This window comes from Lepidochelys kempii, chromosome 13, assembly GCF_965140285.1.
Source record: "Lepidochelys kempii isolate rLepKem1 chromosome 13, rLepKem1.hap1, whole genome shotgun sequence".
NCBI lineage: Eukaryota > Metazoa > Chordata > Testudines > Cheloniidae > Lepidochelys > Lepidochelys kempii.
In genome coordinates this window covers 33,124,540-33,196,628 of record NC_136392.1, presented here as the reverse complement: position 1 = coordinate 33,196,628, position 72,089 = coordinate 33,124,540, and the positions used below count along the sequence as shown (strand labels likewise).

General features: G+C 44.6%; 5 protein-coding genes across 5 annotated transcripts; 3 read left to right on the top strand and 2 right to left on the bottom strand.

Moving 5' to 3' along the window:
- Positions 1-1,807: 1,807 nt before the first annotated feature.
- On the top strand, positions 1,808-2,779 carry LOC140897200 (olfactory receptor 11A1-like). Its single transcript, XM_073309596.1, has one exon. The coding sequence runs from the start codon at positions 1,808-1,810 to the stop codon at positions 2,777-2,779; it is 972 nt and encodes a 323-aa protein (XP_073165697.1).
- Positions 2,780-20,813: 18,034 nt separating this feature from the next.
- LOC140896696 (olfactory receptor 14A16-like) lies at positions 20,814-21,782 on the bottom strand. The gene has a single exon (XM_073308688.2). It carries the CDS (start codon positions 21,780-21,782, stop codon positions 20,814-20,816), a length of 969 nt encoding a protein of 322 aa, XP_073164789.1.
- Positions 21,783-48,821: 27,039 nt separating this feature from the next.
- Positions 48,822-49,767, top strand: LOC140897005 (olfactory receptor 10A2-like). Its single transcript, XM_073309252.1, is given in 3 exon segments — positions 48,822-48,936; positions 48,939-49,654; positions 49,657-49,767. Coding segments are annotated over 3 exon segments (942 nt in total).
- A 2,873-nt stretch (positions 49,768-52,640) lies between these two features.
- On the top strand, positions 52,641-56,533 carry LOC140897199 (olfactory receptor 10A2-like). Its single transcript, XM_073309595.2, has 2 exons — positions 52,641-52,652; positions 55,598-56,533. Exons 1-2 carry the CDS (start codon positions 52,641-52,643, stop codon positions 56,531-56,533), a joined length of 948 nt encoding a protein of 315 aa, XP_073165696.2.
- Positions 56,534-64,012: 7,479 nt separating this feature from the next.
- Positions 64,013-64,966, bottom strand: LOC140897196 (olfactory receptor 6C74). The gene has a single exon (XM_073309591.1). It carries the CDS (start codon positions 64,964-64,966, stop codon positions 64,013-64,015), a length of 954 nt encoding a protein of 317 aa, XP_073165692.1.
- Positions 64,967-72,089: the final 7,123 nt, after the last annotated feature.

Sequence of the window (72,089 nt, the reverse complement as noted above, 5' to 3'; positions counted from 1 at the left end):
CTTAGGAGCTGGCTTTTTAAACTCCTGTTCTCCCCGTGTAGCTTCACCTTCTGTTTAAGGGATAATGGGTGCTAAAGGGTCTAGGGATCAAAGCCTCATTAGGAAGCCTCCAGTAGTATCTATCAGGCCCCCAGGCTGAGAACACAGACCCCCCCAAATCCCGTCCCCACAAGAAAAAACAGACCACATGGTAATATCAGTCAAGTAGCAAACACAGAACAAAGAAAGAAACTAACAGGCAACAAACTCACCAGTTTGGATTAATGAATGCCCCATTGGTGTCTTTGTTGGGCCAATTTCAAATATTGGTCAAAGGGAAAACCTAGCTTCAAACAGGTTCAATTACTTTCTTAAAACAGACACCAGATTCTTATGACTGGATCAAGCCTCTAAATTCCATGTGCTGCTGACGTACTTGGATATGGGCAACATCTGGCCAAGGTTCCTAGTTCTCAAAACTCCCACTGTTTCACCAGGTGTGAGACATTCAGTGTTGATGGCCCTTGATAGTGTTGTCACTGCTACCAAGGCATGACTTTCCCATGACCCATTCCATGTTTCCTTCTACAAAAGAGTTATTCCCATCCAGGATGATGGTTCCAATTCGAAATGACATTGACAAAAAAAAATGGAATGATAAAACAGACATAGACATGTTCCCCAAAATGTCACAGCCACCTTAGCCAAGGAAGCATTGGCAGAACTCCTTAATCTAACTATGCATCCTAGATTCTTCCACATGGTATCTCAGCACCAGATGTTCAAAGGGATTGAGTGCCCAATCTGCAGGTGTAGGTACATGGATAATTTTCGAAGTCTGGCAGTTTGGAAAATATTACCCATAAATTTTAGGCATTGAAAGCTCTCAAAAAGAAGGTTGCAAATCCTTGCCAATAAAGAAACCTACTCTCTGATTCCCATTAGGAGACATATGGGAGAGATCTCCCTGTAATATGGGGTGGGGGGAAAGGAAGTGTCAAAAAACACCGTGTTTTTAAACAAAAAATTAAAGCCATTTCTGCAAGATTGAGGTGGAAATATGACATTGAGGCCTATTTATTTTTTCTTCATAAAGTATATTGAGAGTTATGCATGGTCTCACAGCAGTTTGCTAACGATGAGAAGTTATAAGGCAAACTCACTGACATAACTAGTAAAATTTTGAATAGTGTCTTCAGTATCATATATCCATTTTACACAAGAGCATGTAAGCACATGTAGACAGCTTTTCTTTTCTAAATTTCAGGTCACATTACGAAAACAGTAAGTGGTATCATCATCAACTATTATATAATGGAGGGAAGAGAGGCACAGTGAGAGGAAGTGATAAACCCAACATCAGGGAGTGGAGCAGCCAATAATAAACCCAGGTCTCTGGAGTCAAATTCTTTTGACCACTCCACTGGAATATGGTGGACTCTGCAGTGTAAATGTGGGTAAATGAAGTATCAGCCCAGCAATAGGATTTTACTGAGGTTTCCTTATGAAGCCAATGGAGTGACATTTAATTCCCCTTAATCTACAATGATAACCTCAGACATTGCGGTTATAGTAATACAAAAAACATGTTCAGGAAGCTGAAGGTGAGATGTATTCAACCATAGAGATACCAGGCAGTAGTTACATTTCCAATGTCAGTTCACTTTTACCTTTTTTTAAAAATTTGCACCCCAACTGCCTCCACCCTCTGGAGTCTTGACTCAACTGTTGGGATGGCTACCATCAGGGAGAAGCTGGAATAGAAAATATGACTGTTTTGTAATGGACGTTAGATTCTTAATTGCATGATTTCTTTTATTTCCCCTAGATGAAGCTGACATCAAACATACACGAGGGAAATCAAACGACCATCACAGAATTCATCCTCCTGGGATTTGGGGATCTCCCTCAACTTCATATTCTTCTCTTCCTGCTGTTTCTAGTGATCTACATTGCGACCATGGCTGAGAACATCCTCATCATTGCACTACTTGTGACTGATCAGCACCTTCACACCCCCATGTACTTCTTCCTGGGGAACTTGTCCTGCTTGGAGACCTGCTACACCTCCACCATCCTGCCCAGGATGCTGACCACTCTCCTGACTGGGGACAGGTCTATTTCTGTTATGGGATGCATCATTCAATTTTATTTCTTTGGTTCTCTGGCAGGGACAGAGTGTTTGCTTTTGTCTGTGATGTCCTATGATCGGTATTTAGCGATATGCAAACCTCTGCATTACGCAGCACTTATGAATGGCAGATTGTGCCTCCAGCTAGTGGTTGGGTTGTGGATAGGTGGATTTATGTCTGTTTCCATCTTTATATTTATGTTGTCACAATTAACTTTCTGTGGCCCCAATGAAATTGACCATTTCTTTTGTGATTTTCATCCAATAACAAAACTCTCCTGCACTGACACCCACATGGTGGAAGTTGCTGGTTTAATATCTTGCTCCATATTCACATTGCCTCCATTTCTATTGACAGTGACATCCTATGTTTGTATCATCTCCAACATTCTGAGAATCCCTTCCAGCACCATGAGGCAAAAGGCCTTTTCCACATGCTCCTCTCACCTCATTGTGGTGACAGTTTTCTATGGGACATTGACCCTGGTGTATCTGCTATTGGACTCTGATGCACTGAGGGACCTGAACAAAGTGTTCTCTGTCTTCTATGGAATCCTGACGCCTTTGGTCAACCCCCTCATCTACAGCCTGAGAAACAAGGAGGTAAAGAAAGCCTTGAGAAAATCTCTCCTTAGATCTTTTGTCTTTTTCAAGAATTCAAAATGTTAACCTAATATATATGTGATGTTGCAGTCTATATGATTTTATGAAAATATCCTACTGAGTGTGAATATAATGTAACTTGAATATGCTTCATGCAAAAGATCACTTGTCAGATATCATTTATAATCTACTGAGTGTGGTCATCCTACTTGTATAAATGTATCATTCATGTATCTGAAACTAGAAATATGAAATATAATTCTGAGGTCCTATTGTAATTGTGCAAATTGTGGGCCATTAATGGTGGTTTGGAACCTTGATGGTTCCCATCAACTAGGACAATTGTTTGTAAATGGCTCTGTTTACTTGCAAACCTTCCTGTGAGTCAGGCCAGGAAGAGTGAAGGCTTGGGGTCTCACAGGACATGTGACTATGTCACCCGGTACTGGAATCCATCTTAATCCTGGTGCTTTTCCATTTAGAAGGAAGGGTGTGGACCCAGAGAGACAAAAGATTCCTGCCTTGTGCCAAAGCTTTGTAAGGGGGCGGAACAGAAGAAAGGAGGTTCCAGTCATGAGAAATCCCCTAGTTACCACCTGAGCTGGAGCTAACAAGATCTGTACAAGAGAAAGGATTGGGTCCAGACTAGGAAGGAGTCCAGTCTGTGAAAGAAGCTTATTGAAACATGTCTACGGGTGGAATTTTATCTGTAATCAGTTTCTTAATGTATTAGGCTTAGACTTGGGTGTTTTATTTTATTTTACTTGGAAACTTTCTTTGTTCTGTCTGTTATTACTTGGAACCACTTAAATCCTACTTTTTATTCTTAATAAAATCACTTTTGCTTATTAATTAACCCAGACTCTAGAGGGAGACAAGATTTTATGCACAGAAATGGTGTATATTTACACAATGGCACCACATTCACAAAACTATATAGATGGGAGCCAGCATGGTTGCAGGACACTCCAATTGCCCTCAGCCATGGGACAAGTTTCTAGAGCTGAGGGATGTCAAACCTGTGCTATACATCTTTTCAAGTTAAGTTTCAGGGAGAATGGATTAGGGCATAGAGTCAAAATTCAATTGTCTGTGAGTCCTGGGGAGCAAACAGCTGTGCATATCTCTCTATCAGTGTTATAGAGGGTGGACAATTTGTGAGTTTACCCTGTATAAGGTTTATAGAGAGTAAAATGGATTTATTTGGGGTTTGGATCCCATTGGGAGCTTGGTGTATGGGTACTAGAGACAAAAGGACATCTTAAGCTGTTTTCAGTTAACTCTGCAGCTTTGGGGCATGTGGTTCAGACCCTGGGTCTGTGTTGGAGCAGACTGGCATGTCTGGCTTGACAAGGCAGGGTTCTGGAGGCCCAAACTCACAGGAAAAATGGATTCAGAGGTAGTTTCAGCACGTCAGGTGACAGTCCCAAAGGGGTCTCTGTGACTTGGGGTTATGATCTTGCACATTCTGACTCATGGAACCTAGGAACCTGTGGACAAGAAGCTGGATATGGCTCAACAGTGTGCCCTTGTTACCAAGAAGGCTAATGGCATTTTCAGCTGTATAAGTAGGAACATTGCCAGCAGATCGAGGGACATGATCATTCCCCTCTATTCGGCATTGGTGAGGCCTCATCTGAAAGACTGTGTCCAGTTTTGGGCTCCACACTACAAGAAGGATGTGGAAAAATTGGAAAAAGTCCAGCGGAGGGCAACAAAAATGAGTAGGGGGCTAGAGCTCATGAGTTATGAGGAGAGGCTGAGGGAACTGGGATTATTTAGTCTGTAAAAGAGAAGAATGAGGGGAGATTTGATATCTGCTTTCAACTACTTGAAAGGGGGTTCCATAGACGATGGACTTAGACTGTTCTCAGTGGTACCAGATGATAGAACAAGGACTAATGATCTCAAGTTGCAGTGGGGGAGGTTTAGGTTGGATATTAGGAAAAAAAAATCGCTAGGAGGGTGGTGAAGCACTGGAATGGGTTACCTAGGGAAATGGTGGAATCTCCTTCCTTAGAGGTTTTTAAAGTCAGGCTTGACAAGGTCCTGGCTGGGATGATTTAGTTGGGGATGAGATCCTGCTTTGAGCAGGGGGTTGGACTAGATGACCTCCAAAGGTCCCTTCCAACCTTGATATTCTATGATTCTATGATTCAACATCAGTAGCCCATACTCATCTTTGTGTGCTTGCTGAACTCATGACTGTCAGAATCAGGACTCCCTGTATCTAAGTGTTGAGACTATGTGTTGCCTACCTGTGGGCATCTCACTCATTATGGATGAAAATTAGGACACCCAGCCGTATCCTTAGACATTCACTTCACCCTCAGACCCACACTCATGTTTGAGGAAGCAGTGCATCCTCCTTGAATTTGGATTATTCTCCTTTGAGAGTGGATGAATTTGCAAGTAAATATTTTAATGAGTTCATGAGAATAAAATAATTAAAATTATGTCCTTAAGAAATTTAGCATTTGTCACCTTCAGCTTTGTCCCAAGTGGTTTTGAAACTGGAATAAAATGTATGTGTCCCACTTTCCTTGATGTTAGAACTCATTTACAATATTTGTGTAGGTTATATTTGAAGGCATTAGGTGGTAATGAAGCTCTATGTTAAGGGATATTAAACAATAATAGAAGAAGTAGAAGAAGAAGAAGAAGAAACCTCTCTTTTGGTGTCATTCTCCTCCCACTTACACCAGTTTTCAATTAGTGCATCTCTCTTGGCTTCAGTGCAGCTATTCCTCATTTATACTGGGGTAAGTGGGTAACTCCTTAAAATGCTTAAATCTTCATTTTTTCCCCATGTTAACTCAGTCATTGTAATGCACTTTTAAGTGAGCACATTTCTTTATTTATTTCTTGATTTGTTTATATTTTATTGATTTCCCCCACAAAATGAAACTATTGGGAAAATAAAAAGAAGAGAAAAAAAGAATAGAAAGTTAAAGGATTGGGATGGGAGGCAAAAATAGGGAGATAGGCGGGCACAGAGGGGAAAGGATGGTGATATCTCAGTTGTCATCCATTAGTGATTAATCAAAGGCTTTTAAAAGTTAGAGCTATGTTTTCCAAATTTGTCTGAGGACCTTCTTCTTCCAAATGTTACCTGCTCTTTAGTTGCACTCTCAGCCAGGTCACTATGCCAGGCTTCTATTCCTGGAGGCAATCGGCTTAGTACTTTGCTAGGATCTGAAAACCTCTGCTGTCACAGAAGGGTAATCTGGAAACTCATGTGTGTTAAAAACCCCCCAAATGGATGAGAACTTAAAAACTGGCGAACAACAGATTATGAATCCCAGTGATAATGGAACCTGGGGAAATGCTAAAGAGAAAGAGTTCTGAACCATTATTGCAGAAAGAATGAAGAGTACTTGTGGCACGTTAGAGACTAACAAATTTATTTGAGCATAAGCTTTCATGAGCTAAAGCATGCATCTGACAAAGTAGACTTTAGCCCACAAAAGCTTATGCTCAAACAAATTTGTTAGTCTCTAAGGTGCCACAAGTCCTCCTGTTCTTTCTGCTGATATAGACTATCACAGCTTGTACTCTGAAACCTGAACCATTCTTGTTACTCTTTGCATCATGTGATACAGACTCAATTGACAGTCTGGTGTTCAGAGTGATGCTTGGGGTTATTGCGTATGCTAGTGAAGCTGTGTATTTGTGTTGATTTATGTGTATATTGTGTTGTACTTGAACATTTGTGTTGATTTTTGTGTGTGGTAACTAAGGGGGCTACGTGTGATTGGGTTTATTGTGTATGCTGGTTGAGTTGCAGTGTGAGTGGTTGTAATGATTTGTGTGTGGGTTCTGTTATGCTGGCAGAATTGGGTGAATGTGTGAATGTGTGCTGCAGTGAGAGGCTATGTGTGTTTCGGATTATTGTGTGCGATAGTTGTTTGATGGTGAGGATGGTTGTGCAGATTTGTCAGCCTTCTTGATGTCATCCATTATAAGCTCACGTCCCCGACTAAGTAGTTGACCTGCTGTTTCATTTCTTTTTTTTGTTGCTGCTAATATCCCTATAATTCCTCTTCTTATTGCCATTAATGTCCCTTGCTAGGGAAAATTTCTCTCTATGGCAATTCGATGAATATGTCCCATTGAAATGACTTTCAGCCTTTCACAGTCCTCATCTTCTGCATTCGGGCAAAATTCTAAGATGGGCTAATTATCTTCTGGCTGGACCCAGGTTCTGCATTTCATGTTCCCACTGTATGTGAGTCATGCTCCAGCACCCACTGGAAAATTGCTAGATTCTGCTGACTAGAGCATACTGTGACAAAGTTCCTCCTCTGCCTTGGTGGGTCCTGCACTTATTGGCAGATTTCCTCACCTCAGAGGTTCATGGCAGCCCTCACTTTGGCCACTTTCGTGGCTCAAATCTGCTGTTCACTTAGTTAGTCTCATCGCTGGACAGCATAGGGAAAAGGAAGAAGAACAATCCCTGCAGTCTCTGCTGATCCACCCAGTGGATCGGGGAACAGGCCAGAGACCTTCCACTCTGGTGGAACCCACAGTCCAGGTGAACTCCTCTGGTATCAAGTAGGGAGTTGGGGGAATGGAGAGATGGGGGGAACCCAGGGCTGCTCTCTAGTCCGGGTTCCAGCCCAGGGCCCTGTGGATTGCAACTATCTACAGTGGCTCCTATAACAGCTGCATGACCTCCTCCCAACACCTTCTTTATTTTCACCACAGAACCTCCCTCCTGATGTTTGATAATGCTTGTACTTCTCAGTCTCAGCTTCTTGCACCTCTTGCTCCCAGCTCCTTGCACACCCACCACAAACTGAAGTAAGCTCCTTTTCAAACTAGGTGCCCTAATTAGCCCGCCTGTGTTAAGTGATTCTGGCAGCTTCTTGATTGGCTGCAGGTGTTCTAATCAGCCTGTAGGCCTTAATTGTTTCCACAAAGTTCCTCATTGTTTTGGAACCTTCCCTGTTCCCTTACCCTGGGAAAAGGGACCTACTTAGCCTTCTCTCCTGCTGCTGCCCTCTGGCCTGGGCTTTCCTTGCTTTTTGCCCCTGCTTTCGGCTTCCCCCCCGACTGGGCCAGATGCTCTCCCCACTTTCTTTTCTTTTTGTTGTTTTTGTTTCTTTCTCTGCTGTTGCTAGAGTGCTAGCCAGCTGCCAGCCGGCTGTTAGCCCCCCTCCCCCCCGGCCCTCGGACGCTGCTGCCGCTCCAGCTGACACTCCCCCCCTGTGAGAGGGAGTCCTGCCGGCCCACTTCCCTGGAGTGGTGGAGTGGAAGGACCCAGCCCCCAGACCCAGCCGCTTGCTGTTTGTCTGCGGACCTGTCTCCGGTCGAGAGGACTCTTATCACTTGCTCCGACATTTCTGGAATGCAAAAAAGAAAACCCGGAACAGACAGAGAAAAAGCAGTCCACCGGAGGAACACCGCCCGGGGAATCTACAAATCTCCGTAGAGGGGGCCTAAGACTGAGTAAATTTCGAACTGTGCTGTCGTGTGGGGGGAGGCCTTGCCTGTGTCTTAACTGTGTTTGTAGGGACATAGGGGGTGTGGCACGGAGCTGCCCCCCGATCCATCTGTGTCCTCCCAACCCCCACTCTACAATCTTCACCCCCCCACACTCTACCATCTTTGCTGGCTGTCTAACATCTGCCTCTGAACTCAGCTGCTTGCCCTGATTCCACCGCGTGGGCCAGAAGCACCAGCCAAGCAAACAGGACTCTCTAGACAGGCGTATGGTGGTTCATGTGCCCCCCCCCCCCCGAATTGTCCCTTTCTACGTTACCCCAACTCCTGTTAATCATCTGCCACCGCCCCTGCTGGGGCATTGGCAATGGAGGGCACCGGAGTGACTTCTGCCGCCGCCATGCCCATCGCCTCCCCAGACTCTAGGGAAGCCCCCCAGCCGGCAAGAAAGGCCAGGGCAAGAAGAAGGGGAAGGGCCCCACTAAAACCACCGGGCCCTCCATGGCAGGGGCCACCCCCACTGCTGCAGCCCCGCCACTGACCACGGCATCCTTCCCCGCTGACCTCTCCACCAGCTCTGCAGATGTCCCTCCCTCAGCCCCCAGGATGTATGCCAAGGTGGCGGCAGCCCCCCCGCCTGCTGCCTCAACATTTCTCCCGCCCACAGCCTCTGCCACCATCAATAGCAGCCGGGGCCCCTTTCCCACCATGACAAGGAAGCACAGTGTCCGATGCCTCCTGGTGCCCGCCTTGCCCCACGTGGAGACCTACGTGCGGGTGTTGGTAGGGTGGTGGGGCCCTCGGCCATTGTGGCGGCCTCCAAAATGTACAGGAAGGTTGTTTTCTTCTTAGCATCGGAGGCTGCCACCCAGGAAGCGGTGGAGAGGGGCCTGGCGGTGGGGGGGGGGGGGTTTATCCCCCTAGAGCTGCTAGAGGACCTGGGCGTCCGCCTGGTCCTGACCTCTGTCCCTCCTTTTTTCCCAGTGCTGCCCTGCTACCTGCCCTTTCCACCCTGGGGAAACCTGTTTCTGTTATCAGCCCTCTCCCATTGGGCTGCAAGGACCCCACCCTCCATCACATTTTTTCCTTCCACCGGCAAGCGCAACTTTTACTGCCATCGGCGGCACGTGACAGAGTGGTGCTCGAAGGTCCCTCCTAGTCCCCCACCAGGGGGCCCGTTACCGGGTGTACTTCTCCATGGGGGAAGCCCGGTGCTACCTCTGCCAGGCATCGGGGCATGTCTGGAAGGACTGCCCCTTAGCCCGGCAGGGAGGGGCACCTGGGATCCCCGAGACCCGGCAGGACATCAGCCATGTCATTGCCGACGCCCCTGGCCACCCGGTACCCGAACCCACCCCCCCTCCTCTTCGGACCACCGCTACTCCCGCTCAGGCCCAAAGGGCACCTCCCCTACAACGCCCAGACAAGCAGGAGAGCCCCACCCTCGCTGCTGACAATCTAGCGGGGCCTATGGAGGACGGTGTGGCAGAGATACCACCAGGCATGGGAGAGAGCCTGCCCCAGGGAGAATCCTCCCTCCCTTATGCTGCCCCACTGTTCCCCCCGCAAGTCCCTGAGCCATCGCCTTTACCCCCTGACACGACCCCTGCTAACCAGCCCCCAGATGATGCCATGGAGGGCTGGGCCCTAGTCCAGGGGAAGCGAGGCAAGCGGAAGGCTTGAGCTCCGCCTCATCTACCTGAGGCGGAGGCCCCCCGGAAGACCAGGAAGGGGGGCACCGATGCTGAACCTTCCACTTTGTCCACGAGTGCGTCCCATCCACCGGTGTCAGATGGGAAAGACGTGGCAGCACCAGAGGGTAGTGTCTCCCCTCCATGGGAGATCCTCCCCTCCGAGACCCTCGAGGAAGCCCCTTCTGCCCTGACACTACCCGAAGTCCCCGTGAACCCCGAGGCAACCATCGTGGCTGGTGCCGGCAGGGAGAACCTCGGGGTGGTGGGAAGTGTCCTCTCCTCCATGTTCGAGGAGATCGAGGCCTTAGATCTGACCCTGGTTGCCCAGGGGGAGGACGACCTTTTGCCAGCAAATCTCGATCTGGGCGACCTCACTCCACCCCTCTTTTCCCCATGTTCCCTCCCCTTAACTGCTGCTTCCACTCCCACCTCTGAGGAGCCCCTGGACTCCTCCACCAACCCAGCCGCTGATGGCACCCTGCTGACGACCACCGAGCCTGCTCAGGTGACAGCCAGTGCCAGGCGGCTGGGGCACGAGTCGCTAGGGGCACCCCCTGTTGGTGCGGAGCAATTGACTTCCTTCCCGGGCGGGGGCCCTACAGAAGATCAGGAGGTACCACCATCCAGCTGCTTGCCTCCCGAAACCCAGAACCTCGCCTCTGCCGCTGCCCCTGCCCCTGCCCCTACTCCTATCCAATTTACCTCCTGCAATGTCACTGCCGCCCCCGGGGCTGTCTCCTTCCCTTTCCCAACTGATGACCCCCAGGGAGCGGCCTTTGTGTTCTCCTGCCCCGACCCATTAGGAGCTGCTATTTTCCCTCCACCGCCCCCTATTACCCCAGAGCTTGAGGCGGGCCTAGAAGCTCCAGCCCATCAGGCACTCCATCGGGGGTCCGCACCCTGCTTGTCTGTTTTAGTGGACCAGAGGGCTGCACCAAGGGCCCCGCCGGGGAACAACTGGGAAACCGTAACCCCATCCCCCCATGAGCTGCGAGGACAGCTGCGGAATTTTTTAGAGGATGTCCGTAGCTCCTGCAACAAGGTACAACTTTCTCTCCAGCAATGGGGGGACTTCTCTCAAATCCTCCGGGCCACAAGGGCCCTCATGGGGGAAGGTAAAGGGACGGGGAAGCAGGATGTCGTGGCCTACTGGCGGGTCCACATCTTCAGTGAACAATTACCCACCTACAGGATGGGTCACGGACTGCTATGCAGCCCGCTGAGAGGTGCGAGCGTCCCTGCCAGTGAAGACCCCCCCTGACCCTCCCCATGACACCTCTCACCATCGCAACATTGAACACCCAGGGTTGTAGGATGGGTCTCCACAGGTCCTAGGTGCTCTCCTTCCTTCAGGAGGGAGGGTACTCTGTGGTTTTCCTGCAGGAGACCCATACGGACCCGACCGCCAAAGACAGTTGATGGCTGGAGTGGGGGGACAGGGTCTACTTTAGCCATGCCACGGTTCAACAGGCTGGAGTGGCGACTGTTCTCCCCCCGACCTACAGCCCGAGGTGCTAAGGGTCGCCGAGGCCGTGCCGGGTCACCTGCTGCATCTCCGGGTCCACATGGAGGGGCTCGTGGTTAACCTTGTTAACATCTATGCCCCGACATCAGGCCCGGAGTGGCTGCAATTCTACCAGCGGGCGTCCATCTTCCTCGGCACCTTAGATTCTCACGAGTGCCTGGTGCTGGGTGGGGACTTTAATAACACCCTCGAGGAATAGGACCGCTCGGGGACCAAGCAGAGCCCGGCTGCCTAGGACACCCTCCGGGAGATAGTCGAACACCACTCCCTAGTGGACATCTGGTGTGACCACCACCCGGATGACACTTCCACGTTCACCTTTGTCCAGGTAGAAGCCCATCGGTCGAGCCACTCCTGTTTGGACCACATTTATTTATCACGCTTCCATCTCTCACGAGCCCACTCCTCCAGCATTCGACTGGCCCCATTTTCTAACCATTGTCTAGCCACCGTGACAGTCTCCCTCTGTGCGGAGAGGCCGGGGCCGGCCTACTGGCATTTTAACAACAGCCTGTTGGAGGATGAGGGCTTTGTGACATCCCTCTGGGAATTCTGGCTGGCCTGGCGAGGGCAACGGCATGCCTTTCCCTCGGCGTGGCGATGGTGGGACCTGGGGAAGGTGCGCGCCAGGCTTTTCTGCAGCGACAACACCCGGGGCACCAGCCAACAGAGAAATGCGGCGATAGAAGAGTCGGAACAGGAGGTCTTAGACCTGGAGAGGCATCTGGCCGCCAGCCCCGAGGACCCGCTTCTCTGCGGAGGGTGCCGGGAGAAGCGGGAGGAGCTCTGGACCCTTGAGGACCATCGGGCCCGGAGCGCCTTTGTTCCATCCCGCATCCGCCCCCTTCAGGAGATGGATTGCGGCTCCCGTTTCTTCTATGCCCTGGAGAAAATGAGGGGGGCCAAGAAACACGTCACCTGCCTCCTGGCAGAAGATGGCACCCCCCTCACGGAACCGGTGGAGATGTGTGGGAGGGCCCGAGCCTTCTACGCAAGTCTTTTCTCCCCAGATCCGACAGACCATGGCGCTTGCAGAGTGCTCTGGGAGGAGCTCCCTATGGTCAGCGTGAGCGATCGAGACCGGCTAGAGTTGCCTCTCACTTTGGCCGAGTTCTTGGAAGCCCTCCGTCGTATGCCCACTAATAAGTCTCCAGGCATGGACAGGCTGACCATGGAGTTCTAAAGCGTGTTTTGGGATGACCTCGGCCCAGACCTAGTCACCGTCTGGGCCAAGTCTCTGCAGAGAGGGTCCTCCCTCTTTCGTGCAGGCAAGCCATGCTCGCCTTATTGCCGAAGAAGGGGGACCTCCGCGATTTATGAAATTGGCATCCCGTCTCGCTCCTCAGCACAGACTACAAAGTCATTGCAAAAGCAATCTCGCTGTGGCTAGGGTCCGTGCTGGTGGACATGGTCCACCCAGACCAGACCTACACCGTTCCGGGCTGCAGCATCTTTGACAACCTGTATCTGGTCTGGGACCTCTTGGAGCTCGGGTGTAGGGATGGTCTGTTGTTCGCCCTCCTGTCCTTGGATCAGTAGAAGGCATTCGACAGGGTGGATCAATGGTATCTCCTGAACACTCTGCAAGCATTTGGCTTTGGACCCCAGTTTGTGGGTTTTCTCCGGGTGCTGTACACCTCTGCAGAGTGTCTGGTTAGGCTCATCTGGACCCTGACCGAACCGGTCAGCTTCGAGCGAGGAGTAAAGGAGGGGTGCCCCCTCTCGGGCCAGCTGTATGCTCTGGCAATCGAGCCCTTCCTCTGTCTCCTCCGAAGGAGGTTGACAGGCTTGGTGCTGTGGGAGCCGGAGCTGCGGCTGGTCCTGTCAGTGTACTCCGATGACGTGCTCCTCGTGGTCCAGGACCCAGGTGATTGGCGCGGGTGGAGGCTTGCCAGGCCATCTGTTTGGCAGCCTCCTCCGCCCAGGTCACCTGGGTCAAGAGCTCTGGCCTGGTGGTCAGGGATTGTTGGCAGGCGAGCTCCCTCCCACCCGCGCTTCAGGCAATCCAGTGGAGCGCGGGCCCGCTGCTCTATCTCGGCATTTACCTTTCTGCCATCCATCCCTCTCTGCCGAAGAACTGGGAAAATTTAGAGGGCGGGGTGATACAGCGGCTCCAGAAATGGACAGGACTACTCCGGTGCCTCTTCCTTCAAGGGAGAGCGCTGGTGCTTAATCAACTAGTCCTGTCCATGCTCTAGTACTGGCTCAACACCCTGGTCCCGGCCCCGGGTTTCCTGGCCAACCTCCGGACATCGATTCTGCACTGGGTCCCTGCAGCGGTTCTCCATCTACCCCTGGAGGAGGGAGGGCAGGGCCTGAAATGTCTGAACACTCAGGTCCATGTCTTCTGCCTCCAGGCCCTGCAGAGGCTCCTTTATGGTGCAGGTAGTCCAGCGTGGAGCATACTGGCGCACGCCTTCCTGCGCCGCTTCCGAGGGCTCCGATAGGACCAGCAGCTCCTTTATCTCCATCCGAGAGGTCTTCCGCCAGACCTCTCTGGGCTGCCGGTCTTCTACCAGGACCTCCTCCGGACCTGGAAACTGTTTTCAATGACCAGGTCCATGGCGGCCACTGAGGGGGCAGATCTCCTCGTAGAGCCCCTGCTACACAACCCCCAGCTCTGTGTGCAGGTGGCAGAGTCCCGCTCGGTGCACCAGAGGTTGGTCCTGGCAGAAGTCACCAGAGTCGGAGACCTCCTGGACTATGACCGGGGAGACTGGCTGGATCCCCTGATGCTTGCTCAACACATGGGGCTCTCCAGACCTCGTACTCCCCGACGCGTACTTCAGGAGGTGAAGGCCGCTTTGCCACCTGCTGCTCGGGTTTATCTTGACCGGGTCCTGCACGAGGGTGCGCCCCACCCACCCTCTATCCCAGACCCACCGGACCTTTTAATTGGGCCCCTGCCCCATGGACCCAACCAACCCCCTCAGCCCTTCACCATGAGCCGGCTGCACGAGCTGTAGCTGGTTTGTTTCCAGACCGCGCCAAGGAAACATCTATACACGCTCATGCTCCGCACCCTTCACGCCCTCATCCTCATGTCCCACCCCGATACAAAATGGCGGGACCTCCTGCCACCTTTGGAGGGTGAGGAGCCCCAGTGGGCCAGCCTATATTCCACCTTGGCCCCGAGGCCTGCCGGGGATATTAGTTGGCAGCTCCTTCATGGAGCCGTGAGCACGGGCGTGTACTTGGTGCGGTTCACCCCATCCCAGACAGCTGCCCCTTTTGCGGCATGAGGGAAACCCTGGCACACATATATTTGGAGTGTGCCAGGCTGCAGCCCCTATTCCGGCTCCTCATGAATATTTTATTATGTTTTTGGTTGCACTGTTCGCCTCACCTTCTTATTTATACACTTCCTATCCGTGGCCTCACAAAGTCATGGGATCTCCTGGTCAACCTCCTCCTGGCCCTCGCTAAAATGGCCATCTATAAAACCAGAGTGAGGAGGTTGGCCTATGGAGTCTCCTGTGACTGTGGGGCCTATTTCCGATACTCGGTCTGTTCACATATCCAGGCAGAGTTCCTCTGGGTGACATCCACTGCTTCTTTTGACGCCTTTGAGGAGCAGTGGGTGCTGTCTGGGGTTCTCTGCTCAGTGTCCCCGTCCGGTTCCCTTCATTTGACCCTTTGACCACACTCCTGTCCCTATTATTTCATTAGTTGTCCGCCATATTTATTTGGTGTCCAGGTCCTGTGGATCCCACTCTTAGGCTCGGGGGGGATCCTTTAGCACTTCCCGGATCCCAATAGGATTACTCTCTTGTAGCCATCCAGCCCGACCCTGTCACAAGCATTGAAACTTGCATCACTCGTGGGCGGGGGTGTTGCAAGCTCCATTCTTTGGGTGATTGGACTCAAACACCCTTAATGGCTTACAGTCACTGGTCTTGTGGCTGTATGTTTTCTGTCAGTAAGGGTGCTGGAGCTGTTTGATCCCCTTTGTTTAACTAACACAGCACATAAAATCCCATTTTCAGATGAAGATTAATAATTGTGCAGTTCAACCACAATACTGGGTAGATGCAGGCATCACTGGGTGAAATATCTGTCCTGTTTCATGCAAGAGGTCAGAATATATAATCATAATTCTCCTTTCTGACCTTAAAATTAAATATTTTGACACTTCACCTTAAATTTGAAATGTCAGTTCAAAACTAAATATATTGGTTCAAATCAACATTCTGAAAAAAACCTAAATTTCAGTCCAACATGTCACTTCAGAACAATATCAACATCCTCACTCTTTTGGTCTTTACATTTCAGGGAATGTAGAGCTATCCTCTTGGTGGCAGAGAGATTGGGAGAGGGGAGATATTTTTGATTGCTTCAGAGAGGCAAACAAACAAAAAAAGGCAATTGTGAAATCATGAATGTAGTGATCCAGTCTGTGGTTTCATCCACTGGGGGCTGGCCAGTCAGACGATTCTTTTTCCTTATTTATAGTGTTTTAGGTGTGTTTGGTCACAGGCCATTAGAGAGACAAGGTATACAATAAAAGGTATTAGCTCACCCATCTTGTCTCTTTTATTTTCTCTTCCCCCTGCCCTCCTTCAGACAGTCAGTGGGGTGTAGTGGGAGAGCTTGGGTCCAGAATTCAACAGGGACACTGGTTTTATGGCTCATTACAACAATTTGTAACACAAACCTTAATTGCCCATCTTATGCATAACAATCTAACCCCCAATTTTCCTTTTCATTTCAAGTGGCCTCCTCCAACATGTATTATCCATGATAATTAGGGTATGTCTACACTACGAAATTAGGTTGATTTTTATAGGAGTCAATTTTTAGAATTTGATTTGATACAGTCCATTACGTATGTCCACACTAAGCACATTAAGTCAACGGAGTGTGTCCCCATTACCGTGGCTAGCATCAACTTACAGAGCGGTGCACTGTGGGTAGCTATCCCACAGTTCCCACAGTATCCGCTGACCATTGGAATTCTGGGTTAAGCTCCCAATGCCTGATGGGAAAAAACTTTGTTGTGGGTGGTTTTGGGAACATGTCATCAGGCCCCCCCTCCCTCCATGAAAGCAATGGCAGACAGTCATTTCATGCCTTTTTCCTGGGTTACCCGTGCAGACGCCATACCATGGCAAGCATGGAGCCCGCTCGGCTCACCATCACCGTACGTCTCCTGGGTGCTGCTGGCAGATGCGGTACTGCATGGCTACACAGCAGCAGGTCCCTGCCTTTGCAGCAGATGGAGCAGTAGGACTGATAACCATTGTAAGGACAAGGTAGCCTGGGTGGGGTGGGGGAGAAGGGAAGGACAACTCCACATTGTTCATTGTAGCCACACTAAAAATCAAACTGTTTGAATGACAGCCTTCTGTTGCTTAGGCCATCCTCTGGAGTGGAGTGGCTGGGTGCCCGGAGCCTCCCACCCTGCGTTCTTGGGCATCTGGGTGAGGAAGCTATGGAACATGAGGAGGAGGATAGGCGGTTATACAGTGGATGCAGTGGGGATCTGCGCTGTTGTTGGCTTTCCTGCAGCTCCAACAGATGCTTCATCATATCTGTTTGCTCCCCCATTAGCCTCAGCATCATGTCCTGCCTCTGCTCTTCCTGCTTACTTAATTCTTTCCTGGCCTCTGCCACTGAATGCCTCCATGCATTAAGCTGTGCCCTGTCAGTGTGGGAGGACTGCATGAGCTCGGAAAACATGTCATCGTGAGTGCGTTTTTTTCGCCTTCTAATCTGTGATAACCTCAGGGACGGAGATGATAGCAGGAGCACAGAAACATTCTACGCTCTACGATTCTGGGGGGACTGCATGGTCACCTATGCTGCTGAGTGCTGCTGAGTTTGCCATGCTGACCAAACAGGAAATGAAATTCAAAAGTTCCCTGGGCTTTTCCTGTGTACCTGGCTAGTGCATTGGAGTTCAAAGTGCTGTCCAGAGCAGTCACAATGGAGCACTCTGGGATAGCTCCTGGAGGGCAATACCATCAATTTGTATCCGCACTATCCTAAATATGACCCAGCAAGGTCGACTTTAGAGCTACTCCCCTCATTGGGGAGGAGTACAGAAATCGATTTTAAGAGCCCTTTAGGTTGACAGAACGGAGTTGGTTGTGTGGACGCAATCATTTTTAAATTGACCTAACACGGCTATATTCGACCTAACCCCGTAGTATAGACCAGGCCTTAGTGTTTTCCTTAAAGCCCCAGCTCCTGGAATCAAGTGGGTCTGGGATGATTTCAGACGTCATGCTTAAAGGAAAAAGTACATGTGGCTGTGGGGGAGAGCTTCAAACTGTGACCCCAGGGCATCCTAAAGGCTCAAAAAGGAGACGGCAAATAAAAACACCAAATCTATTATTTGTATGTAATCTCATTATTTTAAAGCTGACAGGATTTTTGGGGAGCCTGACTCACAATTTTTGAACATTTGGGGTTGGCAATACTGATTACCACATATGCTTAACAATTGGTCCCAACTTGTAGTTACCTCAGACACTCTACTTTCCTGCCCCAGCCCTGAAGAAGAGCTCTGTGAAGCTTAAAAGTTTGTACCTTCCACTAACAGAAGTTGCTTCAATAAATGATATCACCTCACCTACCCTGTGTCTCTATTCTTGGCCCAATGTGACTACAACAACACTGTGAACAAACAGTGAGACTGGAATTTCCCCTTGGAAAGTTTCAGTTGAGATGAAAACACATTTTATGAACTTTGTGTCAGGAAATATTTGATCAGCTCAGCTGACTTGCACTGCTACATGTCTTCACCTCTAATTGTAGGGGTTTCTATTATACTCAAGATAGAAATTTTGTTTCTTTTGATTGTGCTCTTTGTTTACGTGTTTGTTCTCTGTTGGGACTGAGAGAGGCCAGACAGAAATCCATCTTCTCCAGCCCACCCTAATCCAAGTCTCCAATATTGCAACCAGTATAGGTGAGCCAGGCAAGGCGGATTAGTTTATCTTTTGTTTTATGTGAATTTTCCCTGTGTTACGAGGGAGATTTATCCCTGTTTTCTGTAACTTTAAAGTTTTGCCCAGAGGGGGATCCTCTGTGTTTTGAATCTGATTACCCTGTAAAGTATTTTCCATCCTGATTTTACAGAGGTGATTCTTTTACCTTTTCTTTCATTAAAATTCTTCTTTTAAGAACCTGATTGATTTTTCATTGTTCTTAAGATCCAAGGGTTTGCGTCTGTGTTCACCTGTACCAGTTGGTGAGGATTCTTATCAAGCCTTCCCCAGGAAAGGGGGTGTAGGGCTTCGGGGGATATTTTGGGGGGAAGACATCTCCAAGTGGTCTCTTTCCCTGTTCTTTGTTTAAAACACTTGGTGGTGGCAGCATATGGTTCAAGGCCAAGGCAAAGTTTGTACCTTTGGGAAGTTTTTTAACCTAAGCTGGTAAGAATAAGCTTAGGGGGTCTTTTTTGTGGGTACCCACATCTGTACCCTAGAGTTCAGAGTGGGGAAGGAGCCCTGACATGGACTGTGACAGTTGTGGTTAATGAAGCTGACAGAGGAACTTGAATGGCCATCTGATGCCTGGGTTTTTCAAAGAAACCTATGAGAGCTGAGCCCCCAGTGCCTACTAATTTCACTGGGAACTGACCCTCCAACTAACTCCCTGTAGGAATCTTTGAAAATTCCATTCTTTTTTCTCCCCTTCCCTCCTCCTCGCCACTTCTATTGTGAAATTAAATTCAAAATACTGTTTCCCTTTCTTCGGACACCAGTGTCCCATTCTGATACTACCATTTCCCCCACTCCCTGACCCCCCAGTGCTGCCAAGTGGTTGCAGGTGCCTGGGGCTTTACAAATTGGGGGAGAAACTAGTGATATATTATAAGTGTGGTTTGATTTTACACATATGCTCAAGTCCTGACATAAGAGGGCCATGCAGCACACAGGGGAATCTCCTTTTCCAGGAATCTCATCCCAACTCCAATGCCCATTTCCCAGGGAGAAACTTTGTCTCAAGCACTGACAATCACAACCCAAGGCAAGACAACAAACACTCCTGCCGCATTTTCCCCTAAAACAAATGACATGCAAAGCTGAGTGGGACAAATAATTCACTCCCTTTACTCTCTGACAAACTTTAAACTGTTTCTTCTTCCCAGGGTCACAGCCACTTCTGAGGATGTAGTAAAATAAGGGCAACAACTATCGTGAAGTGGGAATGTTGATGTATGACAATTTATCTGACAAACAACTAAATTAAAGCCTTTTCCAGCTCTTTCTTTAATTTGTTTTTGTTTGTTTTGTTTTGTTCGAAAGGTGCTGGGTTGACAGCCCTGGAGAATGAACATGCTCTCGGTATCCACGCATCAGATGTAACACAGACCATGGCAGCTCCATCAGATGGCCCTGCCCATGACACCCAAACCCCTTTATGGAGACATCACTTCCAATGCTGAAAGAGGAATATAGTCTCTTCCAGGGCATTCTGTCCTGCACTGTGTGGTGTTTGAGATTCTAGAAGCATGACTGGTAAAGGCCAGCCAGTATGGCTGATTATCCATCCTTTTCATTTCTATGAGACTACCTCCTGAGTTCCTATCAGGGCTGAGACATCAGGACCATTGAACTGCTCTCAAATGGAAATGACTTAGGGCCATATTTTTAAGTCTTTAGATGCTTAGATGTTTTTGAAAATCCCACTAGGCACCTAACTTCCATTTAAATCTATGGGAACTAGGCACCTAAATGCTCTTGAATGTCCCACATGGTTCCTAAATACCTGCAACTATCTGGCCTTTAGTGCTTAGTTATCCCATGGTAACAGACTGGAGCCACTTGGGTTTCTCCATACAAGCTATATCTCTCTTTATCCCTTCTTAGAGAAAGAAGGTGGGTGAGGCAATATCTTTAATTGGACCAACTTCTACTGGTGAAAGACTAGCTTTTGAGTTTACACAGAGCTCTTCTTCCTGTTCGATCCAGATCCATGCTCCCTGCACTGCGAAATATGAAAAATACAATCTATCCTCCCAGGAAAGATGGCACCCGAAGAAACACTAGGAGTCCTGAAATCTCCTCATGGAGACAATCAGAGTTAATAGATGTTGCAGGATCTAGGGTAGGTTTGGACAGAAAAGACCCATATCTTGAATGCCGAGAAGAAATTGAATTTCAATTTGGAGACCTCGCAGCAGGGGAAAGGTCAGAACTAGCCCAGGTAGTCCAGGAATTTGACAGTATTTGCTCTGAAGACAACCTCTGTTGTAGACTCGCTGTGCTCCACATTGTAGAGATCTGCTGTCTTCCTAAGATGTCATACAAGAGATTATAGATTTTCTCTCTCTGAATTGTTATCTGGGAATGTAACTCTACTTGTAACTCTCCCATTTGGCCTCTCCCAAAGTCTATAGGCAAATGCCGGCTCACTGTTGGTTATTCTTACACTGTTCATTATATCTCTTTCTTCTGAACCTGTGGCTCCTCAAAATAAGATGGCCTTAGTTCCCAAGAGCTATTAAAAATAATCTTTTCTTCATGTCTCCTATTTTACTTAGAGCCTCCTTAATTTTCTTGTTTCTCAGGCTGTAGATGAGAGGGTTCATGGCCGGAGGAAGCACGGTATAGAGAACAGAGGCAAGGAGGTCATAGTATGTAGAAGACCCTGAGTTTGGTTTCATGTACGTAAGCATTCTGGTGCTAAGAAACAAACCAACTACAGTCATGTGGGGCAGACAGGTTGAGAAAGTTTTATGCTTGCCTTGCACTGAGGGGATCATCAGTATAGTGGAGAAGATGCAAGTGTAAGACATGATAACTAAACCAAAGCAAACGAAACACAAGAATATAACACAGGCAAGAAGCAAAATTTCATTAGAGAGAGTATCAGAGCAAGAGATTTTCAGTAACTGTGGGATATCGCAGAAGAACTGACCAATTGCATTGGACTGGCAAAAGGGCAACCTAAAGGTGTTACCAGTGTGAAAGGCTGCATAGATTGCACTGCCAATCCAAGAACCAGCTGCCATCTGGGCACAGGTGCCTTTGTTCATGATGACCCTGTAATGAAGAGGATGGCAGATTGCAATGTACTGGTCGTATGCCATGACCACCAGGAGGGTCATCTCAGTAATAACTAAGGTGACGACCAAGGAGACTTGGGCAACACATCCAGAGAAAGAGATCTGTCTGTCGTTGGTTAGGGAATTGGCCATGGACTTGGGGACAGTGATGGAAATGTAGCACATGTCTAGGAAGGATAAGTTGCCCAAGAAGAAGTACATGGGGGTGTTCAGGTGGCGGTCCACAGCTACAGCTGTGAGGATGAAAAGATTCCCGATCAGAGCTGTCAGATAAATCACTAGAAACACCACAAAGTGTAAAATCTGCAACTTTCGGATGTTGGAGAAACCCAGGAGAAGGAACTCGGTAAGGATGGTTTGGTTGGATGTTTCCTGTCTCAGATACATTCTGTGGAGGGAAGAACAAGGGGAATGGTGAGGTAAATGGTTACAAAGAAGAGGGAAACTGGTCTGGAGAGAGTGAATAAGGAAGTGTTATTTACTCCTTCCCATAACTCAAGAACTAGGGATCACCAAATGAAATTAATAGGCAGCAGATTTAAAACAAACAAAAGGCTGTATTTCTTCTCACAATACACAGTCAACCTGGGGAAATCTTTGCCAGAGGATGTTGTGAAGACCAAGAATATAGTAACGTTCAAAAATTATGAGATAAGTTCATGGAGGACAGGTCCATGAATGTCTATTAGCCAGGACGGGCAGGGATGGTGTCCCTAGCCTCTGTTTGCCAGAAGCTGGGAATGGGCGACAGGAGATGGATCACTTGATGATTACCTGTTCTGTTCAATCCCTCTGAAGCACCTGGCATTGGCCACTGTCAGAAGACAAGGTACTGGGCTAGATGGACTTTTGGTCTGACCCAGTATGGTCATGCTTATGTTCTTTTACTTTTATATGCCTCAGAAAAGACAATGGAACTTTACAAGGCCAAAGTGACCATCATATTTCTACACCTAGAGATGAGTTGTCTTAAATTTCTGCACTAGCTAACATGAACACAATCCTGTTGTCTCAATTTCGAGCTTCACTGCACCTGTGCTTCCCTAGCTCCTTCACACCCTGCCCTCTGTGACCCCTTATACAGCTCTGTTCTCTTCATCTTCTGCCCCTGGACTGAGTTCAGAGAAAAGCAATGAACATGTATTTCAAAGGCTGGACTTGTTGATTTTTAAAGAGAGATTTTAAGAGGAAATTATGTTGTTTGGTTAAATAGTAACATATGTGCCCAACGTGAACACCAAATGTATAGCTGAAGTATTTAACGTAAAGAAACGTTTAACACAACGAATGATGCTGAAGTGGGATAATGACAGAGAAATGTACCTGTAATATCAGAAAACGTTCCTGATATTCAGCTTTATGAGCCTCTTTAATAGATGTAGAGCATCACTTGGCATATGCAAAACCTCAGTAGAAACAACTGCTAGTAAATATACAATATAATTCAATATGTACATCACATAGTGCCTACATTCTATAGGGAAACACAGAGATACTTTGTGGTTATCTGGGCATTGCTGTAGATAGAATAATAAATAAAATATTTGATTTTGGAAGACTGCATTGATTTATTTTGTTGTTTGGAGTAAGTGGCAACTAAACAGTTCCATTAAATTTAATTGTTCAATATTGGTGATAATTTAATTTAAGAATTGCTAGAACATCTGTGTAAATTTAAGTAGTCATTTTTGGTGGTCTTAATGCTTCACATTCAGAATAATACTGCTGTAAAAATTTGTTTATGCTTTCTGAGAGTTACATTAATTATTGCAGATAATTAGACCTAATAATGAATTAAGGGGAAAGTCTAACCTGTACCTCCCTGCAAGCCCCCGCCCCCCCCAGCAAATTATTCCCTGTGAATGGGACACTGTGTTGTACCACGACACACCCCTATGCCCTCCATTTCACAGAGTTACAGCCAAACACAATTCTGTGCATATTCATCTAATGTTGCAAAGCCAGTCCGTCTCTTCAAGCTAAGCCTTAGAATGTGTGTTCATGGAACACATGCAGAGTTGAGCTTGTGAGGGGAGATGAGAAAATCTGCCAGGGAAAGGAGGAGGTGGGAGTTAATTATAGGGCAAAGGCAGTGGAAGGCAGAGCAGAATCACAGATTGGAGACGCCCTGCTTTCCACTCCCCTTACTGTGTCCGATCACTAGAGCTGGAACAGGGGCAGATGAACTGTGATGAGCTACAGCTGAGACACTACTTGGTATATGAGAAATGGGTGATTTTTTTGAGCAGTTATTATTTAGTGTGGCTCAATGTCTCATACTTTAAATCTCCTGTGGACATGTGATTGTCATGGCACATTCTAGGTGTAGGGCCGGACTTCGAAAGGCATTAAGGTTCCTAGTGGGATTTTCAAAAACATCTCAGCACCAAAACTCATTGACTTCAATTGTGAGTTAGGGCTCAGATGCTTTAGGAAATCCCACTTGGTGCCCAAATGCCTTTTGAAATCTGGCCCTAATTAGTGTCTTAGGTAATCACATGGACACAGCAGAGAGAAAGGGACATGACCCTGGTGGGGATGAAAACCTTTGCTATGATTTTTATCTTATTTTTTACCACTGCAGCAAAGACACAAACCTTGAGGGCAACCTGTTTGTTATCCCTAACTTCTTTAATCTTTGTAGAAAGTAACAAATGAGTCCATGAGTTTAAAAAATAATAATAAAAGAATGTTCACAACATTTCAAATATGTTCTAGTTTCAATAGGTTCATGATGAATTCAAAGGAGATACAAGTGAACAGTAAAATCAAGTTGTTGTAAAATGGAGACCTGTAGTCTGGATTAATGATCAGAAGGAAAATCTTAAATTTGGGAGACAAATGTACTTGCTCCACATACAGAACTGAGACTGTGTTTATTTATTCCATTTGAGATTTATCATTCCCTCTTCTTGCCAAGCGTCTGTGAGTTCTCATCACTCTAAACCCACATGGCTTTATCTTTTTCATTTATTGTTTGCTGTTTCCCACATTGTATTTATGAAATCTCAATAAACTGAATGCAAACCCAGTAATGTTTCAATTGAGATAGTTGTCTTGCTCCCAGGTTATGAAGGAGACAAGGTGGGGGAGATGATCATCTTTTACTGGACTAACCTCAGTTGGTGGAAAGTTTGTCTCTGTTTCTTCCACCAGCAGAAGTTACTCCAATAAAATATTATCTCATCTACCTTGTTTCTCAGTTGAATTTACCCACAGTTAGCATGTACATTATTTTTCCCAATGGCAGACTTCAGAATCATATTGGGACTATATTCTAAAATCCTTCATCATATTGAGTAGTAACGTATTCTGCAAGTAGTTTCAATAGGGTTATTCATAGAGTAAACCAGTATTTTTTGTGAGTAAATATGTCAGAACTTTTCTTGTTTTTTATTATTATTCTAGCAGTGCCTAGGAGCCCTAGTCATCGCCCAGGACCCCGTTGTGCAAACACAGAATGGAAAGACAGCATTTGTCCGAAAGAGCTTGCAATCTAAGTATAAGACGAGAAACAACAGCCAGATACAGACAGGGTAGTACAAACGACAATGAGACCATTTTGGACAGTATGACAGGCAGTGATCTCAGGGCACCAGCAGCTTAACCATGGTCAAGTTGAATCTGTTCCAGTGAGAAGAAAGATCTAGTAGGTATCAATAACTCCATGAGAAACACTGGATTGAAGGGTCTGAATGATTTGTTGATAGGTACAGAGAAACAAAATCCAAGGGATCTGGTCTCCTTGACACACATGCTCTGTTGACTGGAACAGACTGTCCTCCTTATTTGAATGGGATCAAAATTAGGAAAAATGAATTTTCCTATCTGTCATATCACATTCAGTTTAAGAAGGTGGGTTATTGTCGTTTCTTTAACACTAGTTTACACTTTCACTGGGATTTCTCCTGTTAATTTTCCTCACTAAAATTAAATAACTATACCACTAAATCAATACATCCCAGATTAAATGAGTGCAGGACACTTACTTTGCGGATGTGTGTGTCTTTGCTACTCCTACTTCAAGATGTTTCAGGTCAATAAAGGAAAGGTGTCATTGCAATGAATATCATAGAATCATAGAATATCAAGGTTGGAAGGGACCTCAGGAGGTCATCTAGTCCAACCCCCTGCTCAAAGCAGGACCAATTCCCAATTTTTTGCCCCAGATCCCTAAAGGGCCCCCTCAAGGATTGAACTCACAACCCTGGATTTAGTAGGCCAATAGCTCAAACCACTGAGCTATCCCTCCCCCCCATATATCTCTATTGATTTCCGATACCCCTACCACTATTGTATGTAGATACCAAAGGCTCAGCTTTCTAAGACCCTTTCACCCCAGACACTGAGACTCAAGTGACAGAAATATTCTCACCTATTCCTCTCTGCAGATGAGCTGTGTGCAGTGGGCTTGGGACTTCATGCTTCATCAGCTGGTGTTGGTGCTGTAGAAATATTTATCCTGGTCTGTTCTCCAAGGGCTTGAGAGGACTTGCTCTCTATAGCCCTGCACAGCTCAGAAGCAGAGACTCCAAGGCAATATATTGCTAATTTATCTGTCCCATGAGTGTCTGCAGTTCATCGAAACAAAGCGTGAAAAAGACAAACAGAGAGCAAGGCCTTGAAAATTGAATTCAGGGCTGGAATCCAAAGCATTCTGAATTATGATCCCAGACATGGGTACAACAAATACACATTTCCTATCCACTGACAATATCCTGAGTATTATTTATCTTTTCAGCCTAGGACAATTTGGGTGAAATATATGGCCTGTGATACTGAGCTGGTCAGATGATCTGATTGGATGATTCCTTCTGTCCTTAAACTCTATGAAACTAAAACAATGTGTTTCAGAGTAGCAGCCGTCTTAGTCTGTATTCACGAAAAGAAAAGGAGTACTTGTAGCACCTTAGAGACTAACAAATTTATTTGAGCATAAGCTTTCGTGAGCTACAACTCACTTCATCGGATGCATGTAGTGGAAAATACAGTGGCGAGATTTATATGCATAGAGAACATGAAACAATGGGTGTTACCATGCACACTGTAACAAGAGTGATCACTTAAGGTGAGCTATTACCAGCAGGAGAGTGGGTGGGTGGGACCTTTTGTAGTGATAATCAAGGTGGGCCATTTCCGGCAGTTGACAAGAACGTCTGAGGAACAGTGGGAGGTGGAGGGGGGGAATAAACATGGGGAAATAGTTTTACTTTGTGTAATGACCCATCCACTCCCAGTCTCTATTCAAGCCTAAGTTAATTGTATCCAGTTTGCAAATTAATTCTAATTCAGCAGTCTCTCGCTGGAGTCTGGTTTTGAAGTTTTTTTGTTGAAGAATTGCAACTTTTAGGTCTGTAATCGAGTGACCAGAGAGATTGAAGTGTTCTCCAAATGGTTTTTGAATGTTATTATTCTTGACATCTGATTTGTGTCCATTTATTCTTTTACGTAGAGACTGTCCAGTTTGGCCAATGTACATGGCAGAGGGGCATTGCTGGCACATGATGGCATGTATCACATTGGTAGATGTGCAGGTGAACGAGCCTCTGATAGTGTGGCTGATGTGATTAGGCCCTATGATGGTGTCTCCTGAATAGATATGTGGGCACAGTTGGCAAAGGGCTTTGTTGCAAGGATAGGTTCCTGGGTTAGTGGTTTTGTTATGTGGTGTGCGGTTGCTTGTGAGTATTTGCTTCAGGTTGGGGGGCTGTCTGTAAGCAAGGACTGGCCTGTCTGCCAAGATCTGTGAGAGTGATGAGTCATCCTTCAGGATAGGCTGTAGCTCCTTGATAATGCGTTGGAGAGGTTTTAGTTGGGGGCTGAAGGTGATGGCTAGTGGTGTTCGGTTATTTTCTTTGTTGGGCCTGTCCTGTAGTAGGTGACTTCTGGGTACTCTTCTGAGTCTGTCAATCTGTTTCTTCACTTCAGCAGGTGGGTAATGTAGTTGTAAGAATGCTTGATAGAGATCTTGTAGGTGTTTGTCTCTGTCTGAGGGGTTGAAGCAAAAGCGGTTGTATCGTAGAGCTTGGCTGTAGACAATGGATCATGTGGTGTGGCCTGGGTGAAAGCTGGAGGCATGTAGGTAGGAATAGTGGTCAGCTGGTTTCTGGTATAGGGTGGTGTTTATGTGACCATTGCTTATTAGCACCGCAGTGTCCAGGAAGCGGATCTTTTGTGTGGACTGGTCCAGGCTGAGGTTGATGTTGGGATGGAAATTGTTGAAATCATGGTGGAATTCCTCAAGGGCTTCTTTTCCATGGGTCCAGATGATGAAGATGTCATCAATGTAGCACAAGTAGAGTAAGGGCATTAGGGGACGAGAGCTGAGGAAGCATTTTCTAAGTCAGCCATAAAAATGTTGGCATACTGTGGGGCCATGAGGGTACCCATACCAGTGCCACTGATTTGAAGGTATACATTGTCCCCAAATGTAAAATAGTTATGGGTGAGGACAAAGTCACAAATTTCAGCTACCAGGTTTGCCGTGACATTATTGGTGATACTGTTCCTGATGGCTTGTAGTCCATCTTTGTGTGGAATGTTGGTGTAGAGGGCTTCTACATCCATAGTGGCCAGGATGGTGTTTTCAGGAAGATCACCGATGGATTGTAGTTTCCTCAGGAAGTCAGTGGTGTCTCGAAGATAGCTGGGAGTGCTGGTAGCATAGGGCCTGAGGAGGAAGTCTACAAAGCCAGACAATCCTGCTATCAGGGTGCCAATGCCTGAGATAATGGGGAGTCCAGGATTTCCAGGTTTATGGCTCTTGGGAGCAGATAGAATACCCCAGGTCGGGGTTCCAGGGTTGCGTCTGTTGCCGGCACCCAGTGCTGAGAGGCTGAACAACAGCTTGAGTGGTTCGTTACCCGGTGTGCTACACCCAATAATCACAACGGGGTGGAGAAGCAGAAAAGTTTATTTGCAGCTGCAAAAAGGTACAGGGAGAATAAAATCTCAAATCCTGCACAACAGAGCAGGAAGTTACACAGGCTTTTATACATCCTTTTTCCCAGCATACTTATCCAATAGCAAGCTGCTCCAAGTATCCATATAGCCAGCCAATCCAGTTCCCAGCTAGTTCCCTGATTCTCTGTATCATTTGTTAAACTATACATAAAGCTGCTTTATTCAGCATTGTTCTTCCATATCTCCCCTGTTTGGCCTTGCTTAGTTTCAGGCAGTCTGACTCTGCAACATACTGTTGCAGATTCTCAGCATAACTGCTGTGTGTGCCTCCAGGCGGGGGGGCCAAGGACACTTGGGCCTAGCACGCAGAGCTGCTGCGAGTGCCTCCAGGCAGGAGGGGGGGGGGCCAAGGACACAGGGGCCTAGTGCGAGGGGGCTTCATCGACACTTGTGGTCTTCCATCCCCTCGAGTTACCTAGTGGCCATGCCCCAGTGTTCCCAACAACTCCCCCCTTTGAGAACACTCAACAGCCTTGGCTCTGAGTTTTCTCACTTGGGCTACTTATTTCTTTACAATATGACTTTGCATAAGCACTTTGTGATAGCCCTGAAGAGAATGACTTATTAACTTTTGCAAAAGGGCCCTGACACATGATACCGCACAGCATAATACCAGTAATACAAGCAGTACAGGAAAGAGAAATTTCAATAGCAGGCTAAATAAACCACCAAGCCAAGACGACAAACCCCAGTCTGAAAACAAGGTTTGCAACCAATCGTTCTCTGGGGCAGTATAGGCAACCTGTGCTCCGGCTCGGGCATGGGCCTCAGCCTGTACCACCTTTTCATAGATCTTATAACTGCTATCATTTACATATACACAACATCGGGGCCCGATAAGGGCACAAACCCCTCCTTGGGATGCCAAGAGATAGTCCAAAGCCAGCCTGTTTTGGAGGGAAAACGTCCTGAGCTGCTGTACCTCTTTATTTAATGTTTTTACTGCGGACCCTAAATCACTAACTGAGTCCTCTAACTCTAAGGCCACTTTTTCAAGTACCATCTGCAGCCTTACAGTATAGCAGCCTATGCATGCCATAGCTGGCCCAGTAAACAGTGGTGCTATTCCCAGTACAGAGCACCCTACCAGCTTCTCGGTTGTGAGGGGATTCTTCATATTGCCCTCTAATGCCGTAGTCAGTCGCCGCAGGGTCTTTTCTCGTGACTCAACAGAGGTGTCTCGGGCATTTCTAATCTTTCCTTTGGGCAGTGTGGCAATTATGGAAAGATGAGGAACTTCATGAGCTATATAACAGCTACCTGTCCAGTTGGCTGGCAGCACCTTGTAAGCCTTTCGGCCACATACAAAATAGTGACCCTGTAGGGCCCAATAAGGACTGTTTCTTAAGGGGATTTCTGGGATATTTAAGGCTGCTTTGGCTGCTTTTTTAAACAATTCATATGCCCCTAGGGGGGCATCCCATCCTCCTGATTGGGTACAAGTGGGGGCATTTCTAATTGTGCCGTTCAAATTACACTCGCCATAGGGACCACTACAAACCCACCATTGGCTTGCTACATTGGAGATATTAACTGGATGGCAAGTTACATTTTTAAACCCCTTTTTTGTGGTAAGATTATTTGTAAGTGTTTCCCTAAAAGGGGAGGAACCATTACACCCACACTGTTGGCCTCCCCTGTTGGTTTTTATTTAATATCCATCAGCCCACTGTGTAATAACACAGGAGCTCTTTTCCACAGGATGCCCATAGTGATCAGATTGGTTTCGGGTAAAACATAACACTCCCTCAGTGAGTACTGCAACTGAATACTCCTGGTCCTGATAGGTGGCTTGCTGTAAAGAGGTCTTGTTCCAGAACGGTGAGTCCGTTCTTTCCTGCTCTTTGGTGGTGGCTAATTCTGCTAGGGTCAAGGGCAGCATGTCAAGGGGCATTCCCGTTTTGGGGGGCAGTGGAGCCGGAGCACACACCCAGCAATCAGTCTGGTTTGTTAAAGTAGCAACATGGTGCGCAAGCAAAACAAAGGAGTTATGCTCCCGATATGCACAGTTTGGAAATACCAATACAAAGAATAACAATGTTACCCAATTAATTATTACCAGAGTTTTTCCAACCCAGGGTCTCCAGTACCTGGGTGGGCCCATTTTAGCATTAAGGTGCCCGCTATTTGTGTCTTTTAAACAGTAGCTTTAGCCCGAGATCGTCACTAGATGAGGAGTCAGCAGGTTGGACGGTCCACTGTTCTGCTGACGAGGGGGCAGGTACTGCCTTCAGACGAGAGTGATGGATCCAGTTCTTGTGTCCCTCGATCTTTGCCGCTGTATGGGAGATCAGCAGGACGGTATAGGGTCCTTTCCACTTTTCCTGGAGAGGCTCGTCTTTCCAGGTGCGAACAAGCACAGAGTCACCGGGCTGTAAGGAGTGAACGGGAGAGTCCAAGGGGAGAGGCTGGGAATCCTTGGTATACCTGTGAAGAGACAAGAGAACAGCAGACAGGGAACACATATACTGTGACAAAAAAACATTACCCAACTTCCATTCCCCTGACAGAACCGGGGTGCCATTCATAGGCCATGCCCTTCCAAACATAATTTCAAAGGGACTGAGCCCTAATCTACCCTTTGGGAGAACGCGGATACGGAGTAGGACGAGGGGCAAAGCATCAGGCCATCGCAGTGAGGCTTCTTGGCACACTTTTGAGAGATGCCGTTTAAGGGTCTGATTGGTACGCTCCACTACACCACTGGTTTGCGGTCTCCAGGGCGTATGGAGTTTCCAGGGGATCTGTAAGGCATGTGAGATGCTTTGAATGATTTTTGACGTGAAGTGTGTCCCATTGTCAGATTCCATCCACAGGGGGAGTCCAAAGCGAGGAACGATTTCCTTAACAAACTTGAGGGCCACTGTCCTGGCAGTGCAGTTACGGCATGGGAAGGCTTCTGGCCATCTGCTGAACCGATCCACTATAACAAGGAGATATTTGAACCCTTGAGTCCGGGGAAACTCAGTAAAGTCTATTTGCCACACTTGTCCGGGGCCCGGAGTGGGTTCCAGGGCAACTGGTGGCACAGGATGTCCCGGTCGGGGGTTATTCTTTTGGCAGACTAAGCAGTCCGCTTGTACCTGGGCAGCCAGGGGTCGGAGTCCGGAAGTGATAAAGTATTTTCCCATTAGCTGGATAAGTGCTTCCCTGCCAGCATGAGCATGCAGCACACCAAAAGCATACTTTGAATCAGTAAAAATGTTGACCCGCTTTCCTTTTGACAGTTCAAGTGCACGGGTCAGGGCTATTAGTTCGGCAAGCTGGGCAGAGGTCCCAGCAGGCAAACCTTCAGCTTCCACAGTGTCAGGGAGGGTCACAACAGCATAACCCGCCCTCCTTTGCCCATCTATTACAGTACTGCTACCATCAGTGTACCACTTATAATCTGCATTTGGGAGGGGAACATCCTTTAAATCCGGACGGCTGGAGTACTGGACATCTATGATCTCTAAACAGTCATGTTTCTGTTCCTCTGTTTCTGGCAAGAGAGTGGCTGGGTTAAGGGAGGGGCAAGGCTGTAGGGTGACTTCAGAGTTCTCTAACAGCTTAGCCTGGTACCGAGCAATCCGAGCCTGGGTGAGCCAAAGCCCTCCCTTTGCATCCAATAAGGCTCGGACCATATGGGGAGTATAGATTTGCATAACCCCTCCCAATGTTAGCTTCTCGGCTTCCTCAAGCAATAGGGCAGTAGCTGCGACCGCCCGTAAACATGCCGGCCAACCCTTTGCAACCTGATCCAATTGCTTAGAAAAATAAGCCACAGGACGCTTCCATGCTCCTAACAGCTGTGTAAGCACTCCTAGCGCCACCCCCCTTCGTTCATGTACATACAACTGAAACGGCTTAGAGAGATCTGGCAGGCCCAGAGCTGGGGCTTCCATTAATTTTTTTTTTCAGGATTTTAAATGCCCTGTCAGCCTCTGGGGTCCAATAGAAGGGGTCATGATCTGCTCCTTTTACACAGTCGTACAGGGGTTTAGCCCACAGTCCAAACTCTGGGATCCATATCCTGCAAAAGCCTGCCATACCCAGAAATGCCCTGAGCCGCTCACGGTTATTTGGAGAGGAACTTGACAGATAGATTCCTTTCTTTCTTTTCGCTTGAACGCTGACGCTCCCCTTGCCTTAGCTGTAACCTGATCCCTCTCCACCTCAGACAACAGGGTTCTCAGGAGGATATTACAGTCGTCTCAATCGGCTTGTGACTACTGAGGCACCCCTTAAAGACTGAAATAAACCTGCTTGCGTTCGTTGAGAATTCCCCAGCCTATGTTTTAAAAGCTGCTAAGTCTATTGGATTGAATGGCACATGGGTTTAAACTTGCATAGTGGTAGCCTGACGTCCGTCTGCCCCTGGGCAAGCCACAACCGTCTCGGTAAGCAAAGGATAGAGTCCCACTGAGGGGGCAATCTCTGTAACCCGAGGCATCCTACCCTTATAAGGTGGGAGTGTGGGGGCCGAAGGGGACACCGGCTCTGCCATTACAGTGGGGGTGGGGGTCTGGGGACTAACATTAGGTGCTACCGAACCAGTCGGAGTCAGATTACAGCGCTGTAAAATATCTGGTCAAGTACATAAAGTCAGAAACAAATGCGCATACATATGTTCATTCCATTTACCCATTTACTGACAAAACAAAACTAATTGGAGGATCGTGTTGTAATTAATTGACCCTCCTGGTGGCCACCACTCCTGGTCCTCTAGTTGATATTGAGGCCAGTCAACTGTACAGAATCGTTTTAATTGGCTCTTAGTCATCGGATCCGCACCAAATACCTTCCAGTTTGCTAGAATGCACTCTAGGGGTGTACACCGTGCCCTAACCTCTGAGCTCTGTCCCTGTCCCATACCTACAGGGTAACTCTGGGCGTCCCCAGGTTTCAACAGAGCATATAATCCGGATTTTAAAAGGATCCTACCTGATCCAAGGGACCGGTTCTTCACCGTGGCCCTGCAGCTGCTCCTCCCCCACGTCTAAGGGACCGGTTCTTCACCGTGGTCCACAACAGCTTCTCCACTATATGAGTGCGTTGCACCGTTGTGCCCTCTGGGGTCGATCAAATCGCGTCTCCTCCGAGGCCCCCGATGAACTCACCGGTGCGCGCTGGGCGTCGGTTCTCGCCGCAATCCTTGACCTCCAGGAGGGGTCCGGGCAAGGCTAAATTGCAGCCTCGAGCCCACCCAGGGACGCCAAAAGCTGTTGCCGGCACCCAGTGCCGAGAGGCTGAACAGCAGCTTGAGTGGTTCGTTACCTGGTGTGCTACACCCAATAATCACAACGGGGTGGAGAAGCAGAAAAGTTTATTTGCAGCTGCAAAAAGGTACAGGGAGAATAAAATCTCAAATCCTGCACAACAGAGCAGGAAGTTACACAGGCTTTTATACATCCTTTTTCCCAGCATACTTATCCAATAGCAAGCTGCTCCAAGTATCCATATAGCCAGCCAATCCAGTTCCCAGCTAGTTCCCTGATTCTCTGTATCATTTGTTAAACTATACATAAAGCTGCTTTATTCAGCATTGTTCTTCCATATCTCCCCTGTTTGGCCTTGCTTAGTTTCAGGCAGTCTGACTCTGCAACATACTGTTGCAGATTCTCAGCATAACTGCTGTGTGTGCCTCCAGGCGGGGGGGCCAAGGACACTTGGGCCTAGCACGCAGAGCTGCTGCGAGTGCCTCCAGGCAGGAAGGGGGGGGGCAAGGACACAGGGGCCTAGTGCGAGGGGGCTTCATCGACACTTGTGGTCTTCCATCCCCTTGAGTTACCTAGTGGCCATGCCCCAGTGTTCCCAACACGTCTGTGAGGATTTGTTCTTGTGCTTTTTCAGGGAGTTTCTTGAGCAAATGGTGTAGTTTCTTTTGGTAACCCTCAGTGGGATCAGAGGTTAATGGCTTGTAGAAAGTGGTGTTGGAGAGCTGACGAGCAGCCTCTTGTTCATATTCCGACCTCTTCATGATGACGACAGCACCTCCTTTGTCAGCCTTTTTGATTATGAGGTGAGAGTTGTTTCTGAGGCTGTGGATAGCATTGTTTTTTGCATGGCTGAGGTTATGGGGCAAGTGATGCTGCTTTTCCACAATTTCAGCCCGTGCACGTCGGCGGAAGCACTCTATGTAGAAGTCCAGTCTGTTGTTTCTACCTTCAGGAGGAGTCCACCTAGAATCCTTCTTTTTGTAATGTTGGTAGGAAGGTCTCTGGGGGTTAGTATGTTGTTCAGAGGTATGTTGGAAATATTCCTTGAGTCGGAGATGTCGAAAATAGGATTCTAGATCACCACAGAACTGTATCATGTTCATGGAGGTGGAGGGGCAGAAGGAGAGGCCTTGAGATAGGATAGATTCTTCTGCTGGGCTAAGAGTATCGTTGGATAGATTAACAATATTGCTGGGTTAAGGGAACCACTGTTGTGGCCCCTTGTGGCATGTAGTACTTTAGATAGTTTAGTGTCCTTTTTCTTTTGTAGAGAAGCAAAGTGTGTGTTGTAAATGGCTTGTCTAGTTTTTGTAAAGTCCAGCCAGGAGGAAGTTTGTGTGGAAGGTTGGTTTTTATGAGAGTATCCAGTTTGGAGAGCCCATTCTTAATCTTTCCCTGTTTGCTGTAGAGGATATTGATCAGGTGGTTCTGCAGTTTCTTTGAGAGTGTGTATTCTTTTTGTGAATACAGACTAACACAGCTGCTACACTGAGACCTAAAAGTTGCAATTCTTCAACAAAAAAACTTCAATAACAGACTCCAAAGAGAGATGGCTGAATTGGAATTAATTTGCAAACTGGATACAATTAATTTAGGCTTGAAATGAGACTGGGAGTGGATGGGTCATTACACAAAATAAAACTATTTCCCCATGTTTATTCCCCCCCCCCTCCACCTCCCACTGTTCCTCAGACATTCTTGTCAACTGCTGGAAATGGCCCACCTTGATTATCACTACAAAAGGTCCCACCCACTCACTCTCCTGCTGGTAATAGCTCACCGTAAGTGATCACTCTCATTACAGTGTGTATGGTAACACCCATTGTTTCATGTTCTCTATGTATATAAATCTCGCCACTATATTTTCCACTGAATGCATCCGATGAAGTGAGCTGTAGCTCACGAAAGCTTATGCTCAAATAAATTTGTTAGTCTCTAAGGTGCCACAAGTACTCCTTTTCTTAAAACAATGTGTGTATCTGGTCATTGGAATTCACCATTCTCATTGGTTAGGTCTTGCAGTGGTTGTAAAGCTTGGCAATTTCTTGGAAAGGCACCAGATTTTTGCTGGCCTTGGAATAGTTTCAGACCTTTGCTAGGGACTGGAAAGGCTGCAAATAAGATTACCACCTGGCAATTATTTGATCGGCCTGCCTGGTTTTTTATGGATTTGTCAATTGCCAGAAAAATAATTTAATCTGCTGGGTTTTTTTTAATGTGGATCTAAAAATTTGCATTATTATCACAATTCACTTGGATAGCTAACGTTAAAATATCTGTGTCCAGCTAAAGATTCTGCAGTGTTCCAACTTCTGCAATTTAAGTGATAACAGATCAAAACTATTGAAAATACAGCAGCTGTCTGCCCACCAACACACAAGCTGCACCGTGTGTGTGTGTGTGTGTGTGTGTGTGAGAGAGAGAGAGAGAGAGAGAGAGGGTTTGACCATGCAAGAGTGAGGAGTCGTGGGATGTTGTGAATCTTATCTGTGTGTTAGCTCTCTAGGTACTATAAGTGGCTGTTGAAGGGGAGGGGTTCCTGAGTTGCCTTGTTGTTGGGGGTTGTGGTTGTGGCAGGCTTGCTTTGTGGTGGAGGTTCATCTGGAATGTGGTAACCCTAGCTGCAGACCCTGATTAGCCTGTAAAATGGCTATATGTCTTTATTAGGCCTTAAAATGGATGCAGGCCTGGTTAGGTATCAGAATAGCTGCAGGCTCTGTTTAGGTCTTGGATTTTGACACTGATTAGGTTTTTGACACTGATTAGGCTTTGAAATGTCTATAGACCTTGGATGGGCCTTGAATTTTATGCCAGCCCTGTTTAGGCCTCGGAACAGCTGCACACATTGATTAGGCCTTAGATTGGCTATAGACCTTAGTTATACCTTGGGATGGCTGTAGGCTGTGGTTAGGGTTTGAAATGGCTGCAGGCCTTAATTAGCCCCTGGAATAGCTATATGTCCTGGTGAGGTCTTGGAATAGCTGCAGGCCTTGATAGGCCTTGGAATGGCTGCAGGTGTTGGATAAACCGTGCAGTCACAGATTCAGCCTTGGAATGGCTGCCAGACAAAAAAACAAACTCCCCTCTCCCAATTTTCAGCTAAAATTCAGACTTTCAGATGAAAATGTAAATGTCTATTTGGAAATGCCACTGTGGTATCTCATGGCCACATTTTCCCCCATGGTTAGGCTTGAAAAGACTAGATTTTTATCAGTAACTGTCAGTAAATGTCAATTTCACACTGCACACACACAAACCAAAGAAAAATATTTCAATTGATAATCATCAAAATTTATAGAAAGGCAAAGGAAGAAAAATGCTTGTTGAGAACTTGTTAGAATTTGATTTATGGGTATTTATGTGTGTGTGTGTTTTGACATTTGATGTTTACAATTTGTGTTTTAATAGATATAAAGATTTTAACTTTTTACATCTCAGTGGCTACTGTAAATAAACCACTTTATCAGAGCCGCCCATTATTTGAAGCCCCCATAGTTTTGGGCAACTGTGAAAATTTAAATCAATAAAAATAGGAAAACACTTAAAAATAAGCATTGATATTATCCATCAAAATTATTAAAACATTAAAAGCAAATTCAGCCAAGCCTACCTATGGGACAGGCTCCCTTACTGGACAACATCTGTACCATGGGATTCCTTCTTCCTGAGCAACTGTGGTGCATCATGGGAGTCCTATGGCTGCAGTGCATCATGGGGAATGTAATCTGGATAGGGAGTCCAGACTGTAGAGGAGAATGGTACCATGACGGAAAGCAGACAGGTTTTCCAAAAAATACCCCATGCATTTAGTCAAGAAATAGAATTTGGTTTTGCTGGTTCCTGCACCACTAATCACAGCACACAGCAAACAGTCCATCCCAGCTGGCACTACTTGTCCCCTTTGGGCAGGCTCAGCCTTGAACTGGATAAGCCACTTTCAAAGGGGTCAGGGGAATTTATATGCCAGGTCCTATTCACTCCTGGCCTCTCTGTGGACTCTGCTAAGGGGTCATTAGCCAGTTCAAGTGATTTTAGTAGAGATGGGTCATACTCACATACCCAGACCCAGAATACCCATGGGGAAAAAATAGTGGGTGCTCAGCACACACCAGCCCCCAGCCGATCAGCTCCTTCCCCTCCCCGCCAGTGCCTCCCACCCACTGTCGATCAGCTGTTAGGTGGCGGGCGGGAGGTGCTGGAAAGAGAGAGAGGAGCAGAGGTGGTATGAGGCAGGGCAGGGGACAAGCCTTGGGGGAGGGAGTAGCGCGGGGGTGGGAAGAGGTGGTGTGAGGGTCGAGTTTTGGGGGAACAGTTGGAGTGGGAGCGGGGCCGAGTGGAGCACCCCCATGGAAAGCTGAAAGTCAGCGCCTGTGCCCAGACCCTCATTTATTCCTCTCACCTTATCTCAGTCCAACACAATTTATTAGGCTCAATAAAGAGTAACTGGGTGAAATGTAATCTCTGTGCACTGCAGGAGCTCAGACTAGTTGGCCAAATGGTCCCATCTGGCCTGATACTCTGTGACTCTATGAATACAGTCACGAGGAAGTGATACTGCATTGCTCATGTGAACAGGGCCTGGGGCTTGGACTGATAATGTGAGCGAGGAAGCTCTAGTCATATGTGATTATTCAAGTGACTCTCTGGGCATTAGTATGGCTGCTCGTGTGAGTGGGGCTCATCTCGGGGGGGGGGGGTGTCCATCCATTTAAATAATCCATCCATCCACCTACTATATCTATCCACCTGCTCTATGTATCAGTACCCCTGGCTACTGTATCCTTCCATCCATCCACATAATTATCCAATAACCTCCTCTTCCTATCCATCTACCTAGCCATTCCTCAATTCTTCATTTGCATGTTTCAAGGGAACCCAAGGGAGTTAGGTGCTCCAGTAGGGTGTCTTAGGCTAATTTTACAACCCTAGCCTTCATTGCCGTAGGTGTACTTGAATAGGATTCAAGACATTTGGAAACCAGCTCTGGCACTGACCTACTTTATGAACTTAGATAAGTCACTTCATTTCTCCTTCAGGCCTCTGCTTTCCCTCCTGAAATTTCTCTCTTGTCTATGAACTCTTCCAGGCAAGGACTGATCCGCACTGTGTGTTTGTCGAGTGCCTGTCGCACTGGAACCTGATCTCCGCTGAGAACTCGAGCCACTGATGTAATATAAGTCATAGAATTATAGAATCAAAGGACTGGAAGGGACCTTGAGAGGTCATCTAGTCCAGTCCCCAGCACTCATGGCACAACTAAGTATCATCTAGACCAGTGGTCCCCAAACCTTTTACTTCACACGCATCCCTTGCCCCTATCCCTCACCCACTCCAGAGCTGGGACTGGAAGTGGGGCCTCAATTCCAGAAGGCGGGATGCAGACAGGGGTAAGGAGGCTGAGGCTGGGGCCACAGCTGGGGGCAAGGCTGGGAGCAGAGTCTCCACCAGGACAGGGCCAGCCCAGGAGTTGGGGCCCCTGGCACGGGGCTGGCAGCAGGGACCCCAGGTGTTGGGCCAGAAGGCAGGTCCCCAGGCATGGGACTGGCAACTAGGGCCAGCAGCCAAGGCCAGGGCCAGGAGTGGAGCTGGGTGGTGTTCCCTTTCCATCCCCTGTGGGGGCCATCCTGGGCCCCAGACGTGCACCCATGAACATTTCTCCAGTTGGGGAACCTCTTATCTAGACCATCCCTGATGGGTGATATTTCAACAGCTTCTTCATCATCATCATCAGGTTTTGGGTTCCAAACTCTCTCAAATGTGGAAGAACTGTATCCTGCAGGGTTGGCTCAGGCCCATCGCCATTCAGAACACCCCACCAATAAATGAGGTAATGGTTATCAAACGAACTATATGTGTAGAGTTGCACTAAGAAATAATGGGTCCCCAGGAGACAAGCCCCTGGGGAGAAGGCCACATAAACATTGCATGATGTCATAAATATGTTACCAGAAACCTCAGAGAAGGACAGCATTGGGGAATGAAACATTGCCAGATCACATCAACTCACTTACCCCCAATACTAAGGCTATACTAGCAGGCTCTATGGTATGATTAAGGTAATGTGTAAACAGCCAATTTGCCTGTAATTGCTATCATTGGATGGCTCTGTTGAAGTTGTCCCAGTGCTGATGAGTACATCCAGATAAGAAGACTAAACCAGCCTGCTTTGCTGTTGGTAGGAAACCCTCACTACTAGCAGAGGAAGATAAAGATTTTCATGAAATGAGTTTAGCAGTATTCTCTCTCTCCAGATGTTGACATTCTTTCACCTATTTCTGTGTTGCTCCAAAAGGCAAACTTTACACACCATTGTTGGTGATTTACCTTCTTAAACAGATGAAATAATTAGTAGGTTTATATTTCCAGAGATGTGAAACCTACTTTATTATTAATCCTGGTTACTGTTCGTTCTATCTATCTATCTATCTATCTATCTATCTATCTATCTATCTATCTATCTATCTATCTATCTATCTATCCCCATACACCCCCTATCTATTATATTTTTGTAGTGCACTGTTGAAAGATTAAGAGAAACTTTTAACACCTTTGATGTCTCATGCACTCTTCATTCTTGTTCCCTTGCCTTCCTTCCCACCCCATTGGTTGCCTCCACAGTGACTTCTCCTCCCTTCACTCCCCCTGAAACTATCCTTTACCAACAGACTCTGATGAACACTTTTCTGTCTTCATCCAAGGGGTGTTTCTTTAGGCTTACTCTTCCTGATTCATCAACAGCCTTCCAAAAGGTGCATCACTCGCTCTTCAATGCTTTCCTCTGGCCTCCTGTATAACTAGGTTTGGTAAAAATTGAATTTTTTTATAATTTAAATGGATGATAATATTTATTTTTAAGCATTTTTTTAGATTTCTAGCAATTTAAATTTTCAGAATTGTTTAAAATTATGTGGGGCTCAGATAATTAATTAAGGATTGTAGACATTGGGATTCAAAATGATAAAGCTTTATAACCAATAATGAAATTGTCAACATCACATGCCAAATTATAGAAACTCAATATCCTTAAATCAAAGTCTAATAGTTCTCAGCCAGCATTTTTCTTACTTTGCCTATATGTAAATTTCACTTATATTTGATAGAAATATTTTTTCATCGATGTGTGAGTGTGTGTACGGTGAAATCTACTTTGACTGATGTTTGGTGATAAAAATGCTTCCAAGCCTAATCATCTATTTTGTATCTTTGTTGCTTCAAGTATGTTTCTGTGTGTTGATAACTATATTTCAACTGAATAGATCCTAATTGTGCTATTTCATATCTATTTATATGGATTGAGTATCCAGCCATTACTTAAGGTGAGAAACATTATAGAACAGTATTAGTCCCACTAACTTCAGTACTACCCCAAAGCTGAAGACCTCCCATCATTGAAGTGAAAGGAATTTTTACTATGGACTTAGATTCATAGATTCATAGATATTTAGGTCAGAAGGGACCATTATGATCATCTAGTCTGACCTCCTGCACAATGCAGGCCACAGAATTTCACCCACCACTCCTAAAAAAGACCTCACACCTATATCTGTGCTATTGAAGTCCTCAAATTGTAGTTTGAAGACCTCAAGGAGCAGAGAATCCTCCAGCAAGTGACCCGTGCCCCATGCTACAGAGGAAGGCGAAAAACCTCCAGGGCCTTCCAATCTGCCCTGGAGGAAAATTCCTTCCCGACCCCAAATATGGCGATCAGCTAAACCCTGAGCATATGGGCAAGATTCATCAGCCAGATACTACAGAAAATTCTTTCCCAGGTAACTTGGATCTTACCCCATCTAAAAACCCATCACAGGCCATTGGGCCTATTTACCATGAATATTTAATTACCAAAACCATGTTATCCCATCATACCATCTCCTCCATAAACTTATCGAGTTTAATCTTAAAGCAAGATAGATCTTTTGCCCCCACTACTTCCCTCGGAAGGCTATTCCAAAACTTCACTCCTCTGATGGTTAGAAACCTTCGTCTAATTTCTAATCTAAATTTCCTAGTGGCCAGTTTATATCCATTTGTTCTTGTGTCCACATTGGTATTGAGTTTAAATAATTCCTCTCCCTCTCTGGTATTTATCCCTCTGATATATTTATAGAGAGCAATCATATCTCCCCTCAACCTTCTTTTAGTTAGGCTAAACAAGCCAAGCTCCCTGAGTCTCCTTTCATAAGACAAGTTTTCCATTCCTCGGATCATCCTAGTAGCCCTTCTCTGTACCTGTTCCAGTTTGAATTCATCCTTCTTAAACATGGGAGACCAGAACTGCACACAGTATTCCAGGTGAGGTCTCACCAGTGCCTTATATAACGGTACTAAAACCTCCTTATCCCTACTGGAAATACCTCTCCTGATGCATCCCAAGACGACATTAGCTTTTTTCACAGCCATATCACATTGGCAGCTCATAGTCAACCTATGATCAACCAATACTCCAAGGTCCTTTTCCTCCTCCGTTACTTCTAGTTGATGCGTCCCTAGCTTATAACTAAAATTCTTGTTATTAATCCCTAAATGCATGACCTTACACTTCTCACTATTAAATTTCATCCTATTCCTATTACTCCAGTTTACAAGGTCATCCAGATCCTCCTGTAGGGTATCCCTGTCCTTCTCTAAATTAGCAATACCTCCCAGCTTTGTATCATCTGCAAACTTTATTAGCACACTCCCACTTTTTGTGCCCAGGTCAGTAATAAAAAGATTAAATAAGATTGGTCCCAAAACTGATCCTTGAGGAACTCCACTGGTAACCTCCCTCCAACTTGACAGTTCACCTTTCAGTAGGACCCGTTGTAGTCTCCCCTTTAACCAATTCCCTATCCACCTTTCAATTTTCCTATTGATGCCCATCTTATCCAATTTAACTAATAATTCCCCATGTGGCACAGTATCAAACGCCTTACTAAAATCTAAATAAATTAGATCCACTGCGTTTCCTTTATCTAAAAAATCTGTTACTCTCTCAAAGAAGGAAATCAGGTTGGTTTGGCACGATCTACCTTTTGTAAAACCATGTTGTATTTTGTCCCATTTACCATTGACTTCAATGTCCTTAACTACCTTCTCCTTCAAAATTTTTTCCAAGACCTTGCATACTACAGATGTCAAACTAACAGGCCTATAATTACTTGGATCACTTTTTTTCCCTTTCTTAAAAATAGGAACTATGTTAGCAATTCTCCAATCATATGGTACAACCCCTGAATTTACAGATTCATTAAAAATTCTTGCTAATGGGCTTGCAATTTCTTGTGCCAATTCTTTTAATATTCTTGGATGAAGATTATCTGGGCCCCCCGATTTAGCCCCATTAAGCTGTTTGAGTTTCGCTTCTACCTCAGATATGGTGATGTCTACCTCCATATCCTCATTCCCATTTATCATGCTACCATTATCCCTAAGATCCTCTTTAGTCTTATTAAAGACTGAGGCAAAGTATTTGTTTAGATATTGGGCCATGCCTAGATTATCCTTGACCTCCACTCCATCCTCAGTTTTTAGCGGTCCCACTTCTTCTTTCTTTGTTTTCTTCCTATTTATATGACTATAGAACCTTTTACTATTGGTTTTAATTCCCTTTGCAAGGTCCAACTCTACTTGACTTTTAGCCTGTCTCACTTTATCCCTACATATTCTGACCTCAATAAGGTAGCTTTCCTTACTGATCCCTCCCTTCTTCCACTCCCTATATGCTTTCTGCTTTTTCTTAATTACCTCTCTAAGATGCTTGCTCATCCAGCTTGGTCTACAACTCCTGCCTATGATTTTTTTCCCCTTTCTTGGGATGCAGGCTTCCGATAGCTTCTGCAGCTTTAATTTAAAATAATCCCAGGCCTCCTCTACCTTTAAACCCATAAATTCTTCAGTCCAATCCACTTCCCTAACTAATTTCCTTAATTTTTGAAAGTCAGCCCTTTTGAAATCAAAAACCCTAGTTGCAGATTTATTTTTGTTAATCCTTCCATTCAGTTTGAACTGAATTAGCTCATGATCACTTGAGCCAAGATTATCCCCTACAACCATTTCCTCTATGAGATCCTCATTACTCGCCAAGACCAAATCTAAAATGGCATCCCCTCTAGTCGGTTCAGCAACTACTTGTTGAAGGAATCCATCAGCTATCGCATCTAGGAAAATCTGAGCCCTATTATTATTACTAGCACTCATCCTCCAGTCTATATCTGGGAAGTTAAAGTCTCCCATGATCACACAGTTTCCATTAGTATTTACTTTATTAAAAACATTAAAAAGGGCTCTATCCATATCCAAATTAGATCCCGGCGGTCTATAGCACACCCCAAGCACTATCCCAGGGGAGGCTCTAATAGTTTTCTTCCCCAATTTAATTATTGCCCAGACAGACTCAGTCATATCCATTTCATCGCTTCTTATTTCTTTACATTCTATCTCATCATTGATATACAGTGCTACTCCACCACCTTTACCTTTTTTTCGGTCTTTCCTAAACAGCACATACCCTTCAATACCTGTAGCCCAGTCATGACTACTATTCCACCAGGTCTCTGTTATACCTATAATATCTGGTTTCACTTCCTGCACCAGTAACTCTAGTTCCTCCATTTTGTTACCTAGGCTCCTTGCATTAGTGTACAAACATCTTAATTTTTGCTGTTTGGCCTCACTCACATTCTGTACCCTATTAGGCACGGTTATTTTACTACCAGTATAACCTATTAGACTTGTATCTACACTGCCCTTCCTCCTACCTACAGCTGTATCCACTCTTACTTCATTTTCTTTCCACTCTATGCTAAATTCTGGCGTGGAGATTACCTGGACATCTCCCAACCATCTCCCCCAAATTCCTAGTTTAAAGCTCTCTTAATCAGTTGTGCCAGCCTCCATCCTAGAAGTCTATTTCCTTCCCTACTCAGATGAAGTCCATCCCGAGAGAACTGTCCTCTATCCATGAATGCCTCCCAATGGCCATACATCCCAAAGCCCTCCTTATAGCACCACTGCCTAAGCCATCTATTGATAGTCATAATCTTGTCACACCTTTGTTGCCCTTCTCTAGGAACAGGCAGAATCCCACTAAAGATCACCTGAGCCTCAATTTCCTTAAGCGTCCTCCCCAGCCTAACATAGTCTCCCTTAATACTTTCCAGTGAGAATCTAGCCGTATCATTTGTTCCCACATGAAGGATAATTAGGGGATTCTTTCCCGCTCCCTTTAGAATCCTTTTTAACCTCAGGATCTTCAATGGGGCCACTGGATTTTACCCAGTCTCAGTAAGGGTTGACATTTATTACTTTTAGTATTTTGGCCCAGATTCTGACTTCACTTACACTGGTGAATATCTGGAGTAACTTCATTGGCACCAAAGGATTAGGAGAAAGTGTAGGCCTCTGTTTTTAGTAATTTGGGAGGAAGTATTTTTGGGGAGGGACGAGAGAGATTTCAGAGGATGGGAAGAGGGCAAATATGGTGCCAATCTATAAAAAGGGAAATAATGACAATTATTAGAGACAAATAATGGTAATTAAAAACCAATCATCTTAATTTCAATACTCAAGAAGATAATAGAGCAAATAATCAAGCAATCAATTTACACCTAGAAGATAAGAAGGTGATAATTAACAGTCAACATGGATTTGACAAGAACAAATAATTTCAAACCAACTTATTAGCTTTCTTTGACAGTGTAACAAGCCTTGTGGATGTGGGGGGCAGGGGGAAGCAGAAGTTGTGGTATATCTTGACTTTTATAAGGCTTTGATACTGTCTCGCATGAGGTTCTCATAAACAAACTAGGGAAATACAGCATAGATAGAGCTACTGTAAGGTAGCTGCATAACTGGTTGGAAAACAGTTCCCAGAGAATAGTTATCAGTGGTTCACAGTCAAGCTGGAAGGGCATATCAAGTGGGTTCCCCCAGTGATCAGTTCTGGATCTGGTTCTGTTTAATATCTTCATCAATTATTTAGATAATGGCATAGAGAGTTTGCAGGTGATACCAAGCAGGAAGTGTGGCAAGTGCTTTGAAATATAGAATTAAAATTCAAAATGATCTGGACAAATTGGAGACATGGTCTGAAATAAATAGGATGAAATTCAGTAAGGACAAATGCAAAGTACTCCACTTAGGAAGGAACAATCAGTTGCACACATACAAAATGAGAAATGACTGCCTAGGAAGGAGTACTGCAGAAAGGGATCTGGGAGCTACATATAGTGGATCACAAGCTAAATATGAGACAACAGTATAACACTGTTGCAAAAAGATGAACATCATTCTGGGATGTATTAGCAGGAGCATTGTAAGCAAGACATGAGAAGTAATTCTTCCACTCTACTCTGTGATGATTAGGCCTCAGCTGAAATGTTGCGTCCAGTTCTGGATGCCACATTTTAGGAAAGATGCGGACAAATATGAGAAAGTCCAGAGTAGAACAACAAAAATGATTAAAAGTCTAGAAGACATGACCTATAAGGAAAGATTGAAAGAATTGGGTTTGTTTAGTCTGGAGAAGAGAAGACTGTGGGGGGACATGATAACAGTTTTCAAGTACATAAAAGGTTGTTACAAGGAGGAAGGAGAAAAATTGTTCTTAACCTCTGAGGATAGGACAAGAAGCAATGGGCTTAATTGCAGCAAGGGTGGTTGGGTTGGGCATTACAAAAGATTTCATAACTGTCAGGGTGGTTAAGCACTGGAACAAATTGCCTAGGGAGGGTGTGGAATCTCCATCATTGGAGGTTTTTAAGAACAGGTCAGCCAAACACTCATCAGGGATGGTCTAGTAATGACGTAGCCTTGCCCTGAGTGCAAGGGTTTGGACTAAATGACCTCTCGAGGTCCCTTCCTGTCCTATGATTCTATGAGTCTATTATTTTCTAAGTCACAAAGGGGATTTAGATACGCAATTTCCATTGAAATTGGAGTTGAGCAATTAATTCTCCTTTTTGCCTTTGAAACTCTCCCCTCAGAATCACAAGATACTATGGATTTAATTGGGGATTGGTTCTGCTTTGAGCAGGGGGTTGGACTAGATGACCTCCTGAGGTCCCTTCCAACCTTGATATTCTATGATTCTATGGATGGTGAGGAACTATAAGATTAACACCTTGAATGTTCAGACCTCTTTGATAAAACGGAGAAAAATGGATCACAATTGATCTGATTTGAAGGTCATGTGGGAAATGGATAAAGACGTTTGGCAAGTTCTGCTCTTAATTATACCAGCGGACAACCCATTGGAGTCAACAGGCTGGTTTCTCTACTCTGGTTCCATTACCCTGGTGAAATTCCATAGGTTTCCCTGCAGTTGCTTGCAGATAAAACTAGAATAACACGGTATTGAAGCAGGCACAATGTGTATATGAGTAGCATTTTCAGCTATCCTCTTGCTTTAGCCAATACAGTGTATTTATATTACAAGTATGGGTAGAATTTTACAAGGATTTAGGGACCCAAATTCTATTGCCTTTCAGTGGATCTTGGGCACCTAACTCACTTTGAAATAGAGTTGTCTGAGAATTTTTCTACAAAATACTTTTTTGCTGAAAAATGCTGATTCATGTAAACTGAATGCATACATGGGGAAATGAATGAATTTATGATGTGTTTCAATGAATTTCTCTGCTCAAAAAATGGACATCTTCTAAACAAAATGTTTCAGTTGAAAATGACTTTTTAATTTCAAAATTAAACTTTATTTGGACTAAAAAAATAAGAATAAAAAGGTTAAAATTCAAATGAAGCATTTTTTAAAAATTATCAAAACAAAACATTTTGATTGCCTCAAATTGAATGACTGCTTGATTGGCTGATTGGTTCATTCATTAATTGAATAATTTGGTTTGTTGGTTCAGAAAATATTTGTTGGCCTGTTTCACGATGGGAATTTTTTTTCTGAAATCTCAAAAATTCTTGCTGGATGGGAAAACCATTTCACACCCAACCGCAGTTAGAGGCTGTGAAAACCACAGTCCAAACAATTTCCTAGTTACTTTTGTGTTGTCTTTTTTTATTCTTGTGTGTTTTGTAGATCACAGACTTCTTACTGGCTTCCACTTGTACTCTGACACTGGCTTGAAATAACAGAGAGTTTCCATCACACTATATTTCTCAGAGATTTTAATATCTTGCTCATAGTCTATGGCTGCCTCAGGAACAGAAGGTGGATCATGAATGGGGTAGTCCAGAAGGTGACACTTCTGACCACTTTCCATGACAGTCAGACAGAGGAAATGCCACCTAGCCTGCAGCGTGAATTCCACTGAACATAATTAAACTTCCCAAAGAGGACGGGAAATCTGAAGGCTTCAGGAGACCTTGATTACTCTCTTCGTAACCTCATTCAAACTCAGATTAAGAATGTTTAGAAGAATGTGTTGCAGAGATGGCAATTTCCTGCAATATCCTTGAAAAACCTTATGGAATTAAGTTTAAGTATCTTTGGAGTCCATTGTATTAAATGAATGGTTTATAATTTATTGTGGGCCAGGATTATCTGTAACCTGTCCAGAGTGGGAGAGAGGTGATGAACCCTCGGTAGTAGTATGAGCTTCAAAGAACTGTACTAAGGAATGGGCCAGACAAGAATATACTTTTAGAACATACACTGATAAGTGGCTTTCCTGGGAATCTCTAGGGCAAGATGAATGCAAATGTCACTCCTTCGGTTATGCAAAAACCCAGCCTTTTGAAGCTATGCCCTGAGGAGAGAGCTATTCTCTGGTGATTACCTATTCCTGGAATCTGAAGAACAAAGGTCCAAGCTGTATAAAGGAGAGACAAAAGTTTTCATGAATGTGTGAATTCTGAGCTAATGATGTTATGAATTTGTAACCTCTTTGGTGGGTTTGGAAGGAATGACTGCTAGCAGAGCCCTTGCTGGAGTTGAGGTGATCTCTGGTTATCTTATGAGCATGCATATAAGTTCTTTTATTATTTTAATATGTTTTCTCTGTAATGCTTTGGCCTTAAGATTAAATGTTCTTGCTTAGAAAAAATTGCATGGTAACATATAGCTGGGGGGAATTAATCCATTTGTAGGCTTGGGAGAGAAAGGAAAGCACAGACGTAGGCCTGTTAATGCAGTCTGGCTTACTGGGGAAATTAAAGTGTAGGTGTGGGCAGGGCTGGAAGTCCTCTGGTAAAGAGGGAGAGACATGAGTCTCTACCCAGCAGAGGTGAAAGCTGAGGAGCTGAGAGCCTGGAGTGGGTGCTCTTGGTGGAACCTAACGGGGGATATACAGATGAAGTTGCCCTGAATGCTGATGGAATGACCTGGGCCAACCAGGCCATGGTCACTGGGTTCATTTTCCTAGGATTCTCCAGTCTCCCCCAGCTGCAACGCCTGCTCTTTGTGGTATTCCTGGCTGCTTACATGATAACCCTGACGGTAACATTCTCATCATCCTCATCACAACAGTGGGTCCTGCTCTTCATAGCCCAGTGTACTTCTTCCTCCGGAACTTGTCCTGCCTGGAAATCTGCTTCACCTCAGTCATCGTCCCTAAGCTGCTGGAGAACCTCCTGTCTGCCAATCAAACCATCTCCTTTCATGGCTGCGTCTGGCAGATGTATTTCTTCTTCTTCTTTGGCAGCACAGAGTGCTTCCTCCTGGCCACTATGGCCTATGACTGCTACATGGCAATATGCAACTCGCTGCGCTATACAGTAGTCATGAACAGGAGTGTTTGCATCCATCTGGCAGTGACTTCATGGGTCTCAGGAATTCCTGTAGGGACAGTGCAGATGACTTGGCTGTTCAGTTTCCCCTTCTGTGGTCCCACTGAAATCAACCACTTCTTCTGTGACAGCCTTCCGGTGTTGAAGCTGGTGTGTGGGAACACCTACTTATTTGAGATGTATGCTGTGGCTGGCACCACTGTAATCGTATTGTTCCCCTTCATCCTCATCCTAGTATCCTACATCCACATCATCTCCACCATCCTGAGGATACCCTCGGCTGAAGGCAGACTCAAGACCTTCTCCACCTGCTCCTCTCACCTCGTGGTGGTGACTCTGTTCTACAGCACAGCCAGCTTGACCTATTTTTGACCTAAATCCAGCTGCTCTCCAGACACCAAGAAGCTGCTCTCTCTCTCTCCTATATGGTCTTCACACCCATGCTAAACCCCATCATCTACAGCATGAGAAACAAAGAGGTGAAGGGGGCCGTCAGGAGAATGCTGGGCTTGCAAATATATTCAAGGCAATTGTGATTTTTTTTTTCTCCCCAGGCACTTGAATGTTTCTATTAACTCAAAGGCTGTCACCATGTGGCCTTTGGTATCGTACATGGAGAGAATACAAATCTCAAACTATATTGGTTTTGTTCGGACTTTCAAAAGGGCAAAGGGGGTCAACAGGAGATAGTTCCCCAAATTCCTTACGTCCATTGCAAATACTACACTTAGTTTTAATATAGACCCTGCACCATGGATCCAATTTGAATGGAAATTTGGCTTTCTGACTCTCTTAGTCCCCTTTAAAAACCTCAGCTTGTATTTTAAACAAGGACCATGAATGGGAGTCTGATCTCAGATACACCTCTGAATATCTAGAGTAACTCCAGATTTATACCATGAGAAATGAGATGAGAATGAAGCCTCTTCTTTCCCGGTGTACCTGTAAAGTGTCCGTGCAATGTTTCTTTCCATTACCATATCTTGCTTCTCTCTTCTGCATGAGCTCTCTGTTGGCTTCCAGGTTGATTCTAAGATAACCATTTTGACATGTGGGCTGGAAGTTAGGCACCCAGCTCTGACTGAGTTCAAAGGGTATTTAGGCACCTTATTCTTTAACCAACTCAGATTCCCTGCCATAAAACTCTATCTAACTGATCCATAGGTCACCCGCTACCACTGTTAAAGTCAATGGAAGTAACAGAGCTGGAGCCTCATTGGTCTACGGGAGGAGGCTTTTTGTCAGGCTGTTATACATGAAGGTTCCACATCTTTGGAATTCATATCCCCTGTGCTCCAACTTGTCATGAGTTTGTCAACCTTCAGGGCACAAAGCAACTGTCATCTTCTTTGATGCACACAGGGACATATGGGATGGGCTAGGGCTGGGTAGCCATGCTGTGGGACACGGGAGAGAGATTCTGGGAGCTGGGTGTTGGGGGGTGATGGCTCAGTTTCTGTCAGTCCTATGTTGCTGCTGGGTTTTTTGACCCTGTGGTATTTAATTATGGGTTTCATTGTTGAAAAGTACCTTTTGAAAAGATTTTCAAGGCCACCCAGAGATTTGATTGGGTTTTATTTTCTTGTACAGCGGAAAGTATTTAAATGACTAAACAAATAAATAGGGTTTGGCTGGAATAAAATGAGAACCAGCAATAAATATAAATATTCATCTGTGTCTGATTAATTATTATTCTTACACAGAGGTCCCAGTGAACATGAAGAAATGTTTGTGGGAACAATAAATACTGAAGAATATGACACTGGATTATTCCTTCTCTGCAGTTGGGCAAAATAACACTATTTATTCACTCTTTTCTAACAAACTGCTCTCATGACTAGATTTTATTCAGGTTTCTCTCATGATCTAGGGAGCAAAATAACTGCACAACATCACTGGAGCGATGTTAGGCTACAGCAGCTGGGAATCTGGCCCAATGGCTATAGTTGTGCTATGATACTTTTCATACATGTAAAAGTGGCCCATCACTAGTAGTTGAGACAGGGCTGTATTTACATGGTTTGCTACAACATTTCCTTGAGAACAGCTTTTAGAGAGAAGGTGAAGCTAGGGTAGCGTAGTCCCACGAATGCATTAAAAATTGTGTCCTGTCAAGCACGGAAGCAGGCAGGTAAACACTTCTGATAACAATCATTGATTTCAAATCAATATTAGGGAGAGAAGGAAACCACGGGGAATTAACAAAAGCGCAAGGTGTGGTTTGGTGCCCCACTATCACTGAAACTTCCCCTCCCCCCGTGATATAGACACAGGAATCATGAGAACATATCTGTGAATTTGAGTAAGGAAAGTCAAACAGCAGTTTAATGAGTCATTCCCTAAAAAATAAGATAAGATAACACAGGCGCAGCTGTTCCAGCTGTGGTTTAAGGGGATTTATCAAAGGTAACTAAAGTGGCTCTGCTGTGGAGGAACCGCCGTAAATTCCAGATGTGGGCGAGGATGTACATGGGCTGGGCTAAAAGGAGTTCTTATCTAGAGATATTTAAATCCTTCCAATGGACCAGGATTCATTTGTTAAGGATCCTTCCATGCTACTCAGACAAGAAATGGACACCCACTGCTGTCAGTGATTTACCTCATTAAAATTGCCCAGCTTTCTCCAGGTTCGTATGGGCAGGGAGCTGAAACTGACCTCCCCAGTCTCATTACTGTTTGTGAAATAGATACTCCCCAGCTGTTGTGCTCTATTGAAACAGGAACAACAGCTCTTTTATTTTCTTACCTTTAACTGACTTCCTCCAGTTGGACCTGGTTCCTCCGCACTGAGGACTCTAATAACCTCTTTAAAGCTAAATACAATTGATGCTTCCTTTACTCTCATCCTTCCTGATGTGTCAGCTGCCCCAAGCAATATAGACACTTTGCTTGCTGCTCTATCTCTTCGTTGGCTTCCCTGCCACTGCACCCATTAAGCCTCTATCTTCTTCTTTACTTAAATTATCATTTATTATTATTAATAATAATCATCATCATAATCATAATAATTCATGTCTGCAATGATCATACATGTCTGGTCCTAATCCAAAGAGTAATTCTTGTTCAAATGAATAATTTTTTCCATCAAGGATTAATCCTTTTTTTTTTTTTTTTTTGAGTGCCATAAACTCCACGTTTGAAAGATCAGGCTTGAGGCCTCTGACATTGAAGAACTATATCTGAGAGCAGCAATTCTTTAGGGACTGATCCTGCAAATTTTGCCACTCATTTCCTAGCATGAGTGGTCACATTTTATTCTATGGGACTAGGCACTGTAGTAAAGTGGATTGCTGGAATTCTGAAAGGATCCTGTTGGGTTTATGTGCCCAGATCACATTGATTGGTCAGTGCAGAATAATGTGTACAAAAATAGTGAGTATTGACCAAATCTGTTGTGACACATGCCTCGATGAGAAAGAAAGTGAGAACTTTTAAACAAGTTTAAAAAAAAGATGAAATAAATTTATTTTAACTCCAAATTACTTTATCTGACTTTTCTACAGCTGTTTCCCCAAATTGTCATCCAGACGAAGATAAGAACATAAGAGCGGCCATGCTGAGTCAGACCAAAATCCATCTAGCCCAATATTCTGTCTTCCGACAGTGGTCAATGACAGGTGCCCCAGAGGGAGGAACAGAATAGGTAATCATCAAGTAATCCATTCCCTGTTGCCCATTCCCAGCTGCTGGCAAACAGAGGCTAGGGACACAATCCCAGTCCATCCCATCTAATAGACATTGTTGGACCTATCCTCCAGGAACTTATCTTGTTCTTTTTTGAACCCTGTTATAGTGTTGGCCTTCACAACATCCTCTGGCAAGGAGTTCCACAGGTTGACTGTGTGTTGTGTAAAAAAATACTTCCCTTTGTTTGTTTTAAACCTATTGCCTAACAGTAAGCATGACAACTTTTAGGCAGACAGGAATGTTTATCCCCACCCTGCTCCGAAAATGGCAGGGTGTGATCTCAATCTCCAGCCGGGGTGGGAGCTGAAAATAAGTGGAGCTTCCCTGAGCTACACAGCTAATAATTAGGCTCCTTATATCAAAACTGGACATTTAGACAGAGATATTCACAGGTACCGGATGGAGTCAGGCAACCAGGTCTCATTGACTTTCAGTGGGAGTTGGGTGACAAACTCCCTTAGATACCTTTGAAGACTGATTTGCTTCAGTGATGCTAAAAGAAAAGGAGTACTAGTGGCACCTTAGAGACTAACCAATTTATTTGAGCATAAGCTTTTGTGAGCTACAGCTCACTTCGGATGCATGAAGTCTCTAAGGTGTCACTAGTACTCCTTTTCTTTTTGCGAATACAGACTAACATGGCTGCTACTCTGAAACCTGAATTCAGTGATGCTGTAACTGATGGTTTATCTGGACCAGCGGAGAGCATCCTGGAGTGGGAGCCAGGGGCCCTGAGTTACTCCCTCCTCTTTGAAATTAATTCTAGCTCTTTCCTGCCCTGAATCATTTTATATCAGGAAAAGCTGATTTGACAGAATCAAATTGTTCTACAGGAATATACTGATTCTTTCTAAGGTTTCAATGGTAATAAGGTAGGCTTGCTCTGAATCTGCTTCTCTGGTTTCCCACAAGCCTGTCCACCTCCCAAGAATTTCCAAACAGAAATTTCAGGTCCTGCACAGATCTTTGTCTAGTCGTTAAGTTAGGGTAGAAAATTTACCCTGAACTCGTCATTTCTTTCTTGTTAAGGGTTTATGCTGGCTGAATGTCAAACCTATAACAACTCCAACATCTCACCCCATTTGTTGTTATTGTTATTTCTTTGCATCAACGTAATGCATAGAGGCCCTAGTCCGTGACCAGGACCCCATTGTGCTAGGGGGTGTTCTCAAACTGGGGTTCTGGACCCCTCAGGGAGTTGCAAGGTTATTACATGGGGGATCACGAGCTGTCAGCCTCCACCCCAAACCCCGCTTTGCCTCCAGCATTTACAATGGTGTTAAATATATTAAAAAGTATTTTTAATTTATAAGGAAGGTCGCACTCAGAGGCTTGCTGTGTGAAAGGGGTCACCAGTACAAAAGTCTGAAAACCCCTGTGCTAGGTATTGTACAAGTTCAGAACAAAAAATCTTATAATATAAGACAAGAGACAACAGATGGAGACAGAGAGAGAAAATGGGGAGTACAAGGAAGCAACGAGACTTGTTCCATCAGCTGGGCTCTTTGAATTTCTTTTTTAATTATTCATTTGATGGGGAAAAATTGTCTATTTTGTGTTTTATTTCGTGTTTTCATTTTTACTGCTCTTCATTATGATTAGTCCTTGGTCTTCATTGCCGTTCTCTTTATTTTTGTATGTTTCATCTTCTTCATAAGGCTCCTGTCTTCCTGATGAGTGGGTGGGTGTGGGTGGGGCATGGGTGGTGTGGGGGTGCGCATGTTTCTGTGTGTGTTGTAACACTGAACCTCTTTCACCCTTTTTTTTTGTTTTGTTTCACTGTTTTCTTTGTATTTTATGTTTTTTTCAGACTCCAATCATTGTTGGGTTAAGTGGGCAGATGATGGCTAGTGTTGCAGGCCTGTGATGGAGAGGAGTTCTCACTAGATGATCCAGTGGGCCTGTTAGGCCATGAACTCTATGGCTTTATGGTTGTATCATTCATTATTTTTTATGTTTTTTCATCATCCTGGTTTTCTGGGGGGGGTGTTGTTTGTTTCTCTTTTTTTTCTTTCTGGGGTCTGATACCGGCAATCTTGACTTGTCAACCAAGTTGCAAGTTGTAATTTTTGAAAACAAATAAAGAAGAAGAAATAATTTCTACATGCGCCTCTGCCAGTCAGCAGTCGTAGACTCATTTTGATTTAAATGGAGCAAGTACAACAGGGGAACAAAAATGTACATTACACATCTAAGCAACATCAACTGAGTTAAGTTTGCTGGTGGGAATCATATGAAAGCTACTTTCCCCCCCCCATTTCTTTGTTTCTTTCTCTCATGCAGAACATATACTTCTGGGTGGTATCTGCTCCTTTCCTCCATCATTACCCTAACGAGGTGTAAAAGGGAACGAGCATCACACTGCATTTTGATGATGTTTTGAGACACTGTGGATCTTTGCCAAGTCTTAGCGATACTGACTGTTGTCTAACTTGAACTGGGAACTGGAGAAGAACATTTCTGAAGAGGAATTGAAAGAATGTATCCTTATACTAGAATCCTGGAGACAGGAAACCCCACCTCCCCAACAGAGTGAATTCAAGAAGATCCAGGTTATACATATGCAGAAGCTCTGATGTTCAAGAAAAAAAAAACAGGACAGGATTTATTCCTAGATCTTTCTTTTTGATGACTCCAGATTATAAATACTTTTTAAAAAAAATGGCATGATGACTCCAGATTATAAATACTTTTTTAAAAAAATGGCATGAGACCATCATCATTGAGTTCATTCTCCTGAGGTTCCCCAGATCCACCTTCTGTTTTTTTGTGGTATTTCTGGTTATTTATCTGCTAACATTGATAGAAAACTTTCTCATCATCCTTACCACACTAGTGGACTCTGCCCTTCACTGCCCCGTGTATTTCTTCCTCCAGAACTTGTCCTTCATGCACATCTTCAATTTAGTCACTGTACCAAAGATGCTGATGAACCTCGTCTCTAAGAATAAAGACATCTACTGCTCTGGTGACATGACACATACAAATTTCTTCTTCTTTGGCATCACAGAGTCCTTCCTCCTGTCAGCCATGGCATATAACCGCTATGTGGCCAGGTGTGACCCACTGCGCTACACCACCATCATGAACAAGAAATTTTTTAAAAAGCTGGCAGTGATGTCTTGGTTTTCAGGGATTCCCGTGGGAAGTCTGCAAACAACATGGTTGTTTAGTTTCCCATTCTGCAGGTCCAATGAATTAAACCACTTCTTCTGTGATGCACCCACCATTCTAGAGTTCGTCTATGCAGACTCCTACCTTTTTGAGATGTTTGCATTAATTGCCTCCACTATACTTACTTTTCCACCCTTTCTGATTATCCTCTTTTCCTATGTCCATATCATCTCCACCATCCTAAAGATGCCAACAGCCACCGGCAGGCCCAAAATCTTTTCCACCTGCTCCTCTCACCTCATTGTGGTGATTCTATTCTATGGCATGGCCAGTTTCACCTACCTCCCACCCAAATCCATTTACTCCACAAACACCAAAAAGCTGCTCTCTCTTTCCTACACAGTCTTCACACTCATGTTAAATCCCATTATCAATAGCCTGAGGAACAATGAGGTGAAAGGGACCCTCAAGAGAATTTTGAACAAAAGAAATGTGTTTTGATAGGGAAGTGAATATTTTATGTAGTGGAAACTCTGATATTATGACTCCTTGATTATCTGAAATCACCAAATGAACACACTTCTGTTTGTTAAGAATGTCAGCCTTTAAAGAAGGGAGCCGGGATCAGATTCCAACCTCACTTATAGTGACTAACTCCTGATTTATACTTCTGTTACCAAGATCAGAATATGAGGGCTTGTCTAAATGAACAGTTAGTGCACAGCAAGCTGGGATGAAAATGTACCACATGCTACCTGTCCATGTGGACCATGGTTCTGAGCTTTAAAGGTTCCCTAGTGTGTTCTGTTCTACTGTTCTTTGAAACAGGAGTAGGTCAATGCTCCTGGAGAAATTTTAGTGCATGGCAGCAGGGTCCACACTGAAAGTTAATACACAGCGCTGTACATTTTCACCCCAGCTTGACACCCACTAACTGGTTATCTGGACAAGTCCTGACTTCCAGTCTACAATCGTGTCTCTAAACTGCCTAGATGTCGCTTCTTTTCGGGGCTGTATTGAACATGTGCCATACGAAATAATCTCCACTGGTTATATATTGGTTTCTTGGTATGTTTTAAGATGTTGGTTTTGTCTAACAGTAAAAACAGTAAAATATTTCACAGGAAAATTTGTACTGGTTTATCAAAATTTTGAAAATTAAAAAAAAAAGTTAAAAAAATGTATTGCTGAAAAAGTGTGTATATATATATGTATATATGCATATATATAAGGCATTTGACTTAATACCACACAACATTTTGTGGGAGTTGTTGTTCAGGTGTCTTAAATATGTGTACATATATACAGTCAAACGCCTTATATATATATATATATATATATATATATATATATATATATATATATATATATATAAAACCCTTCTGCCAGGCACAGCCAGCAGCAACCAGGGCCAGGTTCAACATCTAGGGGTTCCTTTCTATTGATACAACACAGAACCGGCTCAAGCCCCCACCCAGTAACCTGGTAAAATTACACACTACCCCTGAAAGGCATTACTTCCCCACTTGCAAGCACAGAGTCTGAGTGTAGAAAAGAAACTTTTAATGGCAGGAGGGAAGTAACTCGATGTTAATTTGGGAAAACACCGCAAACAGCATTCATAAACATAAACCCTAAGCAAAAGACCCACCTCCAAATAAGTTGGGCAGTGTCCTTTTCCCTTCAGGTTCTTAAGTCCAGCAACGCAAAAGTCCTTTTAACATGCCTGTCCCTTCTCTGCACTCCACTTGCAGTTGCTGTCCTTGGTCAGTGCAGACCCAGAGTTCATAGGTGCATCTGTAGAGTTCACCTCCCACCCTGGGTGGAAGTAAGGAGGCACCTTACTTGCTCCATGGCCCCTCTTTGCAGCTGCCCTGCTGGCCATTTGCTGCACTTCTCCACCAGCTGCCCACTCGCTGCGTCTCTCTGCCAGCCACGTGCTGTGCTGCCTGGCCGCCTCGCCAGCTGCTCATTCTGCTCACTACCTTACCAGATGTTCATTCACCAGCTGACTGTCAGTCATCTTCTGCTGCCATCTGCCTCTCTGCTGTGACATCTGCACATCAGTCTCATAGTGATGTTCAGCTCTTTGCAGGCTGGGCAGAAACACTCCTCCAACTTAAGTGATTTCAGCTCTCAGTGATTTTCAGCTCTGGTCAGAACATAGTCCCCAACACAAGCGATTTCAGCTCTGATCAAGCATTTAAAATAACAAAGATTCCTAATGAAGCCTACTTAGCTCTTTCTTTAAACAGTGGTGAGGAATAGGTTAAACCAGTTCAGGGAGGACCCTTGGTGCAGCCGCCTAGCTAAGACACCTGTCCCCACCCCTTTTACTTTCACAGGGTCCTAACATTTAAGTCCCTGGCTTAATGAGATTCTTTCAACTGAGGGTGACCCCCTCATTTGGGACAGGTTAAGCACAGTCCTGCTTCCCTGTATTCCTAAAATAATTACAATTCATATGAAATACACATATTTCACTACCGCTGCATTCAGTACTAAGGTGATTTGTAACTCAACATCTGCCAAAGTTGATCACTTTGACACCGCTCTATTTGCTGAATATGTAAGCAGAGCAGGAGCAAACTGTATTTACATAAACACACCCAAAGTCTCTCCTGCTCCCAGCTACCTGTCAAGGAAGCATTCATTCAGACCCTGCTTACATATATATAGATAATTGCTTATGAACATCAACCAGCTATCTAGCTTTGGTCAAACCCACTAGAGCAGAAAGAAGAGAGAGAGAGAATTCTACCAATTGTTTTTAATTTAAACTTAAATTTGGAAAATCTATTCCAGTTCTAGTTTTGACCAAAAAAAAGTAAAGCTTATTGAAAATTTTCCAGTGAAACTTTTTTCAACAGAACATTGGGTTTTCAATTAAACGTTTTCACAAAAAGAGTCTGCTCTATGCAGAAAATTTTGTTTATTTGTAAAAAATTTGGAAATATTTAATCCAAGAACAAGTATATCAAGCTGAAGTCTGAAATATTTAAATTTGGATATGGTTCCTCAGTGCCTTGTGGAAGTTGTAGTTTAATTGCCTCATGGGCCATTTTCCTTGATGGGCTATGCACCTAAGCTGCACCACATCTCCCACGATACACCAATGGGAGGAGGAATCTACAAGAGGGGTGACAAGGAAGATGTAGTCCTGATCAGGAAGTCTGGTCAATAAAGGAGAATGGAAGTGTGAGGCACCTGAACTACAGTTCCCACCAAATTTTGAGTGGTATTAAATGAAAGGCCTTACAGACTATTAAGCATAGCACATCAGCACTATTTCTTCAGCAACAGACCCCCCTCGCCCCCCGCATGCTGAAGCTTGTGACGAACTGGGGGATTTTCTTGTTTTTTCCTGGTTTTCCAATGGTTTGCATGCAGAGGGGGTGGAACTCAGTTCCCCTGGGTGTTACTTGTTAGGGGGCTTATTCCTTCATCCACTTACTTCCCTGGTCCTTCTCGCATGAACAGAGAGCAACAATACCCGAAGTCCAAAGGTGCAAACAATTCAATGTTTATTGGGGTGAACTTCCAGCAAGCATGATTCCAGTTTCCTTCCTTAGTATCCTCCTTCCCAGCTCTGACACCACAGAGCCTTACACCTGTGTCTCTGTTCCCATTCCTGCCCTTAGCCAAACATTATTCCAATTTCCTTACCCCCATTCCCTGGTCCCATTTCCCCCTTTAGCAAAACATGATTCCAATTTCTGCACCCCCATTCCCTGTTCCCATCTCCCACACCCACACACCCATCCCCTCCCACCCACACCCACTCACTTCCTCAGATTATATAGTAAAACTTGAGTTCTGCTTAGCTATACCTTAACCAATCATTTTCCTGAAATTTAACTAACCAATCCTAACATATTGTAACATGATTATGTAACCAATTATATCCCACCACCTTAATTAGTTTACACCCAGCAAAATTAACTATACAGCAGACAGGAACAATCACAGAACCAGACAGAGATTATACAGACAAACAATAGCAAAGTGGGAACTATAATGACAAGACAATACAGAAGTGAGGATTTCACATCCCAGCTACTGATAAGTGAGTTCTTGCCAGACAGGATGCTATCAAACTAAGTTTCCTTTTACATTTTCTAGGCACTTCCCTTTCTCTGGAGGTGATAGGAATACAATCCTGTCCTGATAGTGCCTAACAGCCCAATAGCACCTTATTTCAATATGACTAGTTTGGAATGTGAGGATGTGACTGTTCGCTTCCCAGCTTATGGCTGCCTCTGCTGCTTAGCCAAAGGCCTTAGCCTAAGAACAGGGCCTCAGACTGTCACAGTAAGAGAAGGCCCTTACACGAGCAGACAGTGATTTTGATTCTTTCTTTTATACCTCTAGAACTAGCCAAGTGGTAAGAATACACCTAAATTCTTAAAGTACAGGCCTTTGCAGACAGGCCTGAATATCTATATCCTAACATTACTGGTTTAACGAGGTGATGGGAGAGGGAGTTGGTTGTTACAGGGAACCGGCGAGGGAACTTGGGACCCCGGCCAATGGCCTGGAGAATGGAGACCCCAGCGACTGGTGAACTGGTGACCCAGAGGCCCAGATCAGGAGTCGCAGCTGGTTCTGGCCAGTGGGAGGACAATGGGCTGTGAGGAAATGACCCCGGTGACCTAACCAGCTGGTTCTAGCCAGAAGGGGCCAGAGGACAGAAGAGAGGGGAGGAGGCCCAGGTGAGCCTGTTTACTTGGAGATAAGACAATGGACAGAGGCGGGGCTTGGGGCTGGTGATATCAGAAGCCCAGCTGGGAAGCAGGGGGGCTCTGGGCTGGGGAGAGAGGGCAGGCAGAGCCCACCTGTGGAAATTTGGATGTGCTGTGCTGAGGGACGCCAGGCCTGAGGGCCCTGAGAGTTTCCTAGGCTGTGTTCAAACACTCAATAAACCCTCCTGTTTTACGCCAGCTGAGAGTCACTCCAGTCTAGAGAACAGGGTGGCATCATTCCCTCTGGGAGTGGAGGCCCTTGGGATCCAGAGCAAGTGGACTCCCTGAGGGGGCCCACGGCTAGAAACAGGTGTGCTAAGGCTCGGAGAGGTGCGGCTCCAGGAGGTGGAGGGGCTTAACCCCCGAGAGAGAGTGGACCCCCTATAAGGGCTGTCTCACTGAAGGGGGTTCCCCACACGGACTGCATGGGGCCAAGAATGGGCATGACCTGTGAGTCTGTGAGAAAGCTTTTCTCAGATGTATGCCTTAACAGGCTCTATTATAATTGTCCCCCTTTATGCTGATCCTCATCTCTTACATTCATATCATCTACACCATCCTGGCTCTTACCTTTATATAGAAAATTGATTAGTGGTCCAGTCTTAGAAGGTAACAATAAAATAGTGAGACAGGAGTAGTCAAGCTTGGTTCCCTTTATTAATAAAATTGCCTTTTTTATTTAAGAACAGCACATAACAAGGAGAGACCTGCAATACTCAATCCTTATGGAACCAAAGGCTGCAGCCCAAGGAAGTCTAATCCCAGTCCTGTCTGATCCAATTAATAACCCAAATGTACACTCAATATAATTACTCATAATCTGCTTTCTCTGTTACAGATATTGCAATAGTCAAACTTCCCATACTAACATGAGTAGTACATCTTGCGTTCAGAACACTTGTTCTGTTAAAGAGAATATTGTACTAAACATTAAACAACTCAATGTCTCGTTCTCACTAAATTATTTTTTTCTGCTCTTAATAAAGGTGATACAATTTAGCATTATTACTACAAATTATTTTTAAACATTGCTGGGGGTTTGGGTCACTTGATAATAGGCCTTCACTTACAAATAGGCCCTTTGGTCTAATGGTCAGGAGACAGCAGGCAAAAAGCCTTCCCTGCATGCTTTCCACACTTAATTGTCGTGACTCTCTTCTACAGTAAGGACAGCTTGATCTACTTATGACCCAAGTCCAGCTACTCCCCAGATACCAAAAAGCTGCTGTCTTTCACCTACACTGTCCTCACTCCCATGTTAAACCATATGATCTACAGCCTGAAGAAGAACAACGTGAAGGCCCCCTGAGGAAAACACTGGGCAAGAAAATGCGTTGACCGCAATGGTAGTTGTTTTGATACAGAAGTGAGTATTTCAGCAAACAAGAAGGCTGAAATGAGCCTCTTAGAATCTGTGTTTGACCAGAGTTTATCAACACTAGACCTGAGGTCAGAATTACAAAGGTGGGAGTTTTAAAAGCACCTAAGCTATTCAGCTATCTGCCATTGTAAACAATGAGGTGACTAAATCACTTTGGCAGTTTCGGAAATCTTCCTCAGTGCCTATCTCCTTATTTGGATCCTTTGAAAATCTGGCTGTGGATTGAAAACTTTCTGTTGAAATATTTCCTGGAAGGAAAGAAGTTTTAAAGAAAACAGAAATTTTCTTGGGGAAGAAAAACAGATGAAGTGAGCTGTAGCTCACAAAAGCTTATGCTCAAATAAATTGGTTAGTCTCTAAGGTGCCACAAGTACTCCTCTTCTTTTTGCAGATACAGACTAACATGGCTGCTACTCTGAAACCGGTCATTTTCATCAAATGATATGGGGGTTTTATAGAAAAAATAAAACAAATCAAAAATGGAAACCAAACCCTGATTTTTTTTATCTTTGTGGGCTTTTGGTATTTCTATTAAAATCTGAATTATTTCAAAGAAAATATTTTTCCATACAGGATTTTTTCCCCCTGACCAGCTCTAATTATAACTGGCCTTGGAAGGATTAGATTTTTATTGGTAAATGTTGGCAAATATTGATTTCAATGTACACACACAAAGCAATGAAAAAATATTTCTATCAATAATAACCAGAATTTATAGCGAGGCAAAGTAAGAAAAATGCTGCTTGAGAACTTAATAGTGATCTATTTAAGGATACTGACTTTGTATATTTTGACATGTGATCTTGACAATTTGTTTTAATGATTATAAAACTTTAACTCTTTGAATCTCAATATTTACTGCCATTAAACAACTATTGTCTGACATCCCCCTGTTGCATGAATGCCCCATGATTTCCCGCAACCCTGAAAAGGGTTTGAACAACTCATTTTATTTTTCACATGCATTACTGATTATTATTTCACTTCTGTTTGAAATACCAGCAGTTCAGGATGAGAGCTGATTAGACTGCTCTGGGACCACATCTCCATCCCTCTTCATGGAGAATTTTTAATTTTTTGGTTTTTGCTCTTAGTCGGAATGCAGCCCGATTTTGAAATATCAAACTCCTCCATGAAATGGAATACCTTTCTTTGCCTACATCCATTGAGACTGGTGTTTCTATGAGAATCTAAAATATACGGGCTTGATCACATTCCCATGATCCTTTAATGTATTAACAGCAGCAGGCATGAGACCTGTTATGAAAGTATGATTCTGATTCTTAGAAATGCACATTATCTCATCTGCACTTGATACCCAAGAGTAAAGAAACAAGTGTTCAAGGGAGATTACCCTGACCACAACTCAGTCTGGTGCACTACATCGAAAATTTGGCCTGGGATTTTCAAGGGAAGCTAAGAGGACTAAGTTCCAAATTCCTGTTGAATGTCAGAAGAATTTGAGTGACATCTAATTACCTGTGACATCTTAAAAGAATCCCAGCCACGATCACCATTGTATTGGTTCTTTCCTCTGAAGTAGCTGGTATTGTTGGAGACAGGATGATCGCGTGAACTTTCAACAAGTGTTGGGTGCCTAAATCCACAAGGCCCCTTTTAAAATCACAGTTAAGAACAGTTACAAAACTATTTAGGCCTTATTTCTGCATCATTAATAAAACTCCCTTCTCTTGGCCATTTTCAGATCACATTTAAGGCAGCAACCTAAACCGTGGAAGAAGGAAAAAAAAAGAATTTGAGGCAAAGAAAAACATTGTAGGACTGTTTGACATGTAAATTTCACTCCTAACTTTTCCTCCCTTATAAGTTCATTCAAAAAGAGGAACTTAGTGACAGCTACATTTTGGTGGAAGGCCACATTTTACCAATAGCTCTCCTCAAGGCATCTTTTACCTCCTGGTTCCTCAGGCTGTAGACAATGGGATTGAACATGGGAGTCACCACCGTGTAAAGCAGGGAGAACACCTTATTGAAATCCAGAGACTGGTTTCCTGACGGTGCCACATACATGATGATCAGAGCCCCATAGAACATTGAAACCACAATGAGGTGAGCGGAACAGGTGGAAAAGGCCTTTTTCCTCCCCATGGTCGATGGGATTCTCAGGATGGTCAGGATGACATAGACATAGGACGTGATGGTCAGGACAAATGGGACCATTGATATAGTAAAGGCAGAGATTAGAGCTGTTGTCTCTATCAGGCTGGTGTTGGTACATGGAAGCTTCAACAGAGCTGTTAAATCACAGAAAAAGTGGTTGATCTGACTAGGGCCACAGAAGGGCAACAGAGATGCCATAATTACTGTGAAGGAAGGAGCCACAAAGCCTAATGCCCAAGAAGCAAAGGCCAGCAGAAAGGAAAACCTGGGGCTCATATTGCTTGTATAATGCAGTGGATCACATATTGCCAAGTACCGGTCATAGGACATCCCAGTCAGGAGGAAACACTCAGTAGCACCCAGAGAGCTAAAAACAAACAACTGAAGGAAACAGCCCAGGAGAGAAATGGTCTTGTCACCTGTCGCAAGACTCGCCAGCAGCCTGGGGATGATAGTGGAGACATAGCCAGTTTCCAGGAAGGATAAATTGCTGAGGAAGAAATACATGGGGGTGTGTAGGTGGTGATCCATCCATACGGTCAGAACGAGGAGAAGGTTCCCAGCAACAGTTGCTAGGTAAATGATAAAGAACACCACAAAGAGGGTTATCTGCAGCTCAGGAAGAGTTTCAAATCCTACAAGCAGGAACTCTGTGATGAGTGTGTGGTTTCCCTTCTCTAGTCCAGCCATTGGTTATCTAAAGGGGACTAAAATAGGGTTAATAAAAATTCATAGAATTTAAGGCAAGAAGAGACCAATGTGATCATCTAGTCTGACCTCCTGCATAACACAGGTTAGAGAATTTCCCCAAGTGATTCTTGCATCACGCCCATATCTTATGATTGAATGAGAGCATATCTCTTGGAGAGAGATTCAAATTTTGATTTGGAGACTTCAGACTTGATACCTTTTTTTTATTTTTTGCTGAATTTACAAGCTCAGCTGATAAAAGTAACTGTGTTGACATCATAAAGTTCTGTAAGGTATTTGATTTAGTACTGCATGACATTCTGATTAATTAATTAATTAATTCAAATTAATGCACAATGTCATATATCTATAGGTTGCAAAGTAGGTTGCATATACAGGATTGAGGACTGTGCCATCAAAAGCAGTTACTCTGAAAAGGGCTTGGGTGTTACAGTGGATAACCAACCGAATTTGAGATCCCAGTGTGACAATGTGGCTAAGAGAGTTAATCAATCTCTGGATGTATATAAAAGGAATATTGAGTAGGAATAGAGAGGTGGTATTGCATACATATACATAATTAGCGTGACCATGACTGGAATACTGTTTCCACTTCTGGTGGCCACACTTTAAAAAGGACCTTGAAAAATTGGGAAGTGTTAAAAAAAGAGCTGTGAGAATGATCATAGGTTTGAAAAATCTGCTTTACAGTGAAGGACTCAAGAAGCTCACTCTATTTAGCTTACACAAGAGAATGTTAACAAGCAACTTGATCACAGTCTGTATGTTCCAAAACAAGGAGAAGAGTTCTGACTGTAGAAATCTGTTTGATCTAGCAGATAAAGGCATATCAGAATTCAGTGGTTAGAACCTGAAGCTAGATAAATTCAGATTTGAAATAAGGGCACACATTTTTTTAAAAAATGAGAACAAATATCACTGGAACAACTTACCCAGGGACGTGGTGGATTTTTGTCTTTAAAACAAGATTGGATGTCTCTTTCAAATGTTCAGATTCAACTAGAAGTTTTGTGCTGGATTCAGATCAGGTAAAGGTCCTCCAAGTGTCACAGCTATATGCAAGGTGGAACAGATTGTCTAGAATAAGAAGTTAGCACATATCAAAAGGGACCATTCAAGGTAAAGTAGCCCATTAGCCCTTCTGCAGTCATATGGCAAAAACAGTGGGTTAGTGGGTTGCATATTGTGGTAAGAAGCCAAGCCATAAATCCAGTGACTCTGTTCAGTCCAGGATTTTTAGTGTCGAGCAGAGTTATGAATTTAAGCTTCCAGGCTCATCTTTCGAAAGTGTGGTGGGCAGATACTCCACCAGAGAAGTAGATCACATCATGGAATGGGCCACCCAAATACCCCAAGACATCCTGCTTCAATACGGAAATAAACCCCACTCTGACTGCACACCCATTGTCACCGACCCCTCCGTGCTGGAATCCATACAGGGTATCATCAAACAACTACAACCTATACTCGATGGGGACCCGATCCTGAAATAAATCTTTCCTGAATTCCCACTTCTGGCCTTCATGCAACTCCCCCCGACCTCTCCAAGCTCATCATCAGAAGCAAGTTCCCCACACAGACCAGGACACACCAACTCAAAGCAGCAACAGACCGTGCCATAACAGATGCAAAACCTGCAGACATATCTCCACTGCTACAATGATCAACACTCCCCACAACACACCTTTCAAGATCCATGCATCCTACACATGCCTTTCACAACATGTGGTGTACCTCATCCCATGCACTAAGTACCCCAATAACAGCTATGTGGGTGAAATCGACAGTCAATACACACTCAAATAAACTCACACAGGAAAATGATAAAAAAGACAAAAACACGATGTCACATGTGGGTGAACACTTTTCACAGAGCCATCACTCTATATCTGACCTATCATCCTATTCCTCCAAGGAAACCTGCACAACGCTTCCAGAAGATAAGCCTGGGACTTTAAATTCATAGCTTTGCTAAACCCTAAATATCCTGGACTGAACAGAGACCATGGATTTATGGCTTATTACAAAGATGTGTAACCCACTAACCCTTCTTTTTGTCCGGTGACTGCACAGGTGTTAATGGGCCACTCTACCTTGAATGGTCCCATACAATATGTGCTATCTACTTATACTAAACAATCTGTTTCACCTTGTATTTTGCGGTGATCCTTGAAGTACCTTTCCCAGACTTGAAAAAGAGCTCTGTGGGGCTTGAAAGCTTGTCTCTCTCACCAACAGAAGTTGGTACAATAAAAGATATTACCTTGCCCACCTTGTCACTATGAAACCCAGATGGACCTGCAGGCTGATATGTTATTGGTACACAGGGCAGTGTGGCTGCATCCCCATCACCAAGAGTGGAAGACCGGCAAGAAGATTCCATCCCAAGACACGAAAGGGGCAAGAAGTGGGTGCTCAGAGAGACCAGAAAAGGGGAAAGGGGGCAGCTGCCTGTCACCATATCACTGACAAACACTGATTAATTCATTCTCCACACGTGTGACAGTGTGGCAAAATGGGCAATGATTTTTCTCTCTTTTTCATAGACAGGGAACTGAGACGTAAGTTGGGGAAGTTATAGGGCCTATGGAAATTTGGGGAAGTTCTCTGGCCTGTGTTATACAGGAGGTCAGACTAGATTATCACAATGGTCCCTTCTGGCCTTGGAGTCTATGAAGCTACGATTCTATAAGATATTTTACCCAGGAATGAAAAGTTACTACTCAAGTGTCCTATTGGCTGTTATTTTCAAAGGGACACGCTATAACTTTCAGTGGGAGCCAGAAACTTAAGCTCCGTTGAAAAAAAACTCAGCCATGATGAATAAGAATTGTGATGGAGAATAGCACTGAAAATAGTCCCATGGCATTCCATCAATTAATAAGATGTCTTCTTCTGGAATATTGTGTTCTGTTACTGATCTCCCCATCTCAAAATGGGATACAGCAGAAATAGAGGGAGTTCAGATCTGGACAGGAAAAAAAAGGTTTGAAAGAATGAAAAATATCTTTGTTGAGAAGATAGATGGAAACAAAAGGGCTGTTAAGTAGAGCTAGCTGGGAAGATATTTTCTATCCTATGTACAATTTTGATGAAAATGATGAAAAAAACCAACCCATAAAATATTATTGAAATGTTTGCAGTTTTCATTAAAAAAACCACCACCACCACCACCACCACCACCCCCAATTTGGGGGTACAGGGAGGTTGGTTGTCAAAAACAAACAAGTAAACAAACTTACCACTTTTTGGATTTTCTTTTTTTCAGCAAAAACACTTTTTTTATTAAAGCAATTTATTTTGGTGAAATTTCTGTTTCCTCAAAAATCTATTTCCCATCAAAAGAAATTTTTGAAAAGAAAAGAAAAGAATATCAATTTGGACTAAACAAAAAACAAAAAAAGAGAAAAAATTACCTGTTGTGAAAGCTGACACTTCATCTGTTCTGTCTTGAACAGTAATCAGACACATTCCATTGGCAACATCTCTCTCTCTCATATAAAACACAGCCTCCATCCATCCGACATGTACCCAGCCATGTCTAAGACAAGCACCATTATATCAGACAGAACAAGGTAAATCCTCAGAATGGTCCACTGACAACATTCATTCCCTTGGCTTTTTATTGTTTATTTCAGATCACGAAGACCCAGGGAATTCTTCCTCTCTCTCTCTGTCTCCTCCTACTTCCCACTCCCTCCTGTTTCATGGATTTTACAAATATTTTGGCATGTGCTACCAAAGGGATCTATTAACATGTTTATGTAGCTTTGATCATAGGCAATTTCACTCCTGTCACTGTGACCCCAGAGGAGACAATCTGGCTATTTAATCTCATGTGGTAAATGAGATCTCTTCTGATCAAGTCACTTTTATCTTTCTTTTAAACTTTGAAGCAGAGTCATCTAGAGATTGGGTTATTTTCAAAGTTTATGGCCAAATTCTCTAGCAGTATCTGAAGTCGGCCTTTAGTTGTGTGCAGTTAGTGACATGATCTCGAAAAAAAAATCCCATAACATATCAGCATGGCTTTTGTATATTGTAGGCAGACAGGGTGGAATATTTAAGTTTGAGGAATAGACTCCAAGCTATCCAATTCCTATCCCTTACCCTCTGCTTCCCCCAAGGGCATTTAGGGAAGTATCATCCACTTTCCCTTCCCCCCAACTCAAGAAAGAGCCAAACCCTTGGAGCCCGACAGACCCAAACAGCAATCCAAACAAAGCAGCAGCCAAATTGCACTAGGTACAGTCTACCCGGTGACCACAGTCTACTTGGTGACACACATGTGCAGAGCTTATTTCGTGGGTGGAGTTCAGAAGAGTATCACCCATACTTTTTTTCCAGGATCTACCTATGTTCCCACTCACCCACTGTTTTTTTCTGCCAGATAGTGGCACTACAGAGGAACCTGAGGCATGTCAACAGCAAGTGTTCCATGGACCACCAATGAATCACAGCCCATAGTTTGGTTAAATGTTGTATCTACCTGGTTTTTGTTTGGTTGTCTGGTTGGTATTTGCAGTATTCAACCAGCTTCTGTCATGAGCACCAACCTAAGGAGCAATGAAACAGCCACCTTGATTACAAACATGTGGTCTTTCCTAGCAGGAAAACCAAGATGTGGGCAGCTCAAAAAGGCACAATTAAGAGGTGTCATGGTTACGGTGCTAATTGCACCTCCAACCACTGTGTGGTCTCTCCGAGTGTACTGGCTCACGTGCTTGGTATCTTGCCCATGGAATCTTATGATTCTTCTACTCTTGGACCAGGACCTGGGTACAACCCCTCATCTAATGCCAACCTCTTATTACTGAATAGGTTCAACTAGACACTTGTATTTCCTCCCTTTGGGGGCTTATGACCACTGATATGGTGATAAACAGCCTTCTGAAAACAAGTTCAGTTACTAGCAAACAGAACAAAGCTTTAGATGAAATCATTTCAAAACAACAACCAGTCCACATGCATGTTTTGACTCCTCTAATCTTACATTTCACTAAAGCTAAGTCCAATGGTATTTCCACTTAAGTTACAGGAATAGAACAGAACCATCTTACCTTCTCTTAGGAAGCCAAGAAACTTTTGGTCCTAGTTTGTCTTCCAGAGAATGACTCCTCCTAGTCTGTCTTTCAGAAAAGCTAGGTTTTTAAAAAAGAAACCACCCTCACTATGTCTCTCTGGCCACCAATTAATGTACAATATCGTTCAATGATCTGTGTTACAGGCCTGAGCTGTGAAATCTTCTTTCTTCTGTCCCAGACCGGTTTCTCACAGCCGGCCAGGCAAATGTGCTAAGATGCTGCTCCCAGATGGTTGCTCAGTTGTTTGGTAGTTAGACTCATTCAGCCTTAATGGCTCACAATCATTGCTCTAGCAACTGGTGGGGGAAGATGTGCTGTAACTGTGTCCTCCCCTGGCATTTCAATATGACGTGTGAAATCGAGTACATAAACCATATTTTAGGGTAGAGATCAAGGTTCACCACTGAGTGCCCCCACTTTTGTCATAACAGGTTTTGCACATTTTGATTTATTTTCTGTGTTTCTGTTGCACATTTGCCTAAAAGACCAGATCATAGAATCAGAGAAATGTTGGGCTGGAAGGTACCTCGAGAAGTCGTCAAGTCCAGCCAATGTGTTGAGGCCGGACCGAGTAAGCATAGACCATCCCTGACAGGTTTGCCCAACCTGTTCCTAAAATCCTCCAATGATGGGGATTCCACAACCCCCCTTGGGAGCCTGTTCCAGAGCTAGAATCATAGAATTATAGAATATCAGGGTTGGAAGGGACCTCAGGAGGTCATCTAGTCCAACCCTCTGCTCAAAGCAGGACCGATCCCCAATTAAATCATCCCAGCCAGGGCTTTGTCAAGCCTGACCTTAAAAACTTCTAAGGAAGGAGATTCCACCACCTCCCTAGGTAACGCATTCCAGTGCTTCACCACCCCCCAAGTGAAAAAGTTTTTCCTAATATCCAATCTAAACCTCCCCCACTGCAACTTGAGACCATTACTCCTTGTTCTGTCTTCAGCTACCACTGAGAACAGTCTAGAGCCATCCTCTTTGGAACCCCCTTTCAGGTAGTTGAAAGCAGCTATCAAATCCCCCCTCATTCTTCTCTTCCGCAGACTAAACATCCCCAGTTCCCTCAGCCTCTCCTCATAAGTCATGTGTTCTAGACCCCTAATCATTTTTGTTGCCCTCCGCTGGACTCTTTCCAATTTTTCCACATCCTTGTAGTGTGGGGCCCAAAACTGGATACAGTCTCCAGATGAGGCCTCACCAATGTCAGATAGAGGGGAATGATCATGTCTCTCGATCTGCTGGCAATGCCTCTACTTATACATCCCAAAATACCCTGAGAGTTAAAAAGGTTTTCCTAATATCTCCCTGGCTGCAGACTAAGCCCATTCTTGTCCTCCTTTCAGTGTATATTGAGAACAATTGATCACCTTCCTCTTTATAACAACCTTTAACATATGTGTACACTATTATCAGGTCCCCCCTCAGTCTTCTTTTCTCAATACTAAACATGCCCAGTTGTTTTACCCTTTCCTAACAGGTCAGGTTTTCTAAACCTTTGATCACTTTTGTTGCTCTCCACTAGACTTGCTCCAGTGTGTCCAATCTGGCGCGCAGAATGGATACAGCACTCCAGCTCTTCTAGTAGACATTGCTAATGCTGCTTCATTCAATGAAAACAAGAGGTGATTGTGCTCTAACAATGTAGTGAATACTTGGAGCTGGGGGAAATTTACCCTTGTAAAGACGACCAGAATCACACAAAGCTCATGTCCCTCTTAAGTCTTCAAAATATAATTCTGAAAATAGCACAATTTAGGGAATCTGTCTATGTACAGCTTATGAACTCTGGTGGATGTTATGAAATTCTTGAATCATGGAATGCCTCAGTGGCTGTGGAGTCAACCATCTGCTCTCAGGATTGTAGCACATCCTTTCCGGACAGGGTACAAGGGTGGGTCATTAGATCGTAATGCTCACCTATTCAGATGGAACCACATTAGGAAAATGGGATGGCTGAAGCCTAGGGAAACCAGTTCAGCCAAGGTTGTCTACACTACATCCTATGTTGGCAAAAC

Excerpts from the sequence above, each read along its gene's own strand:
- LOC140897200 (XM_073309596.1), top strand. The coding sequence starts at position 1,808 with ATGAAGCTGACATCAAACATACACGAGGGAAATCAAACGACCATCACA.
- LOC140897196 (XM_073309591.1), bottom strand. The coding sequence starts at position 64,966 with ATGGCTGGACTAGAGAAGGGAAACCACACACTCATCACAGAGTTCCTG.
- LOC140896696 (XM_073308688.2), bottom strand. The coding sequence starts at position 21,782 with ATGTATCTGAGACAGGAAACATCCAACCAAACCATCCTTACCGAGTTC.